The 57,260-nt window shown below is 45.3% G+C and overlaps 1 protein-coding gene across 1 annotated transcript; it reads right to left on the bottom strand.

Annotated features, from left to right (window-relative positions):
- Positions 1–6,876: 6,876 nt before the first annotated feature.
- Positions 6,877–56,292, bottom strand: REN (renin). The gene is made up of 12 exons (XM_069944867.1): positions 56,289–56,292; positions 48,306–48,603; positions 30,469–30,561; positions 25,219–25,366; positions 23,910–24,033; positions 23,273–23,391; positions 21,335–21,531; positions 20,635–20,643; positions 16,756–16,878; positions 14,717–14,861; positions 13,369–13,467; positions 6,877–7,134 (listed from the first exon to the last, which is right to left on the bottom strand). Exons 1-12 carry the CDS (start codon positions 56,290–56,292, stop codon positions 6,973–6,975), a joined length of 1,521 nt encoding a protein of 506 aa, XP_069800968.1. The 3' UTR covers positions 6,877–6,972.
- Between the last annotated feature and the right edge of the window lie 968 nt (positions 56,293–57,260).

Here is a 57,260-nt window from a genome sequence, read left to right as displayed (position 1 = left end):
ATCTGCTTCATGTAAGTGTAAACTATCACAAATCTGCTTCATGTAAGTGTAAACTATCACATATCTGCTTCATGTAAGTGTAAACTATCACATATCTGCTTCATGTAAGTGTAAACTATCACATATCTGCTTCATGTCAGAAATGAAAGTCCAGACCACAAAGAAGTTAGAGAGCAGAACACCCACAACTCCTCATTGACTCTTCATTGCAGTAGGAGACCTTAGATTGTGTATAATCCACTGCACAAATTACCAAAAGTCACCATTCTCACTAGGGGACTGCAAGCTACAGCACACTGTCAGTGCCTTAGGTAGGGCTCACACTATACAGTGAACAGGGCTGGAAGAATTTATTTTGATTCACTGTGCAGGGACCGGAGCTGGTTAATTGTCCCTGTACTGGGAGTATTAGTGTTGCGTCACGTGGCAGGGTGGTCACTATCCCAGTGGTCCTGTGTGAGCCCAACAACAGCTTTTGTCAAGAAAGTTGCTTCAGTGATGTAAAGTATAGGAATTAGATGGATGATAGATATTTATTCAGACCTGATGAAGCGTGGTCACATGTGGGATACAGCTGTAACCTCCATGCATACCATATTGCCATTTTATTTGTGTTCATCATGGTCACGTTATATTATCATATATAATATAATTGTACCTGGCCAATGTGATCTCTTGTTTCGGAGGGTACCCTGTTATACGTTGGTTCCAAGATCAGGGTCAAGGAAAATGTTGCTTCAAAGGGAATCTGTCACATTTCAAACTGCTGACACTGTTAAAGTGACTGTACCACCAGGCCGAGGCTGAAGCACTGGAGGCGGCCGACCCACCCTTAGTGGGAGGAAACCCCCGCCCCTCTATGATAGGGTTCCATTGATTCTAATGGAGTCACGTCATGGAGGGGCTGGTGTTTCTTCCCACTAAGGGTGGGTCGGCCCGCCTCCAGTGCTTCAGCCTCGGCCTGGTGGTACAGTCACTTTAAATGCTGTTAGGTAAAGGAGACACTTGATACCTTTCATATATCTGTCTGTGCTTCCAGGATGTAGAGAAATGCTTCTATTATCTGGTACAAGGAGACAAAGAGGTGTTCACGAGCTTCTGATCTGCTGCTAGCCGGGATGTCTCCACTCTTTCCCTCCCTGCTTGATTGACACCTGGAAGCCCCTAGCACGGTCAGGGATGGAAGGGGGAGTAAGGAGGGGTTACAGCTTGCTGCACTTCAGGAGCTCCTGAAAGCTTCTTTGACTCTTAAAGGGGTTATCTGGAAAACGGAAAAGGTCCCACCTATTTTTGTTCCCACCCTCATACTTCACATTTGGAAAGTGTTCTTGGGGTTCTTCTTCTTCCTCCAAACACAACTAGTGGAGTTGTTACTGAAAATTTCTATTTTTGGCCTCATATGACCACATGACTTTCTCTCATGCCTCCTCTGGATCAACCAGATGGTCATTGGCAAGCTTCAAACGGGCCTGGACATGTGCTGGAATGAGCAGGGCAACCTTTAGTGGATTTTAATCCATGACAGCATTGTGTATTACTAATGGTAACCTTTGAGACTCTCTTCAGCTCATTGACAAGGCGCTCCCCTGTAGTTTTTGGCTGATTCCCAACCTTCTTCAGAATCATCCTTAACCCACAAGGCGAGATCTATCATGGAGTCCCAGACCGAGGAAGGTAGACAGTCTTCTTGTGTTTCTTTCATTCTCTAAGAATTGCACAGTTGTTGCCTTCTTACCCAAGTTGCTTGCCTACTGTCCTGAAGCCCATCCCAGCCTTGTGCAGGTCCCTGGTGTCCTTAGTCTTGTCCATGGCGGAGAGTTTGGAGTGTGATGGGGTGAGTGTGTTCAGCAGTGTATGAAATACTTATTTTCCCCACTGTAAGTGCTCATGGGAAAATAGGTAAAGACTTTGTAAGATTGGGGTATGGGAAGTGTCAACTATGTATCTAGCCATGAATAGGCCTCATTTACATCCACCAGGAAAAAGATTATATGGAATAATAACATATTCATGCAGATTCGGTAGTGAATGGAGCTAATCGGCACGCAAATCTGCAGCAGAAACCTGACGTTTAGTTTGGATATTTCTGCCACAGAATTACCCATAAATCCTCTCTCTCTCATAACAAATCTGCTGAGAACTACGGATAAATAATTCCTCTCACATTCACGCTCCGTATGCGTCTTGTGTAAATATGGCGCTGAGTATATAATGGATACAATTTAATGCGAGGAAAGAAATAAAAGGAAACCAAGGAACCACACAGAGCCCGGACGTTACAATCTGTGTCGCTTTTATTTTACGTATTTAGTGCTCAAAGAAATCTTTGTAGAAAAGGCGTCCAAATGGAGTGTAAAACATTCACGACCATTGCAGTGTAAGCAGATATCGTCTCCCCAATTATATAACCTGCACCTGTTACACCTGAACAATAGCCCACACCTGTACGTCTCAACTTAAAATAAAATAAAAAATGACTGTGCCCAAGACTGTGCCAACATCTTACTTTATGGATATTATATATATATTATATTATATATATATATTATAAGAACATACTCAATGACAAAGATACACCTAAAGAAAGTACTTATCATGATAGGGAAAATTATTTCATACAGGTTTCTAATAATAAGATGTGAATGTAATAAGAAGCTTCTGCCAGCGGCCATCTTTTAACCATGATTACAGCAGCCTAAAGTTTAAAGGGGTACTCCGGGGAAAAATTCTTTCAAATTAACTGGTGTCAGAAAGTTATATAGATTTGTAATTTACTCCTATTTAAAAATCTCCAGTCTTCCAGTACTTATTAGCTGCTGGATGTCCTGTGTATTCTTTCCAGTATGACACAGTGCTCTCTGCTGCCACCACTGTCCATGTCAAGAACTGTCCAGAGCAGTAGCAAATCCCAATAGAGAACCTCTGCTGCTTTGGACAGTCAAGGCCGCTTCTGCCATGAGACGGAATGAGCATTCCGCCTCAGGCGGCAGATTCTGCGGTCCGGCAGGTGGCGACATTATATCCCCCTGCTGTCATTTTAGTTAAGTTTCACTTAACAAAAATGACAGCAGCCGCTCACCTGTCCCGCCGTCCGCGCTCTCCGCTGTCTCCACATCCCGTCGGGTCACCCTGCAGCTGTCATCGACCTCCAGGCTGTGGTGAGTACCCGGGGTCGGTAAGGGACGCGCTGGGGCGTGCGGGGCTGCCGGAGGGGGGGGGGGGGGGGGGGGGTTGGGAGGTGTTGCGGTTTGAATCAGTGCGGGCAGCGTTATTATGAGGCTTGTGGGGGGGGGGGGCGGGATGCCAGCCGTCACTGAGGGGGCGGCCCCCTGAGGCAAACAGAGACCCCAGAATCGGCCCTGTGGACAGTCCTGAATAATAACTGTCCAGAGTTTAGAAGCTTTGACCCAGCTCATCTATGCTGAGTCCGCAGGTGAATCGTAGGACACTGATGCCATAATATCACAGAATATAGGGAGAGATTTATCAAACATGGTGTAAAGTGAAACTGGCTCAGTTGCCCTTAGCAACCAATCAGATTCCATCTTTCATTCCTCACAGACTCTTTGGAAAATGAAAGGTGGAATCTGATTGGTTGCTAGGGGCAACTGCGCCAGTTTCACTTTACACCATGTTTGATAAATCTCCCCCATAGATTCTATGGATTTTAGTTGGCCCAAATAAATTTAAACTTTTTAAAGAGCTTATCTGTGCTAAATCAACTTCTTTCTTGTCATAATCGCAGCATGGTGGCTCAGTGGTTAGTACTGTAGCCTTAGGGCCCTATTCCACAGGAACCCTAATCGGCCGATTATCGCTCGGTGGAATAGAGAGAACAATCAGCCGATGATCGTGTCATCGGCTGATCGTTCATTTAGGGCCAGACCTAAAATCATCGTTCCCCCACCGCGCATCGCTACGGTGGAATAGCGGTGCGCGGCGGGCGACCGACGATTTGAGAAGTGCATCATACATTACCTGCAGGGCTTCTCCTCCGCTCTGTCTTCCTCCCCGGGTCCCGCGTGCTCTGGCTTCAGAATGGCCTGTCAGCTGATGGAGCACTCAGCCAATCACAGGCCGGGACCGCTGCGGCCTGTGATTGGCTGAGTGGCCTGTCAGCTGTGGGACCCGGGGAGGAAGACAGAGCGGAGGAGAAGACCTGACAGGTAATGTATGCTGCAAGGGCTGCAAGGACATTGGTAACGATGTCCCTGCAGCCCTCGCTCAACGATCATTGGGCCGTGGAATAGGCCCAGTAAACGAGTGGTGATCTAGCAGTCCGGCGCTCGTTTACATCGTTGATCGGGCCCTGCTCGGCCCGTGGAATAGGGCCCTTACAGCGCTGAGGTCCTGGGTTTAAATCCCACCAAGATACCCACCTGGTAAGAACTGGGTGACTGGAGAATTTTAAATAGAGGTAAATAGCAAATCTATATAACTTGCTGACACCAATTAGTTTGAAAGAAAAAAAATCACCAGAGCTCCCCTTTAAATCTTATGTTAGGTGTATCTCCAGTTTGTACATAGCTTGACTTAGGGTCCTATTCCATGGGCCAGGGGGACCCAATCAACAATGTAAACGAGCACGATCTGCTAGATCGGCTCTCGTTTACTTGGCCTATTCCACGGCCCGATAATCGTTTAGCGAGGGCTGCAGGGACATTGTTCCCGATGTCCTTGCAGCCCTTGTTTAAACATCATACTTTACCTGTCCAGGCTACAGGTCTGCGCTCCTTCTCCAGGTCCCGCGCGCAGCCTTGACAGGTGAAGTGTGATGTTTATAAATCTTCCGACCGATAATTTTTGATTTGAACCTAAATGAACAATCAGCCGATGACACGATCATCGGCTGATCGTTCTCTCTATTCCACGGAGCGATAATCGGCCGAATCAGGCCGATTTTCGCTCCGTGGAATAGGCCCCTTACTCTTCCATAATATTAGTGAAGATTTCTAGGATATAAACATTTAGCTTGAGAGACAGGACAAGACTCCGCTTTAAGGCTATGTTCACACTGCGTATGATTCCGGCCGTAGTGCGAACCACGAATATACGCACATAGTTTTGAGGTTGATGCGTTCGCTTGAAAGTATACGATATACGCCCGCACAATGCACACTTTGTATGAGCTTACGGCCGGATCGTATACGGCGCCGTGAAAAATGAACAAGACCACTGAGGACGGAAATGTTGAAACTTACGGCCGTGGATTTCCATGCGGTCCCGTACGGAGTACTTATTTCAGCCAAATTGAACTTGATTTTTCGATCCAAAAGGTTCTGTGTGGTTTACGGGGCTGGGTGAAGATTTCCAAGTAAATGACCTGCTTCAGATCGCTTCGAAACAAGCTAGGGAAGCAGAACTGTACTGGACATTGTCATCCATTTTTTTTACATATGTTTTAAAAAAAGTCATGAACCTATGGGGTAACCTTTTAAAGATTTGATAGTACATTATGCTATGTTCACTCTTCCTTCAGGACTCCATTTATTTTACATCTCTCAGCGCTCATTTTCTCCTCGTTCCCCGCTCACTGCCGCCGCTATTACACGCGTCAGCAGCGAGCAGGTGAGTACGGGGGGGGCGCAGGGAGCTGCGGGGGGCTGCCCGGGTGATCGCTAGATCGCCCAGGCAGCCCATAGAGGATAGCGGCGGCCTGCTGCCACCACTGATATTCCGTGGGGGGACGGCAACAGATCGACAGCAACGACATTGTTCATGTCGGCTGATCGTTGCCTTCTATTACACAAGATGATTATTGGCCGAATACGTTTTTCTATTTTTTTTTTTCTTTCTAAAATAATATAAAATATTTAGCATTGTGGGGTTTACATCTGCTTTTGACCCTCCCCCCCCCCCCCTCCCCAATTCAGTTTCTATGTTCTGTTTGGCCAGCACAGAGACAAAAAATAAGGATCTGTTTATGTCCCTATTTACTTCAGTACACAACCATTTTTTCTCCATGAAGTCAGTGATGTTGGATTTAAATGGGAACTCTGATGGAACTCAGTTGGAAGTCTTCCAGTACTTATCAGCTGCTACATGTCCTGCAGGAAATGTTTTTTTTCCCCAGTCTGACACAGTGCTCTCTGCTGCCACCTCTGTCCATGTCAGGAACTGTCCAGAGCAGGAGAGGTTGTAAGTAGAGATGAGCGAACCTGGAGCATGCTCGAGTCCATCCGTACCCGAACTTTCGGCATTTGATTAGCGGTGGCTGCTGAAGTTGGATAAAGCCCTAAGGCTATGTGGAAAACATGGATATAGTCATTGGCTGTATCCATGTTTTCCAGACAACCTTAGAGCTTTATCCAAGTTCAGCAGCCCCCGCTAATCAAATGCCGAAAGTTTAGGTTCGGATGGACCGGTTCGCTCATCTCTAGTTGTAAGCTATCTGCCTGTGTTTTATAGTAAACCCAAACCAGGGTTGAAGGCAGGTTTTTTTACACCTGGGACAACAATTCCGTTTCCTACCTTAGGCTATGTTCACACTACGGAATCCCGACGGAAAACCCATTGTGGATTCTGCAGCTCACACTTTGCCTGTGCCATAGACTCCATTCTATGGACGGGCTGATTCCGTCGTCCGTCCAAAAACCCGACCTGTTCATTCTTTGGATGGACGGCAGAATCCGCCCGTGTTTAGTCTATAGGACGGGTGGAAATGCTAGCGGCCGCCAGTGTCCGCAAGCGGGTGCAAGCTACAGAATCCGCAACTGGTTTTCTGTCGGGATTCCGTAGTGTGCACGTACCCTAAATGTGCACCCCAAACACCTGGTGCACATACTTTACCAGCCCCCAAGCTATGCAGTCCGTGCCCAATCTTGGATCCAAAAACGGAATATATACAATACATTATACTGAGTAGTCACATAAACATTACAAAACCAAGTCAATAATGATATATAAGTTTAAAAAAAAAGAAAAAATCTGCGCGGCTTTGACCGTGAAATTAAAAAAGAAAATGAAGCGCATTCAGAGAGATGTAGCAAATCCAATACGATTATTGCGACGATCAAATTCAGTGTAATACTGTCCTATGAATGTAGCTCCCAAAATCCAAAGAGGTCCCGTCGGAGGGGGGATATCGAGGCCGCAGAATGCAACATAGCAGACTTCCTCTCCAAACTGTAATTGCTGCAACAGAAAAAAATAATAAAATGCATAAAAAAATGTATTCAAATGAAATTTATTCAAATTTAAAATAAATTTTTCTTTCAAATCAACTGGTGTCAAAAAGTTACAAAGATTTACAATTTACTATTTAAAAATGTTAAGTCTTCCAGTACTTATCAGCTGCTGTGTGTCCTGTAGGAAGTGATGTATTCTTTGACACACTGCTCTCTGCTGCCACCTCTGTCCATGTCAGGAACTGTCCAGAACAGGAGATTCTATGGGGATTTGCTACTGCCCTGGACAGTACCTGACACCAGTTGATTTGAATGAAAAATGGATGGATGTTTAAGATATAGGTGAACTTACATGAACTTACATAGAGCTTAAATTTTCTGATAACTTGAATTAGGGACTAAGTCAGCTGTCAGCCTTTGAGGTACAATGTCAGACATTACAGTATTCCATTCAGCAGGGGCGTAGCTAGGGGTTCAGCCTAGGGGGGGCGAGTGAGCCTCAGTGGGCCCCCAAACAATTACAGTATGTTACCCATAAGGAACCTCAGTAGATGACAATGCTTTCCGAATAATAAAGGGTATTTTCTACAACATTATTCATAGTGAACAGAGACTGAGAACAGTGGAAAAGACTTTCTACATCTCACATATGTAACCATGTAAAAAATAAAGGGGTTATCCAGCATTGCTAAAACATAGCTGCCTTTTTTCCAGAAACAGCGCCACTCTCCTCCAAAGCTTGGATGTGGTAGCGCAGCTCAGTTCCACTAAAAGAGATTACAACAAGTTGTAATACCACAAACAACATAGAGGAAGCTGTGGTGCTGTTTCTGATTTCTATCTAGCCATCCATCCATTCTTCTATCTCTCTTTTTTTCATATCTATCTGTCTAATATCTATTGGGCAGCATGAGGACTACACCATAGCTGATGGTCAATGACCAAATTAGCAACACCCAAAGGAGTACAAATAGAATAAATGTATAGTACAAATGCTGGGTAATAATAAATAGTCCCATGCAGTTCAAGGCAACTATTTTAAATAACCTGTATACATAACTAAAAGGAATAATTACCATAAATCCATAGAAACAATACATGAAAAATGTAGGAGAAATTAGCCCTGATAATCATGGTGTACAGAGTATATGAGAGCAGCCAATTGATGCCTCCATGTAGTATTTAGACCCAATTTTAGCCCTCATATAGTTTGCAGGGTCCCTGCTCTCATATTGTAAAAAGCCCACCATCTATATCCTAACATAGTAGATTATCCCCCCTTGTTCATCCATATAGAAGATAGACCCTCCCTGTGCTTCCCCATATAGTATTGAGGTCCCTCTGTAGTTAGGCCTTCTGTGCCCCAATATAGTTATTATTTTCTTCTGTTTCCATGTAGTACTAGTTAGGGCCCTCTGTGCCCTCATATAGAAGTTAGCTACCCCTTTGCGCATCTATCTAGTATTTAGACCTCCATGTTGTATCCTCCATGTAGGCATCCCCTCCAGCACTATCTCATCTAGGTAATCCCCCTGGTATGTATTCCCCATGTGGCCACCCCCTTTCCCAGCAGTAATCTACCTGGTAATGCTCCTGGTGGTTAGACACCACAACCACCACTGTAAGTAGACTGTACTGTACCTCCAAATTAGGTATCCCCTTTTAAGTTAGCCAGGACATCCCATACCCCAACCCCCATATATGAAATCCTTCCTAGGAGTTAGTCCGACCCACCCACCCACATAGGTCTCCTCCTCTATAACTAAGGGGAAAAAAGCCATACTTACCTGCTGTGCGGTTGCAGTACTGTAGTCTTCTGATGTCAACTCTCTCCCTGCTCTGTGAGCACACAAATGACATCATCTATGTCCCACAGCTGTAAGGGAGGGAACGGCCTCTTGTGGCCACAACAGTGATTGGCAGGGTGGAGAGCCAATGCTCTCCTCTCCTTGTCAATCACCCTGCTGCATTCAACTGTATCTTCTCCTCGCATACAAGCGCATACAGCTAAATAGTCAGACAAAACATTCGGTAGCCGTGTGGGCCTCCCTGGAGCACTAAATGATGGCCCAGGGCCACCTACAGCCAATAAACATTTGTTTAGTCTGTCTGCAAAAGCAATAGCTTTTGCGGTCAGCATTAACTGGCGAAATCTTCAGTGGGCCCCCTGCCTGTGTGGGCCCGGGAGCATCCGCCCCCTCTGCCCCCACCAAATTACGCTACTGCCATTCAGACATTGCTCAGGGAGCTGTGCCTCATCCCTCAACCCAGCTAAAGTTGTTTTGGCAGATAACCAAAGTTCCCAAATGTGATAGAACCTTTTAGGGGTGCCTCTTGCCGAATACGTAACATTATACATTTCCAAATCGTCATCTACCAGTTTCAGCCAGTGGGACAAAGTAGGACACTTAGGAGGTTTCCAATTCAGTAGAATTGTTTTACGGGCATAATATAGCAGAAACCTATATAGAATACGGCTATATTTAGTAGATACCAAATCATTTACCAGACCAAGCAGACTATTTTTAGGTGCGCATACTCCCGGAAGCCCCAACTCCGCATTCAGTAAGTGATGCACTTAGGACCAGAAGTTTTGAAGGACTGGACCATGGGTCTCCAAACTGCGGCCCTCCAGCTGTTGCGAAACCATGCATGGACATTAATGTTGAGTATAACAATGATGCCGGTTTCTGCAGAGGGTCCCTATGTATCACCCTTTCAATGGGGCCACAATCCAATGTAATGCGTTGCCCCCCCCCCCCCCCCACACACACACACACACACACACCTGTACCAATAATGAGAAGCCAGAAGAAGACACGCTGTAGTGCGTCCTCTCCCGGTTCTGTGTCACGTCAGACCAGGGCCGGGACAAAGAGTAGGCAGGGGTAGGCGATGGCCTAGGGCGCCAAACGTCAGGGGGCGCCATCTGGATGGGTAAGTAATTTATTTACCCATCCATCCTACCCCCCGCTCGCCCCCCTGCCTGTCTGCCGGCCCGCCCTGCACTGTAACTGTTACATGCAGCAGCAGGAATACAGTGTCCAGGAGGTGTAAAGGACCTTTGATGACATCATGCCCATGTGACCAGTGTGGGAGGAGCTATCTTCCTTTGCTAGGCTCTATGAGGCAGCTAGTTTCCTAGGCTGTTTATGAGGCAGTGAGGGCAGTGTATAAGATCAGCAGGAGGTAAGCCACACTGAGGGCACTGGTCAGCAGGGGGAGGGGGGGGGGGTGTGTGTGTGTGCATAGATATGAGATGTTCTGCAGGAGTGTGTGTGTGCATAGATATGAGATGTTCTGCAGGGGTGTGTGTGTGCATAGATATGAGATGTTCTGCAGGGGTGTGTGTGTGCATAGATATGAGATGTTCTGCAGGGGTGTGTGGGTGCATAAATATGAGATGTTCTGCAGGGGTGTGTGTGTGCATAGATATGAGATGTTCTGCAGGGGTGTGTGGGTGCATAAATATGAGATGTTCTGCAGGGGTGTGTGGGTGCATAAATATGAGATGTTCTGTAGGGGTGTGTGGGTGCGAGATATGAGATGTTCTGCAGGTCAGGGGTGTGTGGGTGCATAGATGTGAGATGTTCTGCAGGTCAGGGGTGTGTGGGTGCATAGATGTGAGATGTTCTGCAGGTCAGGGGTGTGTGGGTGCATAGATATGAGATGTTCTGCAGGTCAGGGGTGTGTGGGTGCATAGATGTGAGATGTTCTGCAGGTCAGGGGTGTGTGGGTGCATAGATGTGAGATGTTCTGCAGGTCAGGGGTGTGTGGGTGCATAGATATGAGATGTTCTGCAGGTGTGTGTGTGTGTGCATAGATATTAGATGTTCTGCAGGGGGGGTGTGTGCATAGATATGAGATGTTCTGCAGGGGTGTGTGGGTGCATAGATATGAGATGTTCTGCAGGTCAGGGGTGTGTGGGTGCATAGATATGAGATGTTCTGCAGGTCAGGGGTGTGTGGGTGCATAGATGTGAGATGTTCTGCAGGTCAGGGGTGTGTGGGTGCATAGATATAAGATGTTCTGCAGGTCAGGGGTGTGTGGGTGCATAGATGTGAGATGTTCTGCAGGTCAGGGGTGTGTAGGTGCATATATATGAGATGTTCTGCAGGTCAGGGGTGTGTGGGTGCATAGATGTGAGATGTTCTGCAGGGTCAGGGGTGTGTGGGTGGACTGTTATGTGATGCTCTGCAGGGTCAGGGGTGTGTTGGTGCATATATATGAGATGTTCTGCAGGTCAGGGGTGTGTGGGTGCAAAGATATGAGATGTTCTGCAGGTCAGGGGTGTGTGGGTGCATAGATATGAGATGTTCTGCAGGTCAGGGGTGTGTGAGTGCATAGATGTGAGATGTTCTGCAGGTCAGGGGTGTGTAGGTGCATATATATAAGATGTTCTGCAGGTCAGGGGTGTGTGGGTGCATAGATGTGAGATGTTCTGCAGGTCAGGGGTGTGTAGGTGCATATATATGAGATGTTCTGCAGGTCAGGGGTGTGTGGGTGCAAAGATATGAGATGTTCTGCAGGGTCAGGGGTGTGTGGGTGGACTGTTATGTGATGCTCTGCAGGGTCAGGGGTGTGTTGGTGCACTGTTATGCGATGGGGAGAGCGGCCTCTTGTGACCGCAGGTAACTCTGCCACAAGAGTGCAGTGAAGAGAAGACGCATGGCCCAGGTGAGTATAAGTGGGTTTTTTTTTTGTCTGTTTTGGAGAATTACTGTTATATGGGAAGGGTTAGGGAGCACACAGGGGTCTATATATAACTGGAAGAGCACACAGGGGTCTATATATAACTGGAGGAGCACACAGGGGGTCTATGTATAACTGGGGGCAGCACACAGGGGATTTATATATATAACTGGGGGAGCACACGGGGTCTATATACTTCTGGGAGAGCACACAGGGGTTCTATATACTTCTGGGGAGCACACAGGGGGTCTATATACTTCTGGGGGAGCACACAGGAGATCTATATATTTATGGGGGAGCACTCAGGGGGTCTATATATTTCTGGGGGCAGCACACAGCAGTCTATACTATATTGGGGCTGCACAGAGGGGCTTTACTACAATACTGGGGCACAGGGACACCTTAAAACTATGGGGGCACAGAGGAGTGTAACTACTATATAGGGGTACAGAGGGGGCTAACTACTGTATGTGTTGGAGCCTAAAATGTTTCTCTGACAGATTCTGGAGAGAAGATTCACAGCCAGAAGACGACTTCTAGGTGGCCCAGGCTGGATGGAGGGAAAAAGAAAATGTGACAGATCGGAGAAGACGGCCCATGTGAGTCACTGGATGTAACTGCACAGTTATAGGGTTGTAGTGATAGGGGTCATGGTGTGGCGGTATTACGGAATGGTATCATTGGGGATATCTTTCTGTTCTGTTCAGTGCAGTTTTCATGTAATATGTAATCACTGTATGGTGGAAATAGTGTTATAAGGTAACTACAGTATGTATGGGGGCTCTTAATACAGTGTGGGGGTACATTCAGGGCATTATACTGTGCGAGGAGAACCAATTCTAATGTGGGGGGGGGGGGGGGGGGGGCGCCATTTGCCTTCTCTGCCTAGGGCACCAAAACTCCTTGTCCCGGCCCTGCGTCAGACTCTCTCTGATTGCCTATGTAAGTCTATGGAGCCCGACTGATATCACGTGATACAGAGTCGGGAGAGGACGGACTGCAGCGCGGTCCTCTCCTCGATCGTTCTCATGATCGGTATGGGTCAGAACACTCAGATCTGGACGGATCAAAGCTTTTGACATGTCTCTATGACATGTCAAAAGTTTTTTGGAACGACAGGTACACTTTGTCACAGGCCAGTGATTGGATGCCTTCCAGCTCTCTGGTGCCCGTCCACATCACCATTACTACCATCTGACCCCTGAATTAACCCCTTCTTTACTGACACATTGTTCTTTATTGATACACAACACCTTACCTACCTTATTTTTGGGTTGTGAAACAAATCGTCTGTGTTTTAATCATCTCTTATGCTAAAATTTGATTTGATATACGAGTGATTAGATTACAAGCACGTTCCCGGGACGGATAATACGCCTAATCCAAAGTTTCATTGCATATAGGAAACTGAACCTCAATGTAAAGACTGTATAAAACAATAAATGTTTTTTTTCTCAGTTCTGTAGGTGTGTACAACACAGGACACTTTAGAAAAGTTACATTTGACCTGGTGCATAAGGTGACAAAAAAAATCCTGTATTTGACCTACCCGCAGGATGTACGCTTCCCCTTTTAGTGTATACTCATTTCCCCCCATATGAAAGGAGATGTCAGGAAGCTGAGAAATTTGATCACAGTCCACGGTAAACTGGAGGAAGAACAAATATCCATGTTATATAAGAAGCAAACAGTACGAACTGGAGAATCATATAGAATCTTACATTTTAGAATGTTACAGATCCTGTTATTCATCTGAATGGATTGATCAATGCGCTGCCTGAGCCGTGCCTGCATCACAGTGACTATTTGCCCGCAGCCTCTGCTGATACTGTTGGGTTTTTACCCCAATTGTGTGTAATCACTTTAAAATTTAAGCACTTTTTTAAACACTCCCCCCTCCCCCACCAGGGTGGAAGCCCCCCCCCCCCCTCCTAGTCACTTCAAATTTATCCTCTGGATATGCTATTAAAGGGGTTATGCAGCGCTTCAAAAACATGGCCACTTTTCCCACTCTCTTGTTTCCAGGTCAGGTGTGGTTTGCAATTAAGCTCTATTTACTTCAATGGAACTAAGTTTGAAACCCCACCCAAACTGGAGACAAGAGAGGGGGCAAAAGTGGCCATGTTTTTGTTTTGGATAACCCCTTTTATAGTTGTTTTTGTGTCAGCATAATATCTTTTTGTGTGTGGGTGTATGGGTGGGCTTGCTTTTTGCAACACAACATGTAGCTTTTATTGGTGGACATATGGCATTTTGATTATGGCATATTCTCGGTGGACCCGAACAGACCCCATTAGAAGTCAATACTATTAGTTAGGGATGGTCCGAACCGAGTTCGGTTCGGGATCGTACGAACACGAACTCTCGGCATCAGATTCCCGCTGTCTGCCCGCTCCGTGCAGTGGGTGGATACAGCGGGAGGACCGCCTGGAAAACTGGGATACAGCCACTGCACGGAGCGGGCAGACAGCGGGAATCTGATGCCGAGCGTTCGGGTTCGTACGAACCCGAACCTCGGCAGTTTTGGACCATCCCTACTATTAGTAATAGTATAGAAGCCACTGAGTAAGACCTTGTTTGGGGAGAGCATGGGCGCAAAACCACTTTAAATCCATGTGGGCAGCTGAGAGAGCAGTATGTTTTCTGCTCATTTTACATCTTTATAAATATAGAGGGAGATTTATCAACCATGGTGTAAAGTAGAACTGTCTCAGTTGCCCCTAGCAACCAATCAGATTCCACCTTTCATTTTCCAAAGAGTCTGTGAGGTATGAAAGATGGAATCTGATTGGTTGCTAGGGGCAACTGAGCCAGTTTCACTTTACACCATGTTTGATAAATCTCCCCCTTAGAGTTAAAAAAATGTATAGAAAAAAAGAGTTTATTATTTGTATTACCTCGCCTTCGTTTTGTTGCATGGCTCCTATTGCTTTCATGAGGACAGATACTGAACCAGCAGGGCCGGTGATGTAAGCTGCTCCTGTGTCTATGGCCGCTGTGCACCCTTCTTTGCAGAACAGGACCTCTGCACCCACTGACACCCTGTAGGCCATTAAAGATAGTTAGGATTTTAGGAAAGGTTTAAAAAATACAGATTTACAGCTCATCCACTACGCACACTGCCACATACACACAATACATATGCACCATATGCATTTAGCACAGTTTAGTTGGCCGGAAGCAACAGTAAGGTCACTTCACACGTCTGTGGCCGTTTTTACCATCAGTAAACTATGATCAGGAAGCCTTCCAGGTGGGTTCAGGAAATCAGTGTTTCCTGACCATAAAAAGAGAAGAGAAAAAAAAAATACATACTCACCTGCTGCAGCGATGCTCCTGGCCCGCTTCTCCCTCTGTCTCCCTCTGTCTTCACTCATGTGCCACAATGCTGGGGGGAGAGAGCGACCTCTTGTGGCCAGAGCCATAATGCTACCTCCAGCCAGAACAGTAATTACCAGGCCAAGAAGCCAAGTCAAACATAGCACCTCATTTAACTGTATGCGCTCCTAATTAGGGGTGTACACAGTTAAAAGGCCAGTGTCAGCACCTGGACGGACTCGCCCAGGTGCTGGTGCTGGATCGGGCTACCATGCAATGCATCCGGAATTCACCATGGCCAACCTCAGACTTATGTCTGATGAAAGTGTGATCCATTATTCTGGGGCAATGGCAGCTGAATAAATGTTTTTTTTTTTTGGCATGATCAATCATCATTTGCCACTGTGTGTAAACCTTTTAACACTTAACACCTTAGGCCTTATTCCCACATTACGTGTTTCACGGATGACACGGACGTGGAAGACCTGTAGTGGAATCCCCCCCACACGACAGCATCTCCATGGGTGATGCTGGGAGCGGGGAAACTGTATGAATGTGCATGGCACTGTAATGAAGCAGCCATGATCCCATAGGATCCCACTGTGATCAGCCATGTGTGGGCAATTAAAGTTCTATGTACATGGCTAGCCTTTAGGCGTTAAAAAACATGGCCACTTCTTCTAGAGATAACACCACTCTTGTCTCCAGTTTGGGTGGAGATTTTGCAACTCAGTTCCAGAGCAGTAAATGTGTTCTATAGGGATTTGCTACTTCTCTGGACCATTCCTGTTATGGACAGAGGTGGCAGCAGAGAGCACTGTGTCAGACTGAAGAGAATACACCACTTCCTGCAGGACATACAGCAGCTGATAAGTGCGGGAACACCGGAGAATATTAAATAGAAGTAAATTACAAATCTGTATAACTTTCTGACACCAGTTGATGTGAAAGAGAAAACATTTTGCCAGAGTGCCCCATTTTATGGACCAGCTAGATTCCTACTAATTATGGGCACTAGATTTCGTGTGATAGGACGGTGATTGAGGGATTTATTCCATTTTTTGGCATCAGAAAGGAATTTTCTCCCTGTGATGGCATCTGCCTCATAAGGATTTCTGACTTCCTCTGGATCCACACAGTGAGGTTTCTGTAGGTTGAACTTGATGGATTCTCGTAAACCTTATTAACTATGTTACTATGTTACTGATTAGGAATTCAGGGAAAATTCTAGTCATGTGTTTTACCATTATAACATGGACTCATTTGTTGGTTTTGCTATTTCGAGCAGTACAGTTAGATTAACATTTCCAGGTACACAAGGCAGAAGATTCCCATTTTATTGAGAATAATGGGGAAGATTTATCAAACATGGTGTAAAGTGAAACTGGCTCAGTTGCCCCTAGCAACCAATCAGATTCCACCTTTAATTTTCCAAGGCGTCTGTGAGAAATGAAAGGTGGAATCTGATTGGTTGCTAGGGGCAACTGAGCCAGTTTCACTTTACACCATGTCTGATAAATCTCCCCCAATATATTTTACAGCACATAAACATGGCATGAACTATGAACTATGCACTTTGGTTTAACATTGTATCATCTATGTACCCTTCTCTCCTTACCCCTTCATGTTAATATGCCAGTATCCGTGCTTCTTCAGGTTAAGATATTCAAAGCTTCCTGTGTAGTAATTAGGATCGGAGCCTCCAAAGATAATTTCCCCTCCGGGGTTTAGATGGGAATCCCTGTAGCAGGATACAAGTAATAACGCATGTAATGCATATATATATATATATATATATATATATATATATCCCACTAAAAATAAAAGAAGGTCGGAAGGCCGGGAGCACTATTAAGAGCACTGCCCCGCCCCAACAGCATCATCCAAACCGCCCACTTTGGGGGCGGGGCTGCGCTCCTACCAGTCCTCCCTGCCATAGATTACACTGAGGAGGAAGGTAAGAGACATCCCTTCCTCCTCAGCGTACCTGGTGCTATAGGGGGCTATCAGCCAGTTAGGTTCGTCTAACCTGCTGATAGTTCCCCCTTAAATTACTCCACCTATCAAGTCATAAAATTCACAAGGTTCTCTCAAACAGGTTTTTTTTCTTTCAAACAGGTAACAGTGCACAGTGCTAGGCTACGTTCACACACCATCAAAATGATGGCCGTCACTTAATGGCAAATAATGACCGTTGTTTTAAAATAAAGGCCGTTATTTGCCATTTAATGACTGTCCATAAAAAACGACAATCATTTTGATGGTGTGTGAACATAGTCTCAGACCGAAAAGAATTTCATGCAAGACATACAGCAGCTGATAAGAACATTTGGTTTAATTTTTTTTAACAGAGGTTCATTCATTACTAGTTACTGTGGCTGTATGAATTTTAGGTGTTTAAAGGGGTACCTAGGCAAAAATCTTTTTCTTTCAAAACAACTCGTACAGATTTGTCATTTACTTTTATTTAAAAATCTCACATTTTCGAGTACTTATCAGCTGCTGTATATCCTGCAGGAAGTGGTGTATTTTTTCCAGTCTGACACAGTACTCTCTGCTGCCACCTCTGTCCATGGCAGAAACTGTCCAGAGCAGCAGCAAATCCCCATAGAAAACCTCTCCTGCTCTGCACAGTTCCTGACATAGACAGAGGTGGCAGCAGAGAGCAGTGTCACACTGGAAAGAATACACTACTTCCTGCAGGGCATACAGCAGCTGATAGGTACTCAGAAATGTGAGATTTGTAAATAGAAGTAATTTACAAATCAATATAACTCTGTAAAATTTGGAAATTTAAATTGTTTTGCTGGAGTTTCCCTTTAAAAATACTATACGATTTAACATTATCATATGCAATGGTATACAAAGCTGTTGCTTGTTGGTGATAGGCCCAACTATACATTTGCATCAGGCCCACAAGCCTAAAAAAAATCCTGTGCAGGCAGAGGGTGGGGAAACATAATAAAGAAAGTATACTTACCTGTCCCTGTGCCCCCGCAGCACCCCATCCCTGCTCCTGGATCCCCTTTTGGTCTCTTGCAGCCCCAGTTATTACGACGTCACAACTTGGCTGCTGGACTGCCCATGTAGCCAGTCACTGACAGGCAGGGTCCGGGAGTGGTGATGCGGCACTGTGGGGGCACAGGGGCAGGTAATGCTACTATTATTATGTTGCCTCCCCCCCCCCCTTTGCTTGCATGGGATTTTTTATTTATAATTTTTTTCTCCTTTAAAATTCTATTTTTGGTATCTGATTATAGGAAAGCTATGACTGGAACCCGCTGTGAATGGTGGATCCAGAGTATTCCGGCCTATTCAGCTTTTAGCTAACAAAGCCCCGATGGGGGCCCGATAATAACTGCAAACGAGCGGCGATCTGCTAGATCTACGCTCGTTTACTGGGCCTATTCCACGGCCCGATAATCGTCTAACAAGGGCTGCAGGGACATCGTTAGCCCTTGCTTAAGCTGTATACATTACCTATCCAGGCTGCAGGGCTCCTCTTGCACTTTGCTTCTACCTGGGTCCCGCGCGCTCCATCTTCAGAGCGGCCTGTCTTAGCTGACAGGCCGCTCAGCCAATCACTGCCCGCGGAGGTCCCAGCCTGTGATTGGCTGAGCGGCCTGTCAGCTGAGACAGGCTGTTTTGAAGCTGGGGGACCTGGGGAAAAGCAGAGCGCAGGAGGAGCCCTGGACCGGGGATAGGTAATGTAGGCACTTTGCATATCGTCAGTGGCTGGCTGCGTACAGCTTTTACACGTAGCGGTGCGCGGTCGGTGCCCAACAATTATAGGTCCAAACCTATATCAATGATCAGCTGATGATCGTTGTTATCGGCTGATTGTTGTGTTTATTAGTCGGATAGGGCCGATTCAGCCAATTATCGTTCTGTGCAATACTACCCTAACTTTACCAGGGTTTCAACACAATTTTTTTACAATATTCGTTGGTCTGAACTTATTCCCCATTGTTTTTTTTTTGTTTTTACAGCGCTATCTTTTTTGATAAAGGTGAAAGGCAAGAAACAGATTGAAGCAAATAAAGAACTTGACAGCAACTTGTTAATACACAGAGAAGAAACATTTCTCATGGTCACCAGCTTGTTCCTGGAGAACAGTGACACCAAGGGTATAGTTTTGGAACTCAATGTAATACGTATTGGCACAAGATAATTTTGATCAATTTAGATCATTAGCAATCTATGGCTGTATACACAGGGAACAATTAGGTAAGAAAACCCCCAGAAAACCTGTTGTTAATATGTTTGGTTACAGCAAGAAGAATATTTAACGAAAGTTTTTCCTAAACTGATACATTCTAGCAGAACAAATTATTCCTTGGTCCTACAGTGCCATCTAGTGGTCAATTTTTAGAGAGCGCTTTTACATACCGCATGTAAATTATTTGTAGATCTACTGGTCCCTTTACATATATCTAATGGTCTGGCTCCACATTTGAACCAATCTCATTCATTTGAATGGCACAGTTCACAATATCCTGTGCTTCAATATGGATGCTGGATTGCTGGGCAAGTCGGGTGGGAAAACGCATCTTGCAGCATTCCCCTGTCCTTTCTGACAACTGATGGTTTATGAAAAAACAGGATGGACAGCTTGGGGCTATGTTCACACACAGCATTTAAATTGCCACAAACAGGGCAGTCATGGTAAAATAGCAATATTTTTCCATGAATTGTGTACTTTGGCGAACATTTTCTCCTTTCAGATAAACTGGTGTCAGAAAGTTATACAGATTTCTAAATTACTACTCTTTTAAAATTTCCAGTCTTCCACTACTTTCAGTCTTCCAGTCTTCTACTTATCAGCTGCTGTATGTCCTGCAGGAAGTGGTGGATTTTCTCCAGTCTGACACAGTGCTCTCTGCTGCCACCTCTGTCCGTGTCAGGAACTGTCCAGAGCAGGAGAGGTTTTCTATGGGGATTTGCTGCTGCTCTGGACAGTTCCTGAGATGGACAGAGGTGGTAGCAGAGAGCACTGTGTCAGACTGGAAAGAATACACCACTTCCTGCAGGACATACAGCAACTGATAAGTACTGAAAGACTTGAGATTTTTAGATGGAAGCAATTTACAAATCTATAGAACTTTCTGACACTTGTTGATTTGAAAGAAAAAAAAATCATCAGTGTTCCCCTTTAAATGCTAATTAAATGCTATGTGTGAACACAGCCTGATGCCAACTGATGCTTTATGGATAAATTACTTTTATTTAATTCTAATTTAGCTATAAACAAACAAACTTTTTTTTTTTTATAAAAAAAAATATATATATATAATCTGCCTTTTCGTTCCTGAATGTTTGATGCATATTCTCCTTATAAATGTTTTATGTTGAAGAGGAAACTAAGATAATGGTGTATAGCAAAGGGAGTCATTTGTAAAGTAGCTCTTGGGCACCGGCTGAGAGTCTGTTACCGCTTGGGAAACCAAGTTAGTGTGAGGGACATCAATAGGAAGGGGATGGGAACTTATCTTCTCACTTGTATTGTCTGCAAAGAAAGAAGATTCTGGTTACCCAAGCAAAGTGGGAACATAGCCTGACACTCTAACTATGGTAGTGAGTATTAAAGGGGTACTCTGGTAAAAAAATAAAAATAAAATAAAATATATATATATTATTTCAAATGAACTGTTACTAGAAAGTGTTATATATTTGTGAATTAATCTCCAGTCTTCCAGTACTTATCAGCTGCTGTATGTCCTGCAGGAAGTGGTGTATTCTTTCCAGTCTGACACAGTGCTCTCTGCTGCCACCTCTGTCCATGTCCGGAGCAGCAAATCCCCATAGAAAATCTCCCCAGCTCTGGACAGTTCTTGACATGAATAGAGGTGGCAGCAGAGAGCACTGTGTCAGACTGGAAACTATACATCACTTCCTGAAGGACATACAGCAGCTGATAAGTACTGGAAAAGTTAAGAATTTTACAGATATTTACAGATCTATATAACTTTCTGGTACCAGTTAATTAAAAAAAACAACATTATTTTTTGCCAGAATACCCCTTTAATTATTATAGCTTGCAGGCAAGTAAATAGGACAAAACTGTGCAGATATTGAGGCTGATATAGGGTATTAGCGAATAACGCTTTCATGATTTATAATATGGATTCTGCAATTTGCAATTTTATAATATGGATTTATAATATGGATTCTGCAATTTGTTTGCTCTAGGCCCTCACCGGCTGTAATACACCGAGAAGACTTCTTCCTGCAGGATTTTCTGAGACAGAATTCGGTCAAAGACAGGCGTGATGTTGTCGATGGCTTGTGTCGGGAATCCCATTCCTAATACTCCATCGAAGCGGGCGAAGATGAAAGGAAATGCAGGTAGTGCTGTAGCTTCTGCAAATACCTGGACAACAGAAATACCTGCCACCTGTAACGCATGAAATAGAGAGAAACTATATATATATATATATATATATATATATATATATATATATATATATATATATGTTTATATATATACCATTGCGTAATGAAGTATGTGCATATACTATATATAAAGTATGTAATATATATTGTATTGGCAGCTACTGGGTTGGTGCTATAGAACCTACACAATGACCGACATTCTTAGTTTAAGCTCTTTGAGGTCTGTGAACTGTAATGTTAGAATTTCTATTTGTCTCCCAATCCTATTCCTTTAAGAGAGTATTTCATTTTTTTTATTTGTTTGTTTCATATTGAGGTCATGTTCACACGCTGTCTTTTTTAGTAAACTAACAGCCATTATTTTCAGTCAGGACCAATTGGGACTAACATTTAGCCCTGGCATTGGAGAGCATAGAGGCCCACTAGATGTCTGGTTTATGCTAAACATGTTTAACCCCTTCTGGACCGGGCTAATTTTCCTTTTTTCCTTCTTGTGCTTAAAAGGCCATAGCACTTGCATTTTTACACCTAGAAACCCACATGAGCCCTTATTTTTTTGCGTCACTAATTGTACTTTGCAATAACAGGCTGAATTTTTGCACAAAGTACACTGCAAAACCAGAAAAAAGTCGTTAAGATTACAATGATATGTAACATGTATACCTTTTATATTATCTGATGGCCTGTAAAAAATTCAAACCATTGTTAACAGATATATGTTCCTTAAAATCGCTCCATTCCCAGGCTTATAGCGCTTTTATCCTTTGGTCTATGGGTCTGTCTCAGGTGTCATTTTTTGCGCCACGATGTGTTCTTTCTATCGGTACCTTGATTGCACATATACGACTTTTTGATCGCTTTTTATTACAATTTTCTGGATTTGATGCGACCAAAAATTCTCAATTATGCACTTTGGGATTTTTTTGCACTTACGCCGTTTATTGTGCGAGATCAGGAATGTGATTAATTAATAGTTTGGGCGATTATGCACGCGGCGATAGCAAACATGTTTATTTATTTTTATTTATAACATGGGAAAAGGGAGGTGATTCAAACTTTTATTAGGGGAGGGGGCTTTTTATTAATAACAACACTTTTTTTTTTTTTTTTACACTTATACTAGAAGCCCCCCTGGGGTTAGGGTGATTCCCCCTGGGGTTAGGGTTATTCCCCCTGGGGTGAGGGTTATTCCCCCTGGGCGACTTCTAGTATAAGCACTCTGATCTCTCATACAGATCTATGCTGCATAGATATGCAGCATAGATCAATGAAATAGGCACTCGATTGCTTCTGGCTGCTGCAGCCAGAAGCAATCAAGTGCTGAGCCGGGATCAGCGCCATTATGGCGCAGACCCCGGCCTGCACCAGTCACGGAGATCGTTCCTCCATGACAACGTCACGGGGGAGCAATCTCCCCACTAGACACCAGGGAAAAGCTGCTCTGAAGTCTTCAGATGCAGCTGTCAACTTTGACAGCTGCATCTGAAGACTTAATTAGCGGGCACAGCGATCGGATCGTGCCCGCCAATAGCCGCGGCCCCGGGCTACATGCGGAACTCGGGACCGCAGCGGTTCAGAGAGGGGTCGCTGCGTGGCCCCGCTCTGAACGCCCCAATGACTGCCGCCAAAGTATGATAATTAACAGGTATTTGGTGCTCAAAATAACGGCCATTGTAAACGTAAATCTCATCTTAATGAGATGCACAAGAAGGTATGAAGATGTGTGTGATGGTAAAACTCACAGAAACAACATCCTGGCTCAGGAAACCTCTTACTCCTCCAGATTCATATTGTATTGAGAATCCTGTTCCATTCACAGTGTAGGAGCGAGATTTAGACGAGTCGTATCGATTATGAGAAGCTGTCACAAAAAAAAAGAGATGTTATTAGCTAAACCAAGTAAATAAAAAACTGCATGCTATTATGATGAAGTATATACATGTATAGGGCAGCCACCTACTACAGTGATACTGCAGGGAAGCTGGAATAGTGCTGAGCTCCTATTTAAATGAATGGGGTCAGAAAGTTATACAGATTTGTAGTTTACTTCGATTTAAAAATCTTGTCTTCCAGTACTTGATGTATGTAGTGCTGTATACTTAGACAGTGCTCTCTGCAGCAGAGAACACTGTGTCAGACTGGAAGGAGTACACCACTTCCTGCATGGCATACAGCAGCTGATAAGTACTGGAAGACTTGAGATTAAAAAAAAAAAGTAAATTACAAATCTATATACCAAAACTATATAACTGAAAGAATTTTTAAACTCCCACACATTCTTGTTGACATATGACATCCTGCATCCTGTCCTTAGTAACCAGGCAGTAATGGGGTCTGAGTATCCACATCCCATCTATCTGTAAGCTCACAATGACTTACCACAGGCGCTGTACAGTGGGGAACAGTGACTGGATGGCACCCACAGGTTGGCAGATCCAGTATCAAACACAACTTTGAATGTTTGAGAAGGAGAACCAATGCTTATCTCCCCAAAATACTGTGTCTGCAATGATAAAGGACGACAAAAACAACAACAACAACTTTATACTTGCATATACTTTCGCATATTTATTGTGTCTTTTTTGCAGTTATAAACTAGGTTGTAGTAATCTGTAATGTTTAAATGTTCGCGCTAGTGTGCTGACTCAGCCACGCAGTTGTGTCAGTACACTAGTGCGAACTTTTAAATAGTATTGGAGCTCCTGACATCATAATTAACCATTATGCGGGGAGGTCCAAGGTCCACTCCGCAGGACACCGTCAATAGTTGTTAGGATAAGGAGACACATGATACCTTTCATATATCCAGCTGTGCTTCCAGGATGTAGCGACATGCTTTTATTCTCTGGTACAAAGAATCCAAGAGGTGTTTCCAAGCTCCCAAAAAGCTGGAATGCCGGAAGCTTCCTCTCTCCTCCCTCCCATCTATCTATCTATCTATTTATCTCCTATCTATCTATCTATCTATCTATCTATCTATCTATCTATCTATCTATCTATCTATCTATCTCCTATCTATCTATCTATCTATCTATTATCTATCTATCTACTATCTATCTATGTGTATATTGTGTTGCTCACATCCAGTGGCGGTCTTTGGCACCAAGCACCCCAAGCGATCGCTTGGGGCCCCCAACATCCAGGGGGGCCCCCACGCCTCGCTCTTGTGGGGTCTATATACTACTGGGGGAACCACACAGGGGGTTTATATACTACTGGAGGAGCACACAGGGGTCTATATCCAAGTGGGGGAGCACACAGGGGGGCTAAATACCCCTAAGGGAGCACACAGGGGGCCTATATAGTTGTGGGGGAGCACACAGGGGGTATATACAACTGGGGGCAGGACACAGGGGGTCTATATACAACTGGGGCAGCACACAGGAGGTCTATATACTTCTGGGGGAGCACACGGGGGCTATATATAACTGGGGGAACACACAGAGGTCTATATACTACTGGGGGAAGCAAACAAGGAGTATATACTACTGGGGGCAGGACACAAGGGGTATATACTATTGGGGGCAGCACACAAGGAGTATATATTACTGGCGGTAGCGCACAAGGGGTATATACTACTGGAGGCAACACACAGCGGTCTATTGTTTTGGAACGCATGTTGAGGGGGGGGGGGCCCAGACATAACTTCGCTTGGGGCCCCAGAAATGCCAAGACCGCCCCTGCTCACATCCAAGTAGTTGGTAAGATGTGTTGGGGCTGTTCCATTTTTAGAATTTCCAGATCCTGTCATCTTTAGTTGTGGAAATACATCAGTGACTTTTACTCCCATTCCTCTCAGACTCTCGCGAATTGATGGCATTTTTCGAAGTGGGATTCTACAGCAGAAAAAAAACGGAATGATTGCGTTTAGTGTAAAGTAATATTTTAAAATATCTTATACATATACAGTACATACATAGAAATACATTTTGCCGGGAAAATCCCTTTAAGGCGAATCTGTACTGCCTGGACAGCCCCCCAAATCACCAGTACCGTTTTGAAGTCCGCATGTTTCTCTTGGGGCTGCTATTCAGGGTTAAATCAACTTTTAATCCCTAGCAACCCTGGACGTAACTGTACGCCCTGGGTCTCTAAGAAGCTATAAAGAGCGGAGCGCCCCTCATAGCAGGTGGGGGCTGGCTGCCGTGAGCAGCCGGGCCTTCACCGTTAATGACAGGTTACAGCGATTACCCCGATAAGTGTAAGTGACAGGAGCAGCTCCTGTCACTTACCAATCGGGACCCCCGCATTGTTTCAGACTGCCAGAGGTCTCTCACCTTCCTCCGTGCGGTACGATCGTCAATCTGCTCATTGAGTCTGCCACAGGCATCAGCTGAGCGCCTATAACACTGATCAATGCTATGCCTATGGCAAAGCATTGTACAGTCTATGCAATCTCATGATTGCAAGTAAAAGTTCCCCAAGGGGACTTAAAATGTGTACAAAAAAAAGTTTAAATGTTTTAAAAAAACACTGCAAAGCCCCTCCCCCAACAAAAGTCACCCCCCTTTCCCATTTGATAAATAAAACATATAAGAATAAATAAATGAACATATTATACACCGTAGCGTGCGTAATTGTCCAATTTAATAAAATATAACAATCGGCATTGTGAACGGCGTTAAAGAAAAGAGGGAAAAAAGTGCCAGAATTGACAATTTTTTGTTACATTATATATAAGAAAAAATTTATAAAAAGTGATCAAAACGTCTACACAAATATGGTATTAACAAAAACTAGAGATCATAGTACAAAAAATGACACCACATACAGCCCGTAGGTGAAAAAATAAAACCGTTATAAGCGTCACAATAGGCACATTTTATTATTAACTAATTGCAAAAAAAAAAGGGATATAATAAGAAAAATATATATATAACATTAGAGAACTTAGGCTGCATTCACACGTTCCGGGAAGTTGTCCGTGCTCACGGATCCTTTTAAAGCCCATTGCTTTCTATAGGGCTATTCAGATGTTCCGTGATTTCACGGATCCGTGATCTGTTCCGTTAAAAAATAGGACATGTCATTACTCGGAATGGATGCACGGAAAGGATTCCCCATAGAAATCAATGAGATCCGTGTTTTTCACGGATATACACGGATGTGACATCCGTGTTTATCCTTGAAAAACAGGTATGTGATGTAATCAATGTAATTTAAAATGCTGTAAGACAGATCAGAGAAAAAAACGGACACGGATACAAAACGGATGCAAAACTGACTGTTTTGCACGGATCACGGAGGTTGCTGCCGGACCACAATCACGGACCGGGAAAATCACTGAACATGTGAATGCAGCCTAACCTGCATGTGGTTGTGTTCGGACTGACCTATAGAGTAATAGTACCATGTCGCTGTTACCATATAGTGCATTACAAAGACACAGGAACCCCCCAAAAGTAACAATATTGCATTCTTTTTTACGATTACACCAATTTATATCTTCATAAATAATAATTTTGGAATTCCATCATACATGTTATGGTGGAATGAAAGACGCCATTACAAAGTACAACTATTCCTGAAAAAAACAACAAGCCCCCACATGGCCCTCTAGATGGTAAAATGAAAAAACGAAAACGCAAAAATGAAAATCGGTGCAGTCCACTGGGTCATTTTGGGGTTAATAAGGCGGCACATGAGTCAATGAGACAGGACCTGGAGCATCTGTGCCCTAGGTCTGCTGCGCCTTTCTCCCCGCCTTCTCTTTTGGCATGTCCCTTGACTGGATGAAGACGGAGAGAGAGGCGCTGCAGGCCTAGGGCACGGATGCTCTATGCCCTGCCTCATTGACACCGTCACACCACAACACCCAAATGAAAGCTGATTTTACCCCAAAAAGCTCCCTGGACTGGACTAGTTTGTATGGACAACAAAACTTTACCAGCTGAGTGTGAGTGTGTGAGTGTGGGGGGACTGTCTAGGTGCTACAGATTTGCTTTAAGTCTTGTAAATTGAATGGATCAGACTTCTTTTTCCAGCATATTGACAGATGTCTGTTCACATTGATATTTCCTGGCTTTAAAGATAATCATAGAGATTACAATATTGTCCTGATATATTTACACACAGGTATTAGTCTTATATACATGTGCGTGTGTGCAAAACACTTACAATTTCGGTTAGTAGGCTCTTAAAGGGGTTATCCACAACAACAATTTTACTATAAAGTGGCCAACCCCTTTAATTTTTGGTTAACAGTAAATTGCTGCTACCACTCCATTCATTCAAGGTTCAGTTTGCTAAGCCCTTCTACCTTGGGAATTACGTTCTCATGGACCATTTTTTTCCTAGGCCTCAGTGTTCCTCACCACCTAGAGCATTGTGCATTATGCCCCGATATTCAGCTTGAAGTGTATTCCATGAAGTAGAGTCTATTTATGGCCTGTGTGGTTTCCCAGAAAATACCTCTAATTGTTCATGTCCCTTGAATGATGTGTAAATATAGATCTTTAGTGTTGTGGGGTATTGAGGGCAGAGTAACCATAGCCGTGACCCGCCGTACTGTAAGTATACATTGTTGTTTCATAGAATCCATTGCTCCAAAGAGAAAGGTAAGAGCGGGAATTCCTTTCATTGTTGACAATGAATCAAATCAAGAGCAGAATAGATTTGGGCTTTACGGTTTTTAGGATGTAAAGTATTTTATCCCCGAGAACAAGAAAGCCTGCTTTATATAGACCTGCAGGGGGAGCGAAGTTAAATTTAGAAAACTTTGGTTAAGAGGTCTTCACATGGCACCAATCTGCATAGAAATAAAGACAGAGCAAGGTGGGAAACAGGACAAGCAATAAAGAGCCGGGACAGGCTGAAAGGAACCAGGTTAGCCTAGGTGTACAAGACAGTAATTTTATGCTGTTCATTGACCTATTCACGGTCACAGTGAAGGAGCTGCTGGAATTAGAACAACCATTAGAACCAAAGCCCTCTGGAATATATGATGGACGTTACATAGTGTTTTCCACTTGGCTGGGGCCATTATAGGGGAACTCCGGTTAAGAAAGATGTAACTCCATTTAATCCCCACTCATAATCTAAGCATGTAAGTAATAGGTTTCTATTACATGAATTGGTCGGTTTGTCTGCAGCACATCCAGACTCACACCCTGAAGCTGCTGAAAATCCTCACCGCCTGCTCCATTCTGTCTCCACTCCTCTGTCCTCCCCCTCCCTTCTCAGACACAGGTCACATGATCTCTGTACCTTCTGTTGCCAGCCAATCTGTAACACCTCACCTGTAAATCCGCCCATCGCTGACATCACATCATGATCACCTGACCTAGGGCAAAACAACATCCTCTCCTGAGTAGTGTAGGGGAAAGGAGACACTGTTGTTTCATCTCTCTTTCTCTAATCTGTCTATGTAGATAGATTTTTCCTTCCAAACAGGCATCCAGTAGCTCAAGTCTCCAAAGTCGTCTCATAATCTCATGCGATGCATAGTCTCATAGAAACTCATGCCAAGTCCCCCCTAAGTTTTTTATTGGAAAACAATGATTTACCCATTAATAATACATTTTCTCAAAGATATGATTCCAAGATGAACAAATGAATGACTAACATAAGGCCTATAATGTTTGTATTTCACAGTCGTAAATAAAACGTGTATGAAAGCAATTATAAAACACCTGCAATAATTTAGTTGTGGAATAAAATGTAAATAAAGCAAAAAAAAAAACCACACACACCACAAAACAGCGTATAAGCCAATGAAACTATGAATTCTGTTTTCTTCTGTGTAAAAATGAATATGTTTAAGTAGAAAAAAACATACTTGCCTAGCCTTGGTCCCCTGCTGCTCCCCTCATATTCTCTCTTCTTCCTGCTTCCATGATGAATGCTTGGGAGCAGGACCTGCCATCTCATCCATTCACTGTGAGAGACGGGACACTGCTGTGGCCAATTGGCTGAGGCACTCAACACGAGCACTCAACTTGGAAGCAGAAAGAATAGAGAAGATCAGGGGATGGGACTAAGTAGAACAAGACCTGCAGGGGAACAGGGCTTGGTAAGTATGTTTTATTTCTATTTACATTTTGTAAAACTTATTATTTAATACCCCTTGAAATATTATTTTTTTAAACTATACAAGTAGTGCTATTTTGTGATTTGTGTCTCATGTGCTGGCATACTCCGCTGCCTTATGCAATTTTTCTTATATTGTTTATCTGAAAATATTCCACAAAGAAATGTAATTATTCCCCATTTGTGCCTCCTGTTTGAAGAATCAAGTATCTTTGCTTGTGTACTTTGCTATGTCTATTTTTGAGACTAGAGCAGCACAGCGGTTCCAGCTCTGTTCTCTTTCCACTAGGTCAATATCTCTGGAGATATATATATATATACCTTGCTATGTGCATATTGTGTACTTTGCAGAAGTCTTGTTACTCAAAACAGTGTTCTGTGCAGACATTGCCAGAAAAATCAGATACTTAATCCTTATTGAGATTAGGCTCAGGCCAGATACAAGAAGCTAAGGTCTTACTGTAGGTTAGTGATACTACCAAATGCAATTCTAGTAAATGAAGACTGAGGGAGATTTATCAATACATTTGTAGGACGCATCAGCTCATGAGACAGTAAAATCTCAGTTTGATCCCAACAGTTTAACTGTTTACATGTTGCAATTAATATCGAATAAGGCATGCAGAGAGTGAATTAACAGGTGCCACGCCTGTCAGGTGTCCGATTGGCACCCCCACAACACTAGTGTGGGGTGCCAGTTGGTTGCTATCACTGCTGTACCAGCCAGGGTGCCTTTGCTGATAAAGGGTTCAGCACTTATTTGCAGTGCCTTTACATGGCACAACAAATTGGGTGGTCGGGCTACACAAATGATCATTGTCTCGTTCGTGCAGCCCTGAAAACTGACAACACAAACATAAATGTATCTGTGACGTCAGTTTCCAGATCACAAGCAGCAGTGTATACTTACATCAACTCTTCTTGTGATCCAGCATCCCTCTCTTCAGTCCTCCAACCACCGGATGTATCTGCAGGCCCTGCCTCCTCCAGCTGTCCATCAGGCCTGAAGATACAGCAGTGGCCAATGGACAGGAGACCAGGATTCCAGATAACAAGTAAGTATGCGCTGCTGCTTGTGATCTGGAAACTGACAGCTCAGATATATACATATGTCAGTTTCCTTTTGTCGTTATCAGCATCTCACATAACCCTTGGGTGATTGGTGTCACTTTTGCACTGGCCGATTATCGTCCGCAGGAGTATTTCTGGCAACTCTCCTGGCCGATAATCGGCCTTTGTAAAAGGTCTTTAAAGTGTCACTGTCATTGAGACATGTCAAAAGTTTTTACAAACGACAGTGACACTTTAAGTCTGCCTGAGGCAGACTATATCAGCAGAGCACCTATCTAACTGATCAGTGCTATGCTATAGCATAGCATTGATCAGTACAAGTAATCTAATGATTATTATTAATTAAAGTCCTCTAGTGGGACTTAAAAAGTGTAAAAAAAAAAAAAAGGATTTTTTTTAAAGTCTAAAAAAAAAACCTCCCCTAATAAAAGCTCAAATGACCCCTTTTCCCATTTTTCAAATAAAAAAAAGTAAACAAAAAATAAATCAACATTTGGTATTGATGCAAGAAAAATTGTCTGGACAATAAGATAAAACATTTTTGATCCTACTTGGTCATTGACATAAATGAAACAGAATACCAAATATCAGAATTGAACTAAACAAAATGTCCCATCTACCCCAAATAGGTACTAATAAAAAACTAGAGATTATGGCACAAAGAATTATACTTAAGATGTGTCTATGGATGAAACAGTGAAAATCTTAGAGGTCAGAATATGGCAATTGAAAACCATGTATTTGGTTTTTTTAAGTTAAAATTTACTGAAAATATAAAAAATGATAAAAATTCTGTATCGCTGTTATTGTACCATCTGGGAGAATAAAGTTAATATGTCAGTTTTACTGTAAAAACAAAAACAGTGTAAGAACAAATTCTCTTAAAAGCAGCAAAACTGAATGCATACCTGTTGTTATGACTTTCTGACTTTTTTTTAGTTCTCATGCTGTAAAACAAAACTATACTTATCTGAAATCCATGTCCAGTCTCCTGGAGGCAGTTACATAACAGCTATACTTACTGTATCCAGGTCCAGTCCCCTGGAGGCAGTTACATAACAGCTATACTTACTGTATCCAGGTCCAGTCCCCTGGAGGCAGTTACATAACAGCTATACTTACTGTATCCAGGTCCAGTCTCCTGAAGGTTGCTATATAACAGCTATACTTACTGTATCCAGATCCAGTCTCCTGAAGGCTGCTATATAACAGCTATACTTACTGTATCCAGGTCCAGTCTCCTGAAGGCATCTATATAACAGCTATACTTACTGTATCCAGGTCCAGTCTCCTGAAGGCTGCTATATAACAGCTATACTTACTGTATCCAGGTCCATTCTCCTGAAGGCAGCTATATAACAGCTATACTTACTGTAACCAGGTCTAGTCTCCGGAAGGTAGCTATACACCTTGGATACAAGTAAGTATAGCTATTATAAAGCTGCCTTCAGGAGACTGGACCTGGATACAGTAAGTATAGCTTTTATATTGCAGCCTTCAGGAGACTGGACCTGGATACAGTAAGTATAGCTGTTATATAGCTGCCTTCAGGAGACTGGACCTGGATACAGTAAGTATAGCTGTTATATAGCAGCCTTCAGGAGACTGGACCTGGATACAGTAAGTATAGCTGTTATATAGCTGCCCTCAGGAGACTGGACCTGGATACAGTAAGTATAGCTGTTTTATAGCTGCCTTCAGGAGACTGGACCTGGATACAGTAAGTATAGCTGTTATATAGCTGCCCTCAGGAGACTGGACCTGGATACAGTAAGTATAGCTGTTATATAGCTGCCGTCAGGACAATGGACCTGGATACAGTAAGTATAGCTGTTATATAGCTGCCTTCAGGAGACCGGACCTGAATACAGTAAGTATAGCTGTTATATAGCTGCCCTCAGGAGACTGGACCTGGATACAGTAAGTATAGCTGTTATATAGCTGCCGTCAGGACAATGGACCTGGATACAGTAAGTATAGCTGTTATATAGCTGCCCTCAGGAGACTGGACCTGGATACAGTAAGTATAGCTGTTTTATAGCTGCCTTCAGGAGACTGGACCTGGATACAGTAAGTATAGCTGTTATATAGCTGCCCTCAGGAGACTGGACCTGGATACAGTAAGTATAGCTGTTATATAGCTGCCGTCAGGACAATGGACCTGGATACAGTAAGTATAGCTGTTATATAGCTGCCTTCAGGAGACCGGACCTGAATACAGTAAGTATAGCTGTTATATAGCTGCCCTCAGGAGACTGGACCTGGATACAGTAAGTATAGCTGTTATATAGCTGCCGTCAGGACAATGGACCTGGATACAGTAAGTATAGCTGTAACATAGCTGCCTACAGGAGACTGGACCTGGAAACAGTAAGTATAGCTGTTATATAGCTGCCTTCAGGAGACTGGACCTTGATACAAGTAAGTATAGCTTTGTTATAAAGCTTGAGAAAAAAAATGAATGTAAATTGCAAACTTGCTTTGTATCACAGCCCCTGCTGATTTAGATTTTAAAAGTTATAATGACAGGGCCCATTGAAGGTTTTTTCCATTTTCAACTTTCAACTTTTCAAATTTTTTTTTCTGTTTTGTAGTAAATTTATAGTAAAATTAAGGGTGTATATATATATATATATATATATATCTTTTGCAAGTTTCCGACATATGTAAGCCAAACCTTCACTACAGTGTGTACAGAGCATTAGATATGACATTCTTTCAACATTTGCAGAGCAGCACCGTCCAGAATGGGATGTTCCCAATAAAAAATGTTCTTACCTTCTGAGTCCACTACATGATATAGTGAAGAAAGCAAATAAGAATACTCTCATGGTAATGACGGCCATTGTCACAGATCGTCCAGGAATTCTCCTACTTTGGGCTGTAGATTTCCCCTCCTCTGTTTGCTTTTCTTCGTGTTCCCCTGTGCTTTCTTATTATCCTCTATGCGGCATTGACCTGTCCCATGTATTTCTGCTTACAGTTACGTCTCTCTGTCTAACCTCCGCTATTAGAGTCTCCCTTGCACTCTGCTCTCTTATATAGCCGAGTGACTGGCTTTAACCAACTGCATGGGATTGGTGGGATTCGTCTGTTTCCGATTTTTATCCAATCGAAGACCTTTAAGTTTGCTTTAACCTTTAGTGACTATTAAAACATCCGTCATTACACCCAGGGGAATATACAGAAGTACTACAGTAGTAGAGTATAATTTGCAACCAATCCGCCTGGGTTGAGGGAAGTCCCGGTAACTATATTTATCGCTGTCATTGTCAATACAAGTACGCAAGCAAACAGAACCGAAGTTACACATGTCATAAGTTTGATGTAATAGAATATTTATTATTATAAGATATAAATCAACTGGATATTACTGTGGTAGAGCAACATATTGATCATGTGTGGAGTAGGTACGATGCAACAAATCACTGCATGAATTTACATCTATCATTTATATTAAAGAGGGTACTAAGACTAGAGTAGGCCATCAACATCCAATTGGCGGAAGGTTTTAGGATCCCGTTACTGTTTAAAGAGGTATTCCGGCAAAAATATTTTTCTTTTAAATCAACTGCTCAACTGAAATCAATTTCTATTTAAAAATTTCCAGTGTTCCCATATTTATTAGCTGCTGTATGTCCTGCAGGAAGTGGTGTATTCTTTCCAGTCTGACACTGGCAGCAGTGCTCTCTGCTGCCACCTCTGTACGAGACAGGAACTGTCCAGAGCAGGAGAGGTTTTCTATGGAAATTTCCTGCTCCTGACATGGCCAGAGGTGGCAGCAGAGAGCACTGTGTCAGACTGGAAAGAATACACCACTTCCTGCAGGACATACAGCAGCTGATAAGTACTGGAAGACTGGAGATTTTTAAATTGAAGTAAATTACAAATTTATATAACTTTCTGAAACCAGTTAATTTGAAAGAAAAAGCTTTTAGCCAGAGTACCGCTTTAACACAGCACAGAAGGCACAGCTATGTCCATTTGACACGTATCAGATCCCCACCAATCTATAGATGCCGAATATTCTCAAGGTTATCCAGTACAAGAAAATTGTATTTAAAAAAAAAATAATTAAATCAAGATATTTAACTTACTAGTATACTGTTATTACTTATAGTACTGGCTTTAGCGTGATGAGTAATAAGCACAAAATGAGTGTTGTTGACTGCCCCCCAACTCCGCCCTCTCTTCAAAGACAATGCAGCATCCTTTGAAGTCCCAAGATGCATTTCTTTCCATCAGTTATTCTTCACAGTCCTCCCACCCTGCCTACTTTCTTCCCACAGCACTCCTTTCAGTTTTCAGCTCAAAGCAGTTGCCGAACATCTAATTTCACTGCAGACTTTTGGTTACTGCATCTGCTGCTTCATTCAGCACAAGGCGGCATACTTCAATCACACCTCACTTTTTATAGCATTTTTTACTGCGCTTTCCTTGCTTTTTTTGCCATAAATATACACAAAATGGCACTAGGGAACTGGCAAGAGTGCAGGGGGAAGAGAATAGGCAGGGTGGAAGGACTGTGATGAACAGCTGAGGCAATGCAATGCTATACACTTCTGCAGCATGTTTATATTTTTTACCTGATGATGGAGTACCCCTTTAAATATAGTAAAATGGGCCCACTGCACCCTTATATAGTAAAATGCCTATTCAATTCCCCCTGGGTGCCCCTCAAGTTTTCAGAGTACACTGTTAGTATGTGTCAGGACACCACAACAGGCCCATTGACTAATGGATTGATCATAGCTTATTGCTGACTTTTCAGAGAGATATATAGTAGGGCCAAATAGTGTAGTCTAGTATACTTTTTAGACCTTTGAAAAGAAAAGTATACCTAGAAATAGACTGAACACAGTGACTAGTAGACAAACAGTAAACCACAGTATACTTTGACATTCTGGAAATGTACTCCAATGTGAATAGGGCCCTAGTCTACAGCTTAGACAGAACACTGTCTAGAGTGACGCTATACAATTGTCACCACTTTTTAGCTGAGAATAGGATTAGATATTTACAGAGTTGGCCATCTGGGGTTTGTTCTCTTACATTAATAGGAATATATTTCAGAAATAGAGTGGAAGACATTTGTAGAACCTTTCATTTACGATATACAGTACCCCAGACTAACCCCGTACCTGGCCGATGAGATAAATATAGTTGATAGGTTGGGGGCATGGTGTGGACTCAGGAGCTGCACTCTTTCCGAACATGGTGGTGACTGCTGTTATCTGCAGCTGATACCGACCATCAACAACCGTCATCGGCAATGCATCTGTATCTAGACAGTTTTGGTGTGTGTGGTCCAATTGGCTATTCCCCAAGAGGGACTAAAAAGTAAAAAAAAAACGTAAGTTTTCCACGGAATCCATGTCACAGACTGGTGGGATTTAGCCGGCTCAGCCAATCAATGACTGCAGTGGTGTCCTGCCCAAGTCACTGACTGGCATCCATCAGCTGGGTGATGTAGCCATTGGGGAGCTCATAAGACAGCCGGCGGGGTCAAGGAGCGGGACCAGGGCACCAGGTAAGATGACTATACCTTTTTTTTATTTTCCCCCCACCCCCGCCCGTAATGATTTTTTACTTCCCGGCTGGACTTCTCCTTTAAAGGGGTACTCCGGCAGAGAGCCCTTTTTCAACAATGCCTTGGTGGTCATGTGTTACTATTTTTTTTATTATTTTTAATTTTTAATTTTTTTATATATTATTTTTTAGCTTTTTTTTTTTCATTTATCTTTTTTTTCTACCTGTGAAGCACTGATGAACGTCCGTCTCTGACGTCCCTCTGCGACTTGCATTTTGTGTGAAACCATTTAGCCTTGTAGACCTGTCTGCATCCGTACGTTTTCTTCTTCCCATCACTGCTTGATCACTGCAGATTTAGGAGCTTAACCCTGGTGTCAAGAGACTAGAGCTGCTTCTCACTGGCTGCCAGATACTTTCCCACACTGTGCCCCTGCCTGGTTCTCAGTAGGAACGTAACAGAAGTTGTTCCCAAACCTTGACCAGGACAGGAGCTGTGATGCTAAGCATAAGGGGGTAAAGGTCATAGTGGGCTGAGAGAGCAACATGTAGTATGGGATTATTTATTGATATACTCTGCTCTAATAGCTAGGATGTTTAAATTCACTCCATACCATGTATAATAAAAAAAATACAGTTTACAATGTTCTTTTTTCATTAATACCATCGGAATGACAATAATACAATACAAAAAATATGCACTAATAAACTTATTAAAATGGCTTAAATAAACATCTAAATCTACAATAGGAGATAAACCGAATGCCTACTGAGCTGGTGGAACCGCTGGATAGATATCTAGATAGATATAGATATATAGTGTCGGACTGGGGTATCTGGGGCCCACCAGAGGAAATGATCCAGGGGCCCACCAATGAAGAACCAGTGAGAAACAACATGTCAGTCTGTGTTTGTGCAGGTTCTAAAGCTGGGGGCCCACCGGAGGATTCTCCGCTCCTCTGGTGGGCCAGTCCGGCACTGTAGATGTATCTGTGTTTTTACGGGACCCATGTGGTAGGGGGAACTCAAGGGCCCAGCCCAAGGAAGTGTGGTCTGCCTCCATGGTACTACCTACAGCACTGAGAGCAACCAACCGCCACTGCCCTCCACCCCTGGACAACCAGTAACCTCTCCGGACCAGCATGCTGATACTTACCTGGCCCAGTGTCCCCCCCCCCAGTGTTATTTCTCCTGGATCCCCGACTCCTGTGGGGTGGAGAGGCAGGAGAATGAAATAGCGCTGGGGGACTGTGGCAGTTCGGATAAGTATGTGTGTGTGTGTGTGGGGGGGGGGGGGTGGTTGTACAGGATTCGTGGGACCCCATACAGTTGTTTTTTTTTTTTGCTATGGAGCCCTGTGAATCCCACCTACCCCCCAGTAGCAGGCTAGTATTATTAGGCCTAGGGTGGCCTTTCCCATCCTGTTGTAACAAGGCTTCTGCTGTTTGCTTTTTGTCTAACTGGTTATGGTAAAGAGAGGGGGCCCTGCACGCTTTTTTATTTCTATTATCTTTTTATGTATTTATAGACAAAAATGTGTAGCCCCCCATCCCCAACATGTTCGCCATTTTACATGCTAACACTAAGCCCCAGGTTAGTTATGAATGCCGTCTGTGAGACTCCTTCCACCGCTAAGCCCGTGAGAAAAAACAACACACCGGAGAATTTTTAAAAAAAAACTGAAATAGAAGCACTCCATGCTCTTAATTGTTGAATATTTTATGCACTTGTGATCTCAACTTGAACATGCATATGCTAGCCCTGGCATCTAGCACAGCAGGGGAAAGCACCCAGAAAGGCTATGTTCCCGTATTCCATTTTTAACATGAACACAATGGTGGAACATGGGCTGATGCTTACCCCTCCCTGCTTCTGGGGGTGTTGGTTTAAGCCATCAGCACTCTAAGTAACTAGGGCAGCATGAACTACAAATACATGCCCATACATGTAGAGGCCTTGTTCACACACTGACTTTTTTAGTAAAATAATGGCCATTATTTTCAGTCTTCAATGATTTCTATTGAAGTCTATGGAAACAACAGTCGTTAGTTCACACAATGCATAGAATAATGGCTATTGTTTGTAGCGGACGTCACATTAATGTTCAGGTCATTTATTGGTGGCCGTTGTATAGTGAACAAGAGCTGTTATTTTAAGTTGTTCACACACAGATATTTTTGGGCCGTTCTTTCACCATCTTTTTTTTACAAAATTCAATGGACCACTATTAAATACACCACTGCTGCTACTGTATTTCTAGATGACTCCAACTGCTGTTGTATATGCAGACCATTGCTGTACACGGGGGAAGCTGTGAGCTGTTGTGGCTGCTGCATGATGTAGGGTCACTTGGGCACTTGTCACGGTGGCAAGGAGTGGTGTTGGAACCCATCCCCCGGATAAACAGGCACCACGCTTAAGGTTTAGATAACTCAAGTGTGAATAGGTGTACAGGTGCAGGTGTGACAACCAGAGTCCAGTAGCTTCACTAGGATAACATTTACTTGTAAAAACTTCAGTTCAATACAAGTTAAGAACACTTTGGGGAATGCAGGTGTAGGCAAGAGGTAGTGGTAAAGAGTTGTGGGAGCAGGGTAGAATAGAGGAACATCTTGAAGGCCCTGTCCATGTAGCAATGTACTCTGCCAGGATAACGTAGTTGAGAACAGAAGAAGAAGATACTCCTACTCAAGTATAGGTACTCTATTCTGACCGACTTTTGCCCCAAAGTGTTGGATTCCTGTCCTAGTAGGGTAGTACGAGTTCCCAGGACTTTGCAACTGAGTTGAGCAGATTTTTAGAGCCTTCCCAGAATAGCAGGATGGCCAGATTACCAGTCCGTGGGCCGCCCGGGCTGCATCAAAAAAAAAAAATCACCGCCGCGGCCCGTTTCTCTTCCCTGTCCGCTTCTGCCCGCTCCGGTCACCGCAGTCCGCTCGGTCCGCCTCCTGTCACCGGATCACAGCCTCTGCCCCCTCCGGTCACTGCAGCCCGCTCGGCCCGCCCCTGACGTGCGCCGCTAATCCAATCAACGTGGGGCCGCTGCGGCCAGCCGTGGAACGCGTGTTACGTGCACCGCAGCGGCCCCACGCTGCTCTACGTTGATTGGATTAGCGGCGCACGTCAGGGGCGGGCCGAGCGGGCTAAGGTGACTGTAGCGGGCAGAGGCTGTGATCCGGTGACAGGAGGCGGGCCGAGCGGGCTGCTGTGACCGGAGCGGGCAGAGGCGGGCTCCGGTGACAGGATGCGGACCGAGCGGGCTGCGGTGACCGAGGCGGGCTCCGGTGACAGGAGGCGGACCGAGCGGGCTGTGGTGATAGGAGGTAACAGGAGCGGGCTGCAGAGACCGGGGGCCATCTATAAAGGAGGGGGGAGAAGAGAGAGGGGGGCCATCTATAAAGTAGGGGGGAGAAGAGAGGGGGCCATCTATAAAGAAGGGGGGAGAAGAGAGAGGGGGGCCATCTATAAAGGAGGGGGGAGAAGAGAGAGGGGGACCATCTATAAAGGAGGGGGGAGAAGAGAGAGGGGGCCATCTATAAAGGAGGGGGGAGAAGAGAGAGGGGGGCCATCTATAAAGGAGGGGGGAGAAGAGAGGGGGTCATCTATAAAGGAGGGGGGAGAAGAGAGAGGGGGCCATCTATAAAGTAGGGGGGGGGGAGAGAGAGGGGGGCCATCTATAAAGGAGGGGGGAGAAGAGAGAGGGGGGGCCATCTATAAAGGAGGGGGGAGAAGAGAGGGGGTCATCTATAAAGGAGGGGGGAGAAGAGAGAGGGGGCCATCTATAAAGTAGGGGGGGGGGGAGAGAGAGGGGGGCCATCTATAAAGGAGGGGGAAGAAGAGAGGGGGCCATCTATAAAGGAGGGGGGAGAAGAGAGGGGGCCATCTATAAAGGAGGAGGGAGAAGAGAGAGGGGGCCATCTATAAAGTAGGGGGGAGAAGAGAGAGGGGGCCATCTATAAAGGAGGGGGGAGAAGAGAGAGGGGGCCATCTATAAAGTAGGGGGGAGAAGAGAGAGGGGGCCATCTATAAAGGAGGGGGGAGAAGAGAGAGGGGGCCATCTATAAAGTAGGGGGGAGAAGAGAGAGGGGGGCCATCTATAAAGGAGGGGGGAGAAGAGAGAGGGGGCCATCTATAAAGTAGGGGGGAGAAGAGAGAGGGGGCCATCTATAAAGGAGGGGGAAGAAGAGAGAGGGGGCCATCTATAAAGGAGGGGGGAGATGAGAGAGCGGGCCATCTATAAAGGAGGGGGGAGAAGAGAGAGGGGGCCATCTATAAAGGAGGGGGGAGAAGAGAGAGGGGGGCATCTATAACAGAGGGGGGCATCTATAAGGGAGGGGGAGAAGAGAGAGGGGGCCATCTATAAAGGAGGGGGGAGAAGAGAGAGGGGGCCATCTATAAAGGAGGGGGGAGAAGAGAGAGGGGGCCATCTATAAAGGAGGGGGGAGAAGAGAGAGGGGGCCATCTATAAAGGAGGGGGGAGAAGAGAGAGGGGGCCATCTATAAAGGAGGGGGGAGAAGAGAGAGGGGGGCATCTATAACAGAGGGGGGCATCTATAAGGGAGGGGGAGAAGAGAGAGGGGGCCATCTATAAAGGAGGGGGGAGAAGAGAGAGGGGGCCATTTATAAAGTAGGGGGGAGAAGAGAGGGGGGCCATCTATAAAGGAGGGGGGAGAAGAGAGAGGGGGCCATCTATAAAGTAGGGGGGAGAAGAGAGAGGGGGCCATCTATAAAGGAGGGGGGAGAAGAGAGAGGGAGCCATCTATAAAGGAGGGGGGAGAAGAGAGAGGGGGCCATCTATAAAGGAGGGGGGAGAAGAGAGAGGGGGGCATCTATAACAGAGGGGGGCATCTATAAGGGAGGGGGAGAAGAGAGAGGGGGCCATCTATAAAGGAGGGGGGGAGAAGAGAGAAGGGGCCATCTATAAAGGAGGGGGGAAAAAAGAGAGGGGGCCATCTATAAAGGAGGGGGGAGAAGAGAGAGGGGGCATCTATAACAGAGGGGGCCATCTATAAGAGAGGGGGGATAAGAGAGGGGGCCATCTATAAGGGGGCTACATAGAGGGATGCATATACAATGAGGGGGTCACATAAAGTCAGCCTACCCACTAAATGAGGGTGTAAAGGGGACAGTACAGATGTGCAGTTAGTATAGAGATGAGGATGGTGTCAGAGTGAGGAGCCTAATATGTCTGTCTGCGGTGACATTAGTCAGTATGCGGTGGGATTAGTCAGTATGCGGTGGTATTAGTCAGTATGCGGTGGTATTAGTCAGTGTGTGGTGGTATTAGTATGTGGAGGTGTCAGTCAGTATGCTGTGATATTAGTTAGTATGTGGTGGTATTAGTTAGTATGCGGTGACATTAGTCAGTATGCGGTGGTATTAGTCAGTATGCAGTGGTATTAGTCAGTATGTGGTGGTATTAGTTAGTATGTGGTTGTATTAGTCAGTATGCGGTTGCATTAGTCAGTATGCGGTGGTATTAATCAGTATGTGGTGGTATTAGTCAGTGTGTGGTGGTATTAGTCAGTGTGTGGTGGTATTAGTCAGTATGTGGTGGTGGTGTTAAACTGAGCACAGTGACCGGGCCAGAAGCAGTCTGTCTCTGTACACTGTGTAGTGGTGATGACCTGTAACTGCAGCTCAGCTACATAGTACAGAGACAGAAGCTTCTGACCCCATTTACTGTGTTATTATCTGTAATTCCAGTCATGGCCGTGATGATACATGTAGCCGTGCTGCACTCACAACATCCTCTCATAACTTATCACCGCACGGTGAGTGGGCCTGTGTGCTCGGAAATGCCAGGGCTGATTTTTAGTCCCAGTCCGGCCCTGCAGAATAGCCATGCGTTACAGTAGGATACTTCAGCTTAGTACAAGCTATTTGTCCTACTGGGGTCAGTACCTAGCTTCAGGATTACTGCTCTGTGTCTTTCAGAAGGTACCCCTGGCATGGAGAAGGGTCTCCCCAGAGGACGTCTCTCCCTCCTGGAGTTCTAGCACTGCTTCCTATCTGTAGTCACCAACATAGAAGAAGTACTCTTTGGGTCTCAGGTGTCTCTCTCTCCATCTCCACTGACTCAACATGAAGACACCACCACCACCACCACCAGTAACTAGCTCCTTTTTATAGGGAAACCTTAGCTAACCTAAGATTGGTGGTACTGTGTGTGTGAACAAGCAAGAAGAGAGGTGATACACCTGTAACAGGACAATAATACAACATGTGACAGTTAAATCCATGAAACCTTCAGCTGTGCTCGCCTAGTACACAATAAATAATACAGCGACAGAGGGGAAAACACTTAAAACACTCTCCTTCATCCCCTTCTGTGCAAAACCTAAGAGAGTTACAATAGAATGTTTACAATAGGGAACTCCAGTTCGACCATATTAAGTCCAATACACTTGTAGAGAAAGCACAGCAGTATTTTCATTATATAATATACTATAATATATAGCAGTATTTTTATAATGACAACATGCTTGTGGTAGGGGAGCAGTTTATCTTGTTTTAGGCTAGTATTATATGAAACCGTTCAACGTAAATTATGTAGTGTCACAGAACGAATTGCACAAAAAGTAAAGATGAAAAGCGATAACGGTTGAAGTAGAAATTTGTTTAGTTACATTCTTACTGACGTTGGGCTGTCACCAGTTGTAAATATCTTGTGCTGTACTACGTAAGGCGTGATCCCAGGAAGCCTTGTTCTCCCGGGAAAAGTCATCTCTCCCAAGTGCTGTGCCGTCTCCCAGGCCTTCCATATAGACTTCATTGATATGTAGCACGGGCTTGTTCATCTTTTTCTACTGATGTTTCAACAACCGCTACATGATGGTGCATGGGTCTGACCATTGGCGGAATCACCTCAGTTCATCTTAGATTTGTCTTCCAAACCCAACAGCACATTGGCCTCTAAGTGACTAATACATTTTCTATGGATTTATTTTCATTGTTGCATAATATTTTAGTTTTTTTTAAGTAACAGTTTTTGATTAAACTTCATTGAATGTACCTATAAAATGATTAGCGTAGCAATGTGCATTTCTCCAAATAACTTAACCCCTTCAGGACGAAACTAATTTTCATTTTTGCACTTTCATTTTTTCCTCATTGTGTTTAAAAGGCCGTAGCGCGTGCATTTTTTCACCTACAGACTACAAAATATTTGTGCAGTGAAATTGAAAAATTTAAAACTTAAAAGAAAAAACTAAATGTGTTTAAAATTGCTCTATTCCCATCCTTTTACCTATCCCAACGCTTTTATCCTTTGGTCTTTGGGGCTATGTGAGGTGCGCCATGTGATTTTTTTGCGCCATGATCTGTACTTTCTTTCTACCTTTCTTGCGTATATGTGACTTTTTATTACAATTTTTCAGGATTTGATGTGACAAAGAAATCCTCAATTTTGCATTTATGACGTTTACTGTGCAAGATCAGGAATTTGATAATTTAATAGTTCAGGTGATTACACACAAGGCGACACCAAATATGGTGGTGGGGGGGATTTTTTTTTTTCATTAATAAAAAAAAACAACTTTTTTTACTGTACACATTCACTTTTAGTACCCCTGGGGGACTTTTATTATTACTGCAGTGATCTCCTATAGAGATCAATGCAGTATACTTAATACTGCACTGATTGATTAGATCTGCAGATCTGCAGTTTGCCGAGCCAGGATCAGCTTCAGTGAGACACTGAGCCCTGGCCCGGTAAGTAGAAGGAATCCCCCTCCCCTGATCATATCTTGGGGTGGGTCCCCCCAGTAGACACCAGGGAGAGGAGTACAGAAGACATTTAAATGCAGCTGTCAGTTTTGATAGCTGCATTTAAATGTCTAAACAGACGCGGTCCGGTGCTGCAGATAGCAGCTGGGATCGGGGTGGTTCAGAGCGGGGTTGCCGTACGAGCCCTCTCTGAACCCCCCCACCCGCATGAGAACACACGTCTATGTTCTGATGGGGGTGGGGGTTAAAGTGTCACATGTCATAGAGCCATGTCAAAAGTTTTTATCAGTCTGGGTTCAAACCCGTGCCAATCGTCAGAATGAGAGTGGAGAGGACCGTGCTCCCTGCTCTGTCAGCATAATCAGTCGGGCTCCATAGACTTACATTATGAGCCCGACTAATGACGTGACACAGGGCGTGGTCTTCTCCCGTCTTATTCTCCCAATCGGTATGGGTCTGAACACTCAGACCTGGACCGATCAAAACTTTTGACATGGCTCTATGACATGTCAAAAGTTTTCTATGATGGCAGTGACACTATAAATTTTCAAAGTGGCATCTAAATATCGATCTCTAATATTTTGGGGCAAGAAAACAATTACCAGTTTTCCATAGAGTTTTGGTCTCAACATCCAATGGTCATCCTGGAACCATCTAATATCATATGTTGAGGGACCACTGTAATACATTCAAGGACCCCTGCAGTGCTTCTCACCCTTTTTTTATTCACAGGTGCTTGTGGCTTGTCTGCACATTTATGGTGGCTCTTTATGGCCCCGGTGACAACTGTCCACGTATGCTTTCAGTTGTGATTTGCAGCAGGTTAAAAATCCCTTCAATTACTGTGAGCACAGGCATGTGCTCCCTATTAGTCGGTACACTAAAAACAATTATTATTATTTTATTTTTTTTTGCAAAATTTTCTTTCTTTATTTTTATTTCTTGTAGTGAGGCTCAGGTGCAGATTATGGTACAGAAGAGAAAGGAATTTTTCAATAACTTTTTCCCCATCATCTCATAAAGAGCATGTCACCAGCTGTGGCCAACTGGAAAACAAAGAACATGGAGAGCAACAGCTACACAGAGTAACATGGCATGTAGCTTCTGTAACAGGACTGAGAAACATGGATTTTCAGAGAGTACAGACAAAGATCTGAGGGCAACATTTCCACATTTGTTTATGTCATGTCTTGCATGTTACTATGTTATCAATAATAAATTGTTTGATTGTATTAATAGATATGGGTTTTAGACAGGTGTGGAGAGATTGCTAAGGAAATTCTCAAAAATAGAATAATAGTTTATATTTATGCAACCTTTAAAGAGGAACCCGCCCCCCCCAACATGAGATGTTACTATCATTAAATATCTTAGGGGGCCCTGATTACACACCTTTTTTTTTTTTACAGTTTATTGATGCGCCCTCCCCTTCCGGAGATATGTGGGTTTATAAGGCCACCTCACCTCATACAGTGACCATGTTGTAGAGGTAGATACCAGCTCTACAAAGGCTCTGCGCACCAAGTAAGGGATTACAGTGCAGTTATATCCAGTGACTCACAGGTAGCATCTTCACTGAATGACTCAAAGAGGTGTCTACTCTAAGTGAATCACAGGGACACCTCTGAGTGAATCATAAGACCGTCTCCTCTTCTCTGATTGCTCAATTTGTATATCCTCTACCATTCCTCCGGGAGGACTTCTCCAAGCTGTGACTCGTCTCCACAGAATCTGCCAGACCAACATTTTAGACTCCTTATTCTTGCACCTTCCTCATCTCTATATAAACTCCACATCTGTGCCCTAATATAGTGGGTAGGCCCAACTCTGTGCCCCCATATCATATTAGGCCTTTTTTATGCCCCTTTGTGTAGCTCTCATATAGTATTAGGCCTCTATATGGAGCTCTGACATACTATTAAGCCCCTCGATAAAACTCCTTTATAATATCAGGAGTGTCTGTGCAGGTCCCATATAGTATTAGGCCTCTCCATATAGCATAAGCAGCTTCCCTCTGTGCATTCCTTATGTAGTAGATGTCACTCTCTATATATCCCCTTTAAAATATATGCCCCCTCTGGGTTTCTCCTATATAGTATGTGGCCCCCTTTGTGCAACCCATACATAGTAAATTGACCCCCTCTGTGCATTCCTCATATGGAACCCTCTGTGTTTCTCCTATATAGTATATGACCCCCTTTGTGCATCCCACATATAGTAGATAACCCCCTGTGCTGAAGCCCCCTAAAGTATATGGATGGTCCCATGTGCTTCTGCCCCCTATAGTAGATGGCCCCCTAAGCTGGTGTCCCCCCAATAGTAGATGGCATATTGTGCTGCTTCTCCTATAGTAGATGGCCCCCCTGTGCTGCTGCTCCCTATAGTAGATGGCCCCCTGTGCTGCTGCTCCCTATAGTAGATAGCCCCCTGTGCTGCTGCCCCCCACCCCCACTATAGTAGATGGCATCTATGCTGCTTCTGCTGCCCCCTTGTAGATAGCCCCCTATGATGACCCTTTCTGCTGTTACTGCCCCTCCAACGCACTCCTCCATGAATGCTCCTGGCCCGGCATAAGCTTCTGACTTCCAGCACAGTGTGTGCTACAGATGCTGCCTCCCCTTGAAGTCCATTGTCTTAAAGGCACACACGCAATTGAATAGCGCACTTACCTGAGAATCCGCGACAGCGCTGCAGTGCAACACATCACTCAGGGGCCAACCAAAGGATCAGAGGATGTTCTGGTGGGCCACTGAGTGAGTGCTGTGCCACTTGAGTTTAGATCGATCCCTTGGGTGGCCTCCCAATCCGCCCACATGATAATCCACCCATGCGTGTATACCTAATACATTCCCCTGTACTGTACTGTATACCTTCCCCTGACCTGAGAAATTGGTGAGGGATGGGGGCTCATCGTGGGGTTTGACCATCCCCCTCAAATAGGGTTGGAACATTTATGGTCGGTATGGCGCATTCTGGGGATCTCACAAAGGTCTAAGGCCTGAGAGCGGGGACGGGCATGGTAGCCAAAATGCTGAGCCTGGAGGGCAGCTGGAGGCAAGGTTATTACTTGGTTAATATTCAGTCGGGCACCAGATCTTTGTACAAGGACCTCCCCTGTATGTAAATTATTTCCATGGGAAGAAGGTGTAAATGGGGGTAGAATTAGGAAGGGGCTTCAAGGGTATCAAATATTTCTCCAGATTTTTACCAAACTTTACCAAGTTTTTTCTTGTTTGTATGAATTTCTATTGCTGTTACAGATCCCAGTTTCCACTTGAAAATGACAGCCGGCGGCTGCCAGCTGAACCCGGGAGTGACAGAATGGAGGCACCGGTGCGTTTATGTTGTTGTTTATTATTATCTCGCACCCTCCGGCATTCCTCCCTTTTTTAAATTTGGTGGAAATTCTCCTTTAATACTTCAGTTCATGCTATAGCTGGAGGAAGAAAGGAGGAACTCCGAAGGTAACAATTGTCAGAAAGTTAGATTGATTTGTAAGTTACTTCCATTTAAAAATCTCCACTCTTCCAGTTCTTATCAGCTGCTGTATGTCCTGCAGGAAGGGTGCATTCTCTCCAGTCTGACACACTGCTCTCTGCTGCCACCTCTGTCCATGTCAGGAACTGTCCAGAGCAGTAGCAAATCCCAATAGAAAACTTCTCCTGCTCTGGACAGTTCCTGACATGGACAGAGGTGGCAGCAGAGAGCACTGTGTCAGACTGGGAAGAATACACCACTTCCTGCAGGACATACAGCAGCTGATAAGTACAGGAAGAGTGGAGATTTTTAAAATAAAAGTCATTTACAAGTCTGTATAAATTTCTGACTCTTGATCTGATTTTTCTTTTTGCTCTGGAGTACCCCTTTAATAATTCCAATAAATCAGCAACCAGAAATACAACCACCACATCATGAAAAAGCAGTTTTATTCCAAAGTAAGTAAAACTCATGAAAACATTGTATCCCTTGTAGCACGTAGCTGCTTCACTCGACTGGCACAATGAGCATTTCACCACTTATAATATGGTTGGACCTCTATGTCTTCTACACTAGCAAATATATTCTGTCATTGATGCAACACAATTGTATATTTATTAGTAACAGGATAATTACAATCCTTGTCTACCCCAAACCCAGAATGTACATATAACTATGGATGAGAATAGGGAAGTTTACCATGGATGCAATTCAATGACGGCACCTTAGTAAATGAGGTCCATTAAATCTATATAAAAACTGTTCATCATTTTACTTATATTGTTCTGGTGTTAAAGCGGAATTCTGGGATTCCTCTAATGTCTAGTCTAATGCAGGGCATCATCAGAATAGATACTAGGTTTGATTTGGGGAATAATTTCAGCTTGGGGCTTGTTTCATATCCCAACTTTAACGTTTTTTGACCCCCACATTACATTCTACCAAATTTTAACCTTCGAATTTAACGCCCCACTCTCCCTCTTTCCGTATCTCAGACCAAAGGAGTTCCAGTTATAGGTGGACAGATCCTTCTCTCTTTCCACCAGTAAGGCTCCTTCAGGTGCAGGAATCACTCGGCCGGGAATCGGGAGGTCAGAAGGCCACAGCTGACCGGACGGGGACATTTTCTTCCTTCGACACAAAAGGGCAAGTATAGGCGATTGTTCGATCCTCCATGTAGTAGGTATTTTATCGGGACACGGTAAAGAGCTGAGCCCCGGAACCAAACTGATTTCCTCTCCTGTATGACAGACACAACAGTTATTAGTATGCTTTTTATTAGCTACCAAGGAAACACAGATTTTAGTTCATATTTCCTTTACATATTGGAACCATACGTTTTTATTTTTTGTTGATTTTTTTGTTAAAGTGTCATTTTTTTTATACATACAATATTTCTGTCTGCCTGTAGTCACCACTAGGGGAGTGCAAAAGCTTACTGCATACTTATGATGTGCTGAACTCAATGATAGAGGATGTAGTAGGGTCCTCAAAGTGAAATTGTCCCCAATAGGTAAGGAAAACTTCTAACTTCTTCACTCTAAATTTGAATGGGCTCCAGTGGTATACAGTGACAGAAAAGGAAGCACAATGGCTTCCTGTTGTAGTCTCACCATGCCCCCCTGCTTCCAGTCAGGCCTGATTGATGTCACGGCCGCGGCGGCGTCCCGTGCTCCGGGCCGCCGCCGCGACTCCCCACTGCCCCATGCAGCAGCCGGTGTCCGTAGGCAGGGACCCGGCGCTGCTGTCACTTCGGCCCCGGGGGGCGCCTTACCTCTCCACGCTCCTGTCCGTCGCTGTGTCGGCCGGCGCGCGCGTCCCCGCCTCCTAGGGCGCGCGCGCGCCGGCTGTCTCAGATTTAAAGGGGCAGTGCTCTCCTAATTGGTCCATGTGCACAATCACTCCCTATAAATTCCAGCCCTGCCCCACTACAGGTGTTGGAGCCTCTACATGCTTCCCATAGCGTTTGGCCCAGCTCCCTGTTGTTCCTGTGTCCTGTCCGTTACCTGGTCCCTAGTCCCTGTTCCTGAGTCCTGTCCGTTACCTGGTCCCTAGTCCCTGTTCCTGGTTCCTGTTCCCCTGTCACTCCACCTGTTCCTGTGTCCAGCTTGTCACGTGCTCTCTCATCTGCAGACTATTGCCTGTGCCTGTGACTATCTCCAGCCACGCCTCGCCTGCCGACACCAGCAACCAAGCCAGGGGTAGCGACCTGGGGGTCGCCTGCCGCAGCAAGTCCATCCCGCCTTGCGGCGGGCTCTGGTGAAAACCAGCGGCCCCTTAGACTCCGCTCCCTGGTGAGGTTTGTGCCATCGCTGGTGCCGGTCCAGTGGATCCACTACTCCGGGCGTTACAGTAGGCTCCAACCATGGATCCCGGCGAGGTGCCTGATCTCCGTGACGTCGCCAGAGTGGTCGCGCAACAGGCTCAACAAATCCAGCAACAGTCGCAGCAAATCCAGCAATTGACTGCCGCCCTACAGCAGCATGCTACAGCCCAGCGCTCACCACCACCAGCAGCTACCTCGAGACTTCGACTGGCCCTCCCGACTAAATATGGAGGCGATCCCAAGTTGTGCAGGGGATTCCTGGCTCAGTGCACCATGCATATTGAACTTTTAAGTAGTCAGTTTCCCACCGAGCGCTCTAAAGTGGCTTTCATCATCAGCCTATTGGAGGGTAGAGCTCTGGCCTGGGCTACGCCGCTGTGGGACCGAGATGACCCTGTTGCTGCCAATCTCCGAACCTTCCTGGCCGAGTTTCGCTCCGTCTTTGAGGAACCTGCCCGTGCTACTTCAGCTGAGACAGCTCTCCTCAACCTCTCTCAAGGGAGCTCCTCTGTTGGTGACTATGCCATCCAGTTCCGCACCCTGGCAGCTGAATTGGACTGGAACGAGGCCGCCCTATTAGCCACCTTCAAGAAGGGCCTTTCCACTCGAGTGAAAGATGTGCTCGCTGCCCGAGACCTTCCTACCTCCTTGAACGAACTCATTCTACTGGCTACCAGAGTCGACACCAGGTTTTCCGAGAGAGAGGAGGAGGTCCGACAAGAACGGCGTCTGAGTCTGCCCCGTCGCCATCCTCGGTTGGCACCGGTATTCCAAAATCCCGTTGCTCCTATGCCCCAGTCGTCTCCAGAAGTGCCTATGCAGGTGGATCGAGCTCGCTTGACGACTGAAGAAAGGGCCCGTCGACTAGAGCTGAATCTCTGCCTATACTGCGGTGGCGCTGATCACTTTCGGCAGAGATGTCCCCAACGTCCTCAGCGTCCGGGAAACGCTCGCACCTAGGTCCAGTGGGAGAGGTCTCCCTAGGTGTGAATGCCACCTCTCCAAGATTGACTATGCCAGTCTCCATCCTGACACCCTCAGGGCAAGTTCTCCAGACTACGGCCCTCATCGACTCTGGCGCTGCTGGCAGTTTCATTTCTGCTTCGTTGGTCCAAAGATGGCGGCTACCCGTGATACAGCTAGCCCAACCCCGGTCTATCTCTTCGATCACGGGCGAGATTCTTACCGAAGCTGTGCACTGCCAGACTGAACCCCTAGTCCTCCAGGTGGGCGCCTTACATCAGGAGAGGATCTCCTTCTATGTCTTGCGCCATTCCTCCTCCGCCATCTTGCTGGGTCTTCCTTGGCTGCAATTACATACCCCTAAGCTGGACTGGAGAACTGGGGAGGTTCTCAGCTGGGGCCAGGACTGTCCTAATAGGTGTCTGAGACCTCCTCAACCCAAGTGCTCTACGAGGTCACCTGCTAATGCCAAGCCTTTGTCTGGTCTACCGCACGAATACCAAGACTTTACTGATGTCTTCTCGGCCAAGGAGGCAGACTCTCTACCACCTCATCGGTCCTATGATTGCCCTATAGACCTTCTTCCTGGAACTTCTCCCCCACGTGGTCGAGTATACCCTCTCTCTGTGCCTGAGACGGAAGCTATGTCCTCCTACATCCGGGAGAACTTACAGAAGGGCTTCATCCGTAAATCCACGTCTCCCGCTGGCGCTGGATTTTTCTTTGTACAGAAGAAGGACGGTTCCCTCCGCCCATGCATAGACTACCGGGGCTTAAATAAGGTGACTGTCAAGAACCGCTATCCTCTTCCGCTAATCCCAGAACTATTCGACCGTCTCCGTGGAGCTAGGATCTTCTCCAAGTTGGATCTCAGGGGAGCGTATAACCTGATCCGTATTCGTGAAGGAGACGAATGGAAGACCGCTTTCAACACCAGAGATGGGCACTACGAATATCTGGTCATGCCATTCGGCCTATGCAACGCCCCAGCGGTCTTCCAGGAATTCGTGAATGATTTATTCCGCGATCTCCTCTACGTCTGCGTCATTGTCTATCTTGACGACATCCTGGTCTTCTCCCACGACCAGCAGACCCACGTGTCCCATGTACGACAGGTTCTACGGAGACTACGGGCCAACCGTTTGTATGCCAAGCTGGAGAAGTGCGTTTTCCATCAGCGCAGCCTGCCGTTTCTTGGATACATTGTCTCCGACCGGGGCCTACAGATGGATCCTGCCAAGCTCTCAGCTGTTCTCCAGTGGCCTCGTCCTGAGGGACTTAGAGCTATCCAACGATTCCTTGGATTTGCCAACTACTATCGGCAATTCATCCCTCACTTCTCTACCCTGGTTGCACCCATAGTGGCTCTCACAAAGAAGAAGGCGGATCCTAGACGCTGGCCTCCCGAGGCCGAACATGCCTTCAATAGCCTAAAGTCTGCCTTTGCCTCCGCTCCTGCTCTAGTCCGCCCGGATGTCTCCAAGCCGTTTTCTCTTGAAGTTGATGCTTCCTCTGTGGGCGCCGGAGCAGTCCTCTCGCAAAGGGACACATCAGGCAAGACCAGAACCTGCGGGTTCTTTTCTAAGACTTTTTCCCCTGCCGAGAGGAACTATACTATAGGAGATCGGGAACTCCTGGCTATTAAGCTGGCACTGGAGGAGTGGCGTCATCTCCTAGAGGGGGCTAAACATCCCGTTAACATCTACACGGACCACAAGAACCTCCTCTACCTCCAATCGGCTCAACGCCTCAATCCCCGGCAGGCCAGGTGGTCCCTCTTCTTCTCTCGGTTCAACTTCACCATTCATTTCCGTCCAGCCGAGAAGAATATCAAGGCCGATGCGTTATCCCGAGCATCCGATGTTATGGGGCAAGAGGAATCTCCTCGACACATAATACCTCCCGATCGCCTAGTACCAGTTGCCACTTCTACTCTGCAGCAGTTGCCTCCCGGTAAGACTTATGTGCGCCCCGCACTCCGTAAACGCATCTTGAAATGGGGTCATTCCTCTATGGTGGCCGGGCATCCGGGAGTTCTAAAGACCGGGCAACTGATCTCCCGCCACTACTGGTGGCCTAGCCTACTCCAGGATGTCAAAGACTTTGTGGCGTCCTGCACCATCTGTGCCAGAAACAAGTCCTCTCATCAAAGACCTGCCGGCCTACTTCAGCCCTTGCCAGTTCCAGACCGCCCCTGGTGTCATATAGGCATGGACTTTGTCACAGACTTACCTCCATCTGCGGGTAACACAGTCATCTGGGTTGTCACGGACCGCTTCTCCAAGATGTCCCACTTCGTGGCTCTTCCTGGATTACCATCATCCCCTCGCCTGGCCCAGCTGTTCTTTCAGCATATCTTCCGCCTCCATGGTCTTCCTCTTCATATAGTCTCTGACAGAGGCTCACAATTTGTCTCCAGATTCTGGCGTGCTCTCTGCTCTCTACTCCAAGTGAAGCTGGACTTCTCTTCGGCCTATCATCCTCAGACCAATGGGCAAGTGGAGAGGGTCAATCAGGTCCTTGGCAATTATCTTCGACATTTCGTCTCCGCTCGCCAGGACAACTGGTCCAGTCTGCTTCCTTGGGCAGAGTTTTCCTACAATCATCTGGACTCGAGCTCCACAGGCAAGTCACCCTTCTATGTGGTCTATGGACGTAACCCTCGTCCTCCTCTGCCTCTCTCTCCATCCTCTGAGGTCCCAGCCGTGGAGGAGTTGTTATCTGACCTGCAGTCAATCTGGGAACAGACTCGACAATCTCTGCTCAAGGCATCTGTCCGCATGAAGGACCAGGCGGATAAGAGAAGAAGACCCGCCATGAATTTTCTCCCTGGTGACAAAGTCTGGCTCTCGGCCAAATATGTCCGACTCAAGATTCCCAGCTACAAGTTGGGTCCTCGATTCCTCGGTCCTTTCTCGGTGCTAAAACGCCTCAACCCTGTCACCTACAAACTCCGCCTACCCCCTACGATGCGGATTCCAAACGCCTTCCATGTCTCCCTCTTAAAGCCAGTGGTCCTCAACCGGTTCTCCGATAAGGCTTCGCTCTCTGCTCCACAAGCCGTCTCTGATGACGTTTACATTGTCAAAGACATTCTGGCTATGAAAACTGTCAGAGGGAGACGATCCTTCCTAGTGGACTGGAAAGGATTTGGTCCTGAGGAGAGGTCCTGGGAACCCGAGGCTAACATCCTGGACCAAGACCTCATCAAGAGGTTCCTACAGGCCAGAAAGAGGGGGAGGCCAAAGGGGGGGGGTACTGTCACGGCCGCGGCGGCGTCCCGTGCTCCGGGCCGCCGCCGCGACTCCCCACTGCCCCATGCAGCAGCCGGTGTCCGTAGGCAGGGACCCGGCGCTGCTGTCACTTCGGCCCCGGGGGGCGCCTTACCTCTCCACGCTCCTGTCCGTCGCTGTGTCGGCCGGCGCGCGCGTCCCCGCCTCCTAGGGCGCGCGCGCGCCGGCTGTCTCAGATTTAAAGGGGCAGTGCTCTCCTAATTGGTCCATGTGCACAATCACTCCCTATAAATTCCAGCCCTGCCCCACTACAGGTGTTGGAGCCTCTACATGCTTCCCATAGCGTTTGGCCCAGCTCCCTGTTGTTCCTGTGTCCTGTCCGTTACCTGGTCCCTAGTCCCTGTTCCTGAGTCCTGTCCGTTACCTGGTCCCTAGTCCCTGTTCCTGGTTCCTGTTCCCCTGTCACTCCACCTGTTCCTGTGTCCAGCTTGTCACGTGCTCTCTCATCTGCAGACTATTGCCTGTGCCATCTCCAGCCACGCCTCGCCTGCCGACACCAGCAACCAAGCCAGGGGTAGCGACCTGGGGGTCGCCTGCCGCAGCAAGTCCATCCCGCCTTGCGGCGGGCTCTGGTGAAAACCAGCGGCCCCTTAGACTCCGCTCCCTGGTGAGGTTTGTGCCATCGCTGGTGCCGGTCCAGTGGATCCACTACTCCGGGCGTTACAATTGATAGGATCTGTGAGGCCCAGGAGACAGGTTCTTACATGTTCTTGCCTCCCTTTGGTCTATTCTCAACTCTACAAAAATCAAAAAAGCAAAAAGAGCTAATTGGGGAGACGCCAATAAAACATCACTTTTAATAATATTGATTAAAATAGAAAACACCCCACAAACATCTAATACCACAGCTGTGGTTCACACTAAATACAAAGAAATATACAAAGCCACGCACCAATATCGTGGCACTCACGGACCTCAACGCACCAATCTATGTGGTAGATGGATAATAAAAAGTTGGCCATAGAATCGCCCTGCAACCCCAAGGTCACAGGACCAAACCCAAAGGGCCCCCCCAAACCCAGCAGGTGCTTCCTGCTAATTGGAGTCACATGGGTCTTACAAGGAGAAGTGCTAGCCACTCATAAAGGGGAGAAAAGTAAAATACGACATGGAGAGAAAGGAGCGCTGCACCTCACACCTATGGCTGACACTAATGCCTCTTGGCTAAATTTAAAAACCAACGCCAGGATGTTGGTATATAGTTTGATCAAACATATTGCCTCATGTACCACATGCAGGTCCCTGGATCACATGAGTCCCTACACTAACTCCCCACTGTGTTGGTCAGCGAACGCCAACCCTGCAAAACGAGCGCAAGCAGGGAAGGGAGGGCATAGAATGGCCGTATTGTCCGTATTTTATGTTTTTCTCTTTTCTGAGTGCTAGCACTCCTCCTGGTAAGACCCATGTGATCCCAGTTTGCAGAAAACACCTGTACACACATGCCAAGTACCTCCTATTCTTCCCATTCTATCTGCAGGAGCAATGGTGAGTAGTAAGACCATGTTCACACTTGTGTTGCTTGGTGGCCACTTTCTCTGTTACCGGCGCCTGCTGGGTTTTGGGTGGCCTTTGGGGTTTGATCCTGTGATAGTAGGGTTGCAGGGCCATTCTATGGCCTCCCTTCCCTGTTTGCGCTTGCTTTTCGGAATTGGCGGTCGCTAACACAGTGGCGAGTTAGTGTAGGGACTCATGTGAGCCAGGGGACCTGTACCTGGTACATGGGGCAATATGGTTTGATCAATTTATATACCAACATCCTGGCGTTGGTTTTTAAATGTAGCCGAGAGGCATTGGTGTCAGCCATAGGTGTGAGGTGCAGCGGTTCCTTTATCTTTTTGTCTGAATAATAATAATAATAATAATAATCTCCTAAAAACCCCACGAGTGGTGACTGCACACAGAAAGATTTTCATCAGTTAAAGCAGATAATAATAAATAATACAAAAACATTAAAAAAAAATCTAAGTGTGGTCAGGGATAGCAGAGACATCTAATCCTGTACGTTAGTCACAGTAAGTAATTCATTAACTTATATACCCTAAATGTGGAACTGCAACTCCAGGACTAGATATAACCAGAGGGGGTGCCGAGGTGTCTGAGAGAGTCCAAAGACCCCTCTGCCACACTAATAAATATTATATATGGCACATGGTAGATGGGGGACACGTTACGTTTTGCTCTCGGGTCCCGGAAGTTATGCCTCAGAAATAAATTGTTAGTTAATGTAAAGAAGATGGTGTTTCTTCTAACCCTATATTTATATTAAGAAAGAAATGAATATAGTAAACTATTGTAATTTAGCATATTTTTCTAGCACTGCAAGTAAACAATAGTACATACCCATGCATCAAACTAAAAAAATACCTGTAAATCTGGAGTCATGTACAGGTCCCTCTGCAGGCTCTCCAAGGCTGACTCCTACGACCAGAATAAGAAGAGAGAATGCAGGGAATATCATCTCGCTGCGTCTCTGCTCCTAGAGAAACCAAGAAGTAAGACATTGATTCCTTCCCTCCTCCTATGGCAACTCTGGTGTCTCTGGCTGAATGATCCCGCCTCCACTCTCGGTCCCGCCTCTCGGTAGTATCAGCCTGCTCAGCCAATCACTGGTGTGGCACTGTCCCATCTCAGTCAGTGATTGGCTGATTGTCAAAGTTTAATTACCCTTTACGTATTGGTATTTGTATTTGCCGTGGCCTAGGATTCTGTAATGTAACATTTAGGAAAGGGCCTCTTAGCATCCAAATCCGTTTTGGACCTCCGGTTGGATTCGGGCACTACACCACTGGAAGCCAATTTCAAACATCTCAAGGACTAAATGAAACCACTTACAGACTACGGGCTAACTTTGCACCATGCAGCGAACATTTGTTATATCATTTCTGGGAACTGGTAAAACTTGTGATCTATTAGTGAATATATGTCGCTAGTAGATCACATAGATGCCAAAATGGTACAGATAAAAGCGAAAAACTTTACAAAAATAAAATACCATGTATCACCACATTCATTCCCATATAACTCCCATAAAACATGCGGTTTCTGCCATGGTCTGTATGCAGGGGCGTAGCTAAGGTCTCCTGGGTCCTGGTGCGAGAGGCCAACTTGGGCCCCCCCCCCTCCTTTCACGACCAAGTGATGCTATTGGTGTGTGTATATATATATATATATATATATATATATATATATATATATATACATACATATATATATATACACACCAAGACAGATATTACCAATAACACCAGCATATTGGAAGAGAAAGTATTATCACCGTACATATTACCGCCATACTGTTACCGACCAAATCCT

Source organism: Dendropsophus ebraccatus, chromosome 11, assembly GCF_027789765.1.
Source record: "Dendropsophus ebraccatus isolate aDenEbr1 chromosome 11, aDenEbr1.pat, whole genome shotgun sequence".
In the NCBI taxonomy this organism is placed as follows: Eukaryota; Metazoa; Chordata; class Amphibia; order Anura; family Hylidae; genus Dendropsophus; species Dendropsophus ebraccatus.
This window is presented reverse-complemented; position numbering and strand designations above follow the sequence as displayed.

Coding starts and splice junctions, on each gene's coding strand:
- REN (XM_069944867.1), bottom strand. Junction 30,562..48,305: donor AATTCGAAGGTTAAAATTTG/GTAGAATGTAAT, acceptor CTGTATCTTCAG/GCCTGATGGACAGCTGGAGG. Junction 23,392..23,909: donor CCCACTGTACAGCGCCTGTG/GTAAGTCATTGT, acceptor TTTTTGTGACAG/CTTCTCATAATCGATACGAC.